General features: G+C 39.3%; 1 pseudogene; it reads left to right on the forward strand.

The window, feature by feature from the left end:
* Window positions 1–24,815: 24,815 nt before the first annotated feature.
* On the forward strand, window positions 24,816–38,116 carry LOC118548270 (protein S100-A6 pseudogene; annotated as a pseudogene).
* Window positions 38,117–62,094: the final 23,978 nt, after the last annotated feature.

Consider the following 62,094-nt stretch of genomic DNA (forward strand, 5'->3'; position numbering starts at 1 on the left):
AGCACAGAGTAGTTTACTTGAGATTCCTCCCCTGACTCATGCTCTCTATTTCCCTCTCTCTCAAATAAATAAATACATAAAATCTTTAAAATAAATAAATAAAATAAAATAAAAGTGGTTTTGGCAGTGTTTACTGTTGGACCATTTTAAGGAACATTCCTTTTTTTTCCAGCTATAAATCCAATTATAGAAATAAAATTTGGGCATTGAGAAATACAGTTAACTTTAAGTGTATTTTCTAAAGAAAATGTGTGTCTTCTTTGCATATAAAAAAGTCTGACTTTAAAACATTTCGTATATACTGTATTTTTTTCACACGTTCTGATATGGTGTTGTGATTTTAGTGTCTTTGTGTATTTCCTGATAAAATTTCAGCTTGTGAAAACATTACCTACCTCTCACTCCTCATCCATATTTAAAAACCATTCAGTGAGCAAAAGGAAGTGGATTTATCTTAAGCACAATTTTACCAACTATCTGTTTAATCTAAGAACATATTTAATCCAAGAAATTTCTTTTGCGAAGTGGTAGAATGTCAAGATACTCACTGACATTTCTAGATGGATGTCTGCTTCCTGAACACTGAGATTATCCTGAGCAGTGGCTATAAAGTATAAGTCCCCACTTCTGTGTTATGACCTAGGCAGCACTTACATGCCCTTTCTATTCGCCCCAGATTGTAGTAATGTGAACGTCTGAAATTTTGCCACCAGAAAATGGCATAACATTTTGTCCCTTATTGAAATTAAACTATTTCTAAAAGGAGAATGTGTAAAATTTCATCTTAATTTGTAACTTGATATGAGTTAAATCTTTGCTTGAGAACATGGTGGGAGGAGGAAGAAAAAAACAAAGGTACCTCTCTTCTACAGCACAGACTCCTGTATTTAAAAGCCTATTGAGGGGGCATCTGGGTGGCTCAGTCGGTTAAGCATCTGCCTTTGGCTCAGGTCATGGTCCCAGGGTCCTGGGATCGAGTCCCACGTCGGGCTCCCTGCTCAGCGGGGAGCCTGCTTCTCCCTCTCCCACACCCCCTGCTTGTGTTCCTGCTCTTGCTATCTCTCTGTCAAATAAATAAATGAAATCTTAAAAAAAAAATAAATAAAAGCCTATTAAATGTCTAAAGGGTATCTCATACTTAAAATATCCAAAAAGAGAATTCTTAATTTTCTACCCTTCTCCATGGATTGCTCCATATTATTGACTAGAAAGACTCCTTTCAGTCCGTTTTTAAGGCCAATAAACTTGGAGATAGCCCACGATTAAGCCATAAGCAAATCCTACTGGCTTTACGTTTAAAATATATTTAAAAATCTATTTCCCATTACCTCCTCTACCCCTTTCTAATCTAGACCATAATTACTTCTCACCTGGACTATTTCAATGGGTTTCTAATTAGTTTCTCTGTTTCAATCTTTGTCCTCATCCCAGGCTATTTTCTACACATCCAGCCAGAGTGATCTGTGAAAAACAAAAATAAAATCATGACACTCCTCTGCTCAGAATGCTCAAATGTCTTGCCATCTCACTCTGAATAAAGTCAGAAGTCCTTATCATGGCTTTTTGGTAACAAGAGCAAAGCATCTAAGTTCACTTCAGTCTGGGAGGTTCTAGATCTATACCCCCAGATTTCATGCAGACTCATGACAATCCTAGGGGATTTGGGCAAGGCATTCAAGGTCACATGCCTTGGAATTGACATAATGAGACAACACCCAGAACCTCCTAATTTTAACATTGGAAGGAGAGTTTCTAGGGAGAGGGGAGAACTAACCAAACCCACTTGCCTTCTTTGATTTTTATTTTATTTTTTTAAAGATTTTATTTATTTATTTGAGAGAGAATGAGAGAGAGAGCACATGAGAGGGGGGAGGGTCAGAGGGAGAAGCAGACTCCCTGCCGAGCAGGGAGCCCGATGCGGGACTTGATCCTGGGACTCCAGGATCATGACCTGAGTCGAAGGCAGTCGCTTAACCAACTGAGCCACCCAGGCGCCCTGATTTTTATTTTAAATTTGGGATCTCCCTGTAATTTATTTTACTCCTGTCACCACTAGGCTGGTACCTTTGTTCCCATTTTTTAAAAAATGTATTTTAATTCCAGTATAGTTAACATACAGCGTTATATTAGCTTCAGGGGTACAATATAGTGATTTGACACTTCCATGCAACACCCAGTGCTCATCACAGCAACTGCCCTCCTTCATCCCCATCACCTATTTCCCCCATCGCCCCACCCACCTCCCCTCTGGTGACTATGTTTGTTCTCTATAGTTGAGAGTCTGTTTCTTGGATTGCCTCTCTCTCTCTCCCTTTTCCCCCCCTTTGCTTGTTTGTTTTGTTTCTTAAATTCCACATATGAGTGAAATCATATCAATGTCTTTCTCTGACTTATTTTGCTTAGCATTGTACTCTCTAGCTCCATCCATGTCATTGCAAATGGCAAGAGTTAATTCTTTTTTTCTTTTTTCTTTTTTTTTATTCATACAGTGTTATGTTAGAGTCAAGTGTACAGGGGCGCCTGGATGGCTCAGTCAGTTAAGCGTTTGCCTTTGGCTCAGGTTGTGATTCCAGGGTCCTGGGATCGAGTCCCTCATTGGGCTCCCTGCTCAGCGGGGAGCCTGCTTCTCCCTCTGCCTCTCCCCACTGTTAGTGCTCGCTTGCTCTCTGACAAATAAATAAATAAAATCTAAGAAATAAAAAAAAGAATTAAAAATTCAAGCCTACAATGTAATTCAACAATTCTATACATTAGTCAGTGCTCATTATGATAAATTTACTCCTAATCCTCTTCACTTATTTCACCCAGCTCTACACCTACCTCCCCTCTGACAATGACCAGTTTGTTTTCTATATTTAAGAGTGTTTCTTGATTTGTCCCTTTCGTTGTTTCTTAAATTCCATATATTAATGAAATCATTTGGTATTTGTTTTTCTCTTACCCACTTATTTCACTTAGCATTATATTCTCCAGATCCATCCATGTTGCAAAAATTTCACTCTTTTTTATGGCTGAATAACATTCCGTTATATATCACCTTTTTTTTTTTTTTTTTTAAAGATTTTATTTGACAGAGAGACAGCAAGAGAGGGAACACAAGCACGAGGAGTGGGAGAGGGAGAAGCAGGCTTCCCGCAGAGCGGAGAGCCCGATGCGGGGCTCGATCCCAGGACGCTGGGATCATGACCTGAGCCGAAGGCAGACGCTTAACGACTGAGCCACCCAGGCGCCCCATATATATCACCTTTTTAAAATCCATTTATCTATCAATGGACACTTGGACTGCTTCCATTGTTTGGCTATAGTAAATAATGCTGCAATAAACATAGGGGTGCGTATATCCCTTCCAATTGGTGTTTTTGTATTCTCTGAATAAATACCCAGTGGTGTGATTGCTGGATTGTAGGGTAGTTCTATTTTTAACTTTTTGAGGAATCTCCATACTGTGTTCCAGAGTGGCTGCACCAGTTTGCACTCCCACCAACAGTGTGAGAGGGTTCCTTTTTCTCCACATCCTCGCCAACACCTATTGTTTCTTTTGTTGTTGATCAGAGACAGATGTGAGGTGATATCTCATTGTAGTTTTGATTTGCATGTCCCTGTTGATCAGTGATGATGAACATCTTTTTGTGTGTCTGTTGGCCATCTGTATGTCTTCTTTGGAGAAATGTCTGTTCATGTCTTCTGCCCATTTTTAAATTGGATTGTTTGCTTTATTTTGGTGTTGAGTTTTATAAATTCTTTATCTATTTTGGATACTAGCTCTTTATTGGATATGTCATTTGCAAATATTTTCTCCCATTTTGTAGGTTGCCTTTTAGTTTTGTTGATTGTTTCCTTTACTGTGCTGACACTTTTTATTTTGATGTAGTCCTAATAGTTTATTTTTGCTTTTGTTTTCCTTGCCTCAGGAGATCAATCTAGAAAAAAGTTGCTATGGCCAATGTCAGAGACATTACTGCCTGTGTTCTCCTCTAGGATTTTTATGGTTTCAGGTCTCACATTTAGGTCTCTAATCCAATTTGAGTTTATTTTTGTGTGTGGTTTAAGAAAGAGGTCCAGTTTCATTCTTTTGCATGTAGCTGTCCAGTTTCCCCAGCACTGTTTTTGAAGAGACTGTCTTTTTCCCATTGGATATTCTTTCCTGCTTTGTTGAAGATTAATTGGCCATATAATTGTGGGTTTATTTCTGGGTTCTCTATTCCATTCCATTAACCTATGTGTCTATTTTTGTGCCAGTACCATACTCTTTTGATTACTACTGCTTTGTAATGTAACTTGAAGTCTGGAATTGTGATACCTCCAACTTTGCTTTTCTTCTTAAAAAGTTGCTTTGGCTATCCCGGGGTCTTTGGGGTTCCATATAAATTGTAGGATAATTTGTTCTAGCTCTGTGAAAAATGTTGTTGGTATTTTGGTAGGGATTGTATTAAATCTATAGATTGCTTTGCATAGTATAGACATTTTACAATATTTGTTCTTCTGATCCATGAGCATGGAATGTCTTTCAATTTCATTCATCAATGTTTTATAGTTTTCAGAGTAGGTCTTTGACCTCTTTGATTAAATTTATTCCTAGGTATATTATTATTTGGGGTACAATTGATTATAAATGGGATTGTTTTCTTAATTTCTCTATTTGCTGCTTCATTATTAGTGTACAGAAATGCAACAGAGTTATGCACATTAGTTTTGCATCCTGTGACTTTACTAAATTCATTTATCAGTTCCAGTAGTCTTTTGGTGGAGTCTTTGGGATTTTCTCTATAGAGTATCATGTCATCTGCAAATAGTGGAAGTTTTACCTCTTCCTTAACAATCTGGATAATTTTGTTGTTGTTTTTGTCTAATTGCTGTGGCTAGGACTTTCAGTCCTATGTTGAATAAAAGTGGTGAGAGTGGACATCCTTGCCGTGTTTCTAACTTTAGGGAGAAAGCTCTCAGTTTTTCCTCATTTCTTCGTTTTGTAAATGGAGATGCTAACACTACCTACGTCATAGGGTTGTGGCAGACTTTAAATGAGTTAGTATGTGTAAAATGCTTAGAGGAAATCCTGGTGCATAGTCAGTACTCAGTAAAGTTTGGCTGTTTAGAACAATTCTTAGTACCTAACCGTAACCACTGCATTCGATGGTATTCTCTCAAGCAATTGCTAATTCCATTTACTTATCCATGGCTTATAGGCATTTATTTACATGGGCAAAGATAAAGGCTAGGTCAGGGGCGCCTGGGTGGCTCAGTCAGTTAGGTACCTGCCTTTGGCTCACTTAGGTCATGATCTCAGGGTCCTGGTATCAAGCCCTGCCTCGGGCTCCCTGCTCAGCGGGGAGTCTGCTTCTCCCTCTCCCTCTGCAGCTCCCCCTGCTTGGGATCTCTCTCTCTGTCACATTCTCTCTCTCAGATAAGTAAATAAAATCTTTTTTTCTTTTTTTTTAAGATTTTATTTATTTGACAGAGAGAGACATAGCGAGAGAGGGAACACAAGCAGGGGGAGTGGGAGAAGGAGAAGCAGGCCTCCCGTGGAGCAGGGAGCCCAATGCGGGGCTCAATCCCAGGACCCTGGGATCATGACCTGAGCCGAAGGCAGATGCTTAACAACTGAGCCACCCAGGCGCCCCAATAAATAAAATCTTAAAAAAAAAAAAAAAGATAAAGGCAAGGTCAAATTTATCCCAAAATATTTTTTATTGTTATGTTAATCCCCATATATTACATCATTAGTTTTAGATATAGTGTTCCATGATTCATTGTTTGTGCATAATATCCCAAAATATTTTGATGAGAAAGTAACATTACATAAACTCTCCATGTACTTACTGGGTTATAAAGTCATTACTTACTCCTCTACCTGTAAGTTCACTTTAATTTTGGATGGGAACATTGATACAACTTTAATTATTATTCTTTTAAGATTAGTAAATACTATTTCTAAAGAATTTATTTTCATTGTGTTTTCCTAAGAGTCTTTGTTTGGAATAGGGACAGACTTAGTGAAAACCTAGGACTTGGCTGCCTGTGTAACTTGGATTTACCCATCACACCTCATTGAGGAAAGCCCATCCTGTCATTCTGTAATATGGCAAGAATTCAGGAAGTTCATGTACCACTTGGAGAACAAAGAGAAATGTAAGCTGTGTGATCAGCAGTTAGCAAGCGAAGGAGAACAAGTGTGTTGTCAGATAAAAAGGCCATTTTGTTTTAAGGACCATTAATAATTTAGTTTTCGTCTAAGATTTGTCTTTGCAATTTCCATGGAGAGCTCAGGATTCTACTAGGAGGATAATAGACTCGATCCACTCTGGGGCAATTGTAAAGGAGATCAAGTGTGGCTTAAGTACTTTCTTACCCCCGTGGGGACTTCTGTTCTTTTTGACACTCCTCTTTCCTCTTCTTGCTCCCTTCTCCACAATCTGACTCCCTACTACTCTATATAGACCCGAAACTCTAATGCTATCTTCTGGTTGTCCAGGACCTAGCATGATACATAGTCCATTCTTTGACCACTGCCCACTTTCTCACCACGATGCCTTCCCCTATTAACTGTCCACACTGAAAGGAACCTATACTTTTCCATCATATTTTCTTTCATCACATCCTGATAAGTGATTGTGGCTCACCAGATAAGTTAATCAAAAGAGAGGAGTGAACGGCCAATAGTGGTTTTTAAAATAACCTTGAAAATCTTTGCTTATTAATGGGAGTTTCCAGGAGTGGCAATGCTTTAATTAAAGGATCAATTTCTCCAGTAATAGAGATATTTTGGCATGGCAGTTGGTGACAGATTTCTTTTTTCTGTATTATATCATCAATAAATTTAATTTTATTTCATCATGTTCTAATTTAAATATGTATTACTCACTATGGCCACGTTTTTGTTGGTGTTGTTTGGTTTTGGTTTTATTAATTTTCATTTGATTTAATTTACATGCCATAAAATTCACCATTTAAAGTATACAATTCTGTGGTTTTTAAAAATATATTTACCAAGGTTTTCAACATCACCACTATCTAATTCCAAAATGTTTTCATCATCCCAAGTGGGAAATATTTTTGAATAGGAAAATCTTTCAATAGTATGTCTCAAAACATGCCTATGCTTACTTTACTGTATAAGACTGTGCTTAGAAAAATAAGTAATTGGAATGCCCTTTAGAAGATTTAGAATTCTTTTGAATAAGAGGAATATCCGAGGCAATCACACAATGTCTTCCTATGATTGGATTGATTACATTTACTAATTGAATTGATCACATTTACAATGAAGTTGATTACGTTTACAAGAACATGATAATGAATGGTTTGCAAGTATTTTGCTCTGTTAGAGAAAAGAAAGCAAATGGGATAAAAGCAGTAGGGAAGAAGGTATATCCTTTCCTCATCAGTTTAAAATAATCAACATGTTCTTTACCTACAGGTAAGGTCGTAGGTAAAGGGATTTGGGTGGTTGTATCATTTAGAATTCTTTTGTCTGCAAGCAGTAGAAACCAACCCTAGCCAGCACTAAGAAGATAGACTTAGAATGGATTTGAGAAAATTTATTATAAAGATATAAGCAGGGACACATGCCCGTGGACTGAAACTAGAGCCTGCAGTATCATAATGAACCAAGGAAATATTTTGTACTATTTCTCATCTACTACTTTCTTTCTACTTGCTGACCAACTTTTTCTGTTTCCCAAGCCACATGGCAGAAAACCTACCTGCCAAAAGGTACCAGATTTTTATTAGCCTATAGGTCCAACCACCTGGTGAGAAAATTTTCCAGTTCCCAAGGGTTGAGACTGGCCTAGTTTCTGACAGTTGTCCACAGCAGAATCAACCTGTTGGTGATCACTTAAACATCAGAGGTGAGAAGAGGAGGAACGAGTTCCCAGAATCAGAGAAATCTGGGCAATCAGATTTCACTGTAGCAATCTTTGTGGTCTCATCCATCAGATGAAGTAAGATTGTTTCAGTTTAAAATTCCTACAGTTGCCTACCCTTACCATCACTAGCCACTAGAAAAGAAATATACCCACTGCCTTGTTTGACAATAATTCCAGTCAACACTTTTCATTGCCAATGTCTTATGTCCAACCTGAAGAGAATGGTGGAGCTTAATTATACATGGCAGAAAAGTATACAACATAGACTCTATCCAACCTCACCTTTAATGCACCGCAACGAAGTCGGATGAGGAAATAGCACTCAAGAGAAGATAACAAAGGCTCTGTTACTGACATAGTCTCAGATACCCTCTAGAGTTTTCCATCCCATCCTTTAAATAATGAAGAGCTACTGGGAGTTGAAGCCAAATGCTTCTGCTTCCAGCTGTAAGGTTGAAGGAAACAGAACAAAGCCCTTTGTAAACTGCACAAAAAAACATTATTTCTGAGGTTCTAGTAATGGTACTTAAAAATAGGCTCCTGCGATTGTCATATTTTGCCTTAAAATGGGTTTTAAGAAGTATTCCATGAAAAGCAAATGGCCAATAAAAATTTATGTGTGCAACCTCTTGTTAATAAAACAATAAAGAAAAAAAAGCAAAAACCATTGGTTTAACCAGCAAGTTGGCAATAAATTTATTAAAACATTGTTCATTATTGATGAGCATGGGTTGAAATGGGCACCATCCGTTTCTGCTGATGGGTGAAAATGGACACAAACTTCTAGAGGTAAACTTGACCGTATCAAGTGTTTGGGTTTATTTTAAAGTTTTTTAAAAAAGGAATTTATCTCAAAACACACAAATATGTACAAGCATGTTCATTATGATATTGTTTCAATAACAAAGATCAAAAAGAAAGAAAAAAATTAAAATGTCAAATAGGAGAGGATTCAATGGTAAGTAAATTAAAGCTTAGTAAGGCAACAGAGTACCAGGCAACTGTTTTAAATGATGCAAAGATATTAATATCGTTCCAGTACTTATATTAGAGAGAATTGAAAACACTCAAATATTTAATAGTAAGCTATTTGATAAATGCAGTATGGTATGCCCATAAGATGAAGTATGGAGAAAAGCTATGATATAATGTAAAGTGAAAAAAGTAGGATTCAGTTTGTTATCCCCATATGCACATGTATATAGAAGACAAAACTAAGGAATTGCCCTACCATTTTAATAGTGGTCATCTCCCACATATCGAATTATGTAACTTTTTAAACTCACTTTTAATATTTTCTGGATTTTCTATATAGATTTTTTGCATATAGATCATATGTGTTGGCTTCATAATGAATATGTTAAAATTGAAATGCTATTCTATGGCTCTAAGAGTAGGGGGTCCTCTTTGATAGCACCGCAGATGGTATCTTTTTTTTTTTTTTTTAAATATTTTATTTATTTATTTGAGAGAGAGAGACTGAGAGAGAGAGCACATGAGAGGGGGGAGGGTCAGAGGGAGAAGCAGACTCCCTGCCGAGCAGGGAGCCCGATGCGGGACTCGATCCAGGGACTCCAGGATCATGACCTGAGCCGAAGGCAGTCGCTTAACCAACTGAGCCACCCAGGTGCCCGGTATCTTTTTTTTTAAGAATTTATTTACTTATTTGAGAGAGAGAGAGAGAGAGAGAGCATGAGCGGGGAGGGGCAGAGGGAAAGGGAGAAGCAGACTCCCCACTGAGCAAGGAGACCAACACGGGACCCGACCCCAGGGCCCCGGGATCATGACCTGAGCCGAAGGCAGATGCTTAACTGACTGAGCCACCCAGGCGTCCCATTACTGATAATATCTTTTAGAAAGTATCAAAGACTATCTCCCAGCCCTCTCTGAGTCTGACTGAAAGTTGAGCTCTGAGGTTTCTTCATTCCTGTTTTCCTTACTCCTTTCTCTCAGAACCACAGTGACTTGGTGTCCAGATGTAATCCAGTTTTGTACCCCCACACCCATTACGTACTTACGTACTTCATGTTTATAATATTGGCGATTTATTAAGTACTTATAGAATGCCAGGCACTTGCTTTTACAGGCATTATCTCATATACTTTTTTAAAAAAAGATTTATTTATTTATTTGAGAGCAGAGAGTGTGCGCACTCGGGGCGTGCAAGCAATGGGAGGGGCACAGGGAGAGGGAATCTCAAGCAGACTCCCAGCTGAGCATGGAGCCCAGTGCCAGGCTTTATCTCATGATACTGAGATCATGACCTGAGCTGAAATCACAAATTGGATGCCTAACTAACGGAGCCATCCAGATGCCCCTATCTCATATACTTTTTACAATAATACTATGAGATAGCTATTTCTAAAGGGGAAAACTAGTGCTCCAAAGAGTTAAGTGATTTCCCTAAGGTCATATAACTAGAGGGTGACAGGAGCAGATTTCAAATCCAGCTCTGTTTTGACTTCAGAAACAATGTGCCACTATCAACAACCTGGTCTGTCCCTACCATTTGACTTCAGCTTGTGCTTCTTCCAGACCCTTCACCCTGCCCCCCACTTCAGCCTTTCATTTACCCACAATTTGCCTGGACTTGCCAATCTTGTACTTGATTAGTAGTTACCAATTCCCTTTTGAGGCCAAACTTCGACCCCGAGTTTTTCTCTGCTCCTGCTTTTCATTTACCCCAACCAGTCCTCCACGTCACCTCCACCATAACTGGGCTGCCAGCTGATGGATTATTACTCCTTCTGGGTTCTCTATTAGCCTTTTGGGGACCCCCATGCTCATCTATCTTCCCTACCCTTTACTTTCTTTTGATTGTTTCTTCTTAAAACATTTTTTTTTTTTTTTGGCACCTAACATGACACTATGCATATAATACATGTTCTTTAAATGCTTCTTTGATTGGGGTGCCTGGGTGGCTAAGTTGGTTAAGCCTTGGACTCTTGGTTTCGGCTCAGGTTCTGATCTCAGGGTTGTGAGTTCAAGCCCCACGTCAGACTCTGTGTGCAGCACAGAGTCTACTTAAGACACTCCCTCTCAGGACGCCTGGGTGGCTCAGTTGGTTAAGCGTCTGCCTTCGGCGCAGGCCATGATCCCAGGGTCCTGGGGTCGGGTCCTGCGTCGGGCTCCTTGCTCAGCGGGGAGTTTGCTTCTCCCTCTGCCTGCCACTCTCCCTGCTTGTGTGCTCTCTCCCTGTCTCAAATAAATAAATAAAATTTAAAAAAAAAGACTGTTTCTCTCCCTCCATCCCTCCCCTCAGTACTCTCTTTCTCTAAAATAAATAAATAAAATTAAAAAAACTGTTTCTTCAGTTAAATTCAATCTTGTTTCCCTAACAATTGTCATTCTGTTATTTTACTGTCTTTCAGAGTTGCTCCTTCCCTATGGCCTTACTAACCACCATTCCCTTCCAGCAATTTGCTATCCATCTTCCGATCTTCACTAAAATTATCCTTTCTCACCACTCCTGGGTGGCTCAGTTGGTTAAGCGTCTGACTCTTGATTTCCAGCTCAGGTCATGATCCCAGGGTTGTGGGATCGAGCCCCTCATTAGGCTCTGAGTTCAGCAGGGAGTCTGTTTGAGATTCTCTTTCTCCCCCTCTCCCTCTACCCCTCACCCCACCCTCTGTCTCTAAAATAAATAAATAAAATCTTAAAAAAAAATTACCCTTTCTCATCACCAATGGTTTCCTGATTATCAAATAATTGAAACTTCTTTTTTTTTTTTTGGTGTGCCCTCATCCTTTTTGATCTTTTTGTTACATCTAACAGCATTTCAATCTTTCTGCTCTGTCTTAGCCTAAGATCTGAGATACTATTATTTTCACCTTTCCTTCCACAGTTCTCTTCCTCTTTCTCCTTTAGGAACATTTCGCCTGTTCTTTAGTTGTGGGCTATCTCTTAAACTTGGGCTTTGGTTTTGCTCCGTTTATAATCACATTTAGAATAAAGTAATTCCAACACCCTGCCTTTCTCCAATAATCTCTTCATAGCCCTAATGAGTGCTTTTTTTTTCTTTCTTTCTTTTTTTTTTTTAAAGATTTTATTTATTTGAGAGAGAGAGCACATGAGAGGGGGGAGGGTCAGAGGGAGAAGCAGACTCCCTGCTGAGCAAGGAGCCTGATGTGGGACTCAATCCAGGGACTCCAGGATCATGACCTGAGCCAAAGGCAGTCACTTAACCAACTGAGCCACCCAGGCGCCCGAGTGCTTTTTTTTTTTAAAGGTTTTATTTTTTTGTCAGAGAGAGAGAGAGTGCACACAAGCCAGGGGAGCAGCAGGACAGAGGGAGAAGCAGGATCCCCGCTGAGCAGGGACACTGATGCGGGACTCGATCCCAGGACCCTGGGATCATGACCTGAGCCGAAGGCAGACTCTTAACTGACTGCCATTTAGGCATCCCTTTTTTTTTTTTTTAAGATTTTATTTACTAATGAGTGCTTTTAAGCCTAGAATTGCCTCGATTCAGTAAGAAGTTAGCGAAAGCAAAGAGGATGTCTGCTTGAAAACCAGAGCTTACCAGGCATATTCCACCAGAGCTTACCAGGCATATTCCAGCAGGCTCTATTTGCTGACTTGCAGATCTTGTTGTGTAGATTAGTGATTCCTACTTTGGCTGATGCTCTGCTTGCTGAAACCTTCGCTATCTCCTTGATCTATCCTGCCTGCCTGGAACTCGCCTTCTGGCAGCTACTGGGTAGACCTCTCCAGTGTTTCTTACTTGTTTCTCAATTCTCCTGATTGTCATGATCACCTAATGAAAGAAATGGCTTTCAGATCTAAAGGTCTAGCAGACGTTTCTTACTTTTCTCCGGATTTATACCACCAGCTCCTTATAAGAAGTTTCACTTGATTATTGACACATGAAGATTTTTTTTTTTTAAAGATTTTATTTATTTATTTGACAGAGAGAGACACAGCGAGAGAGGGAACACAAGCAGGGGGAGTGGGAGAGGGAGAAGCAGGCTTCCCGCTGAGCAGGGAGCCCGATGTGGGACTCGATCCCAGGACCCTGGGATCATGACCTGAGCCGAAGGCAGACGCTTAACGACTGAGCCACCCAGGCGCCCCCCGAAGATGTTTTTTTTTTTAAAAAGATTTTATTCATTTATTTGTCAGAGAGAGAGAGAGCACAAGCAGGGGGAGAAGCAGGTTCCCCACTGAGCAGGGAGCCCGATGCTGGGCTCCATCCCGGGACTCCGGGATCATGACCTGAGCCGAAGGCAGACACTTAACCAACTGAGCCACCCAGGCATCCCTATTGACACCTGAAGCTTTATGTATCGGTAACTGGCTGGGTGATCTTTAGCCACCCTCTCAACATTTCCACCAGTTACTCGAATTACTATCAGTCTGGCATACTTGATATAAAATGTTGGCATATATCTTTTGATTCATTCTTCATTCATGGTCCGACTGGTTCTTTTTTCCAGGGTCTTGAAAATCTTCTAGTGCTTAATATTTCTGATTTTCCTCATTTTTTCTGTCCAGCCCCACTCCATTTGTTTCCATATCCTATTATGCCATTTCCACTGATGCTGAAGTCTTCAAATAATTTCCCTTAAGCACAGTTTTTATTTTTTTTATTTTTTTATTTTTTTTAAGATTTTTTATTTATTTATTTGAGAGAGAGAGAATGAGAGAGAGCAAGCACATGAGAGGGGGGAGGGTCAGAGGACGAAGCAGACTCCCTGCCAAGCAGTGAGCCCGATGCGGGACTCGATCCAGGGACTCCAGGATCATGACCTGAGCCGAAGGCAGTCGCTTAACCAACTGAGCCACCCAGGCGCCCCAGCACAGTTTTTATCATGGTTCTCCAGTGGCATTTGGTAGGCCTGATCATAATAGATAAAAACCCTCCAGCCAAATCAAGACTGCTCATTCACTTCCTCTTTTCCATGCTTCCCCAAGCTTATTTTCTATTATTTCCTATTCCTGTTCTGCTCCATCCCAAACTATCTACTTTCCTTCTCTTGTATGACTACACAAATATTGTTTAAGAAAAGGTCAAACACATTAATTATCTCTGCCTGAGCAATCATTGTGGGAACACCGGAGTCAGCAGTCAGAGATTCGCATCCCGGCTGTGCCATTCACTAATGTGATCTTGGTGGAAGCTACCCCTTTAAGCTGTTTCCCCCGCTCATAAAATAAGATCAATGGAACCAGTCTTAGATTTGTTGTGAGAACCCCCTGAGGTAATGCAGGAGAAAGTGTTCTTTAAACTTCCAGGCAGTGTGTAAGAATAAGGAGAGCTCGGTGACATGGACAGTTCAATGTCCAGAAAGCTACTGCGGGCTCCCCTTTGATGTGATCTGATTTTGACGGGAGAAGCAGATATCAAACAATTTTCTAATCTAAAAATTAAAAACCAAACTCTTGAATAAAAACAGCTGACTTACAGATGTCACTCTGCTTGGTCCCTGCCTTTTACTTGAGAATCTGTTCTTTGCTCAGCATCTTGGTTCATCATGACAAGTAAACCTTAGCTTCTTAAGAGTTGGCAAGCAACACACTTGTCTCTGAGGATATTTAAATCTTTTTTGGCTCATGATCATTTCCTCTTGGGTGTTGAAATGAAATGATGCCTTCCAGCCTTTCTGAAATAGAGCTGTAAAAGAGACTCGTGATGTTCTCATTTTGACAAAATGGTCTTCATAAATCACAGATGTAACTGTCTGTGGTCATACTTAAGAGCTCCTCAAGATCTCTCAAATCTCCTGCTTTAGGTTTAGATTCCAACTATTTAGGTTCTTTTTCCACCTCTCTCTTTCTTTTCTTTCTTAGTGTTAATTAACTGAGGATACTTCCCTGATTTTTTTTCCTCTGTTATTTTCCTAGTGCTTGCATTTTTTCCTGGTAGTTTTGACAGACCATCTGTCAAAATTTTGCTGGTTTCACGGCAGTTTCATGCTGTTTGCTCTCTCTCTCTCTCTTTTTAAAACTGCACAAATAATACACAAATAAATTCTCATTGCAAATGGTACAAACAATACATAAGTTTATAGAGAAACATATTGGGGTTCCTACTCACCCCGATCCCATTCCTCATTCCGTCCCTAGAGGTAACCATTAACTGTTACAATTTGATGGATATCTGTATTAGTCATGGTTCTCCAGAGAAACAGAACTTATAGGATAGATGTAGATATAGATATAGAGATAAGAGATTTATTATAGGATTTGGTTCACATGGTTATGGAGGCCAAGATGTCCCACACTCTGCCATCTGCAAGCTGGAGAACAAAAAAGCTGATGATATAATTCAGTCCAAGTCTAAAGACCTGAGAAGGGAGTGAGGAGCAATGGCATAATTCCCGGAGTGAGTCCAAAAGCCCAAGAACCAGGACCACCCATGTCTGAGGGACAGGAGAAGATGGATGTCTCAGCCCAAGCAGAGAGGCCGAATTTACCCTTCCTCTAACCTTTGTGCTTTATTCACATCCTCACTGAGTTGGATGATGCCCACCTGCCCTGGTGTGGGTGACCTGCTTTACTCAGTCTACTGATTCAAATGCTCATCTCTTCCAGAGACGCCCTCAGAGACACACCCAGAAATAATGTTTTGTCAGCTATCTGGGCATGCCTTAGCCGCATCCAGTTGACACATAAAATTAACCATGACAGTATCCTTCACTTGTCTTTCTATACATGTAGATCATGGACATCCATATCTTTTACATAATGGGTCTATGATGCAGTTGTATTATTTTTTTATTTTTTATTTTTTAAAGATTTTATTTATTTATTTGATAGAAAGAGAGACAGTGAGAGAGGCAACACAAGCAGGGAGAGTGGGAGAGGGAGAAGCAGACTCCCTGCTGAGTGGGGAGCCCGATGTGGGGCTCGATCCCAGGGCCCTGGCAGACGCTTAACAACTGAGCTACCCAGGTGCTCTATGATGCACTTTTGAAAGATTTAATAATCTTAAAGAAATTTTCATGTCACGACACATGTATCTACCTCATTCTTTTAATGGTTGTACAGTGCTCTATATGTGACTAGGTCATTATGCCTTTGTCACTCATCTATTATTGAATATTGTACAACATAGAAAACTGTCCCAATAAATACCCATGAACCTACATACATTTAAGCACATATATCTGTGAATAAATTCCTAGAAACAGGAGTGGAAGATTGATCCATTAGGATGTAAACTTGATCCTCATCAGGGATTTTTTTTCTGAACACTGAAAGTCTAAATTATAGTGTAGCATATAGTAAGCACTCAAAAATATTTGTTGAATTGAATTGAAATAGAATCTGCATTTTTAATATAATGAGAGCCATTGTATTAAGAGATTAGGGACTCAGGTCATGGTCCCAGGGTCCTGGGATCAAGCCCCACATCGGGCTCCTTGCTTAGTGGGGAGCCTGCTTCTCCCTCTCCCTCTGCCTGCTTCTCCCCCTGCTTGTGTGCACACTCTCTCTCTATCTCTCTGTCAAATAAATAAATAAAATTAAAAAAAAGAGAGAGATTAGGGAGAAAATCATGTTTACCTTCATAAATGATGAAAAAGCATTCAATAAAATGTAACTCACATTTCTGATTTCAAGGCAAAAAGTAAAACAAAACCTTAATAAAATGTAAAACAAAACTGGGAATAAGAGAAAACTTCTTAGTTTGATAAAAAGACTATATCAGAAAGCCATAACCAACACCGTATTTCATGATGAAATAGTAGAAGTATTCTTGTTAAGGTCAGGAAACCAAAGTGGACCCTGGTAATCCCTTGCACTATTCAACATTTTAGTAGATATTCTAGACAATTCAATAAGGCAAGAAGAATAAGTTACATAGGATTATTAGAAAGGAAGAGACAAACCTGTTGTTATTTGCCAGGAAAATGATTATCTCCCTAGACAATTCAAGAGAAATCAACTTTAAAATAATTAGAGCCAATCAGATTGTTTAGTAAGGTAATCAAAGACAAGATACAAATACAAAAATTAACATTGTTCTTATACACCATTAATAGTGAATTGAAAAGGATCTAAGCTGTCTCTAATGACTTTTTCCTCACTTGATTGCTGGCAGCCACTTTCCCATGGTCACAACCAAGATACCAATCTCAAAAAATATGTCCACTTCTGAAACTTTGCTTTCAAACGCTCCTTCTTCCTATTCTTTCAGCTCAGTTGCTCAAGTAACCACCACTTTTCAGCCTTTTATAGGCATCCAGTCCCTTGACCATAACACAGCCTCAGGTCTCTCTCATCCTACCTCTCTCCTTGCTGGTTTAGATTCCATGGTCTTGTTTTAAAAAAAAAAAAAAAAGTATTTATTTATTTGTCAGAGAAAGAAAAAAAGAGAGAGAGCACGAGCAGGGGGAGCTGCAGGCAGAGGGAGAGGGAAAGGCAGCCTCTCTGCTGAGCAAGGAGCCCGACATGGGCCTTGATCTCAGGACGCTGAGATCACGATCTGAACCGAAGGCAGACGCTTAACTGACTGAGCTACCCAGGGGTCCCGATCGTCTTCCATTTTAATAGCTCACTTGTAGATAATCTAATCTCACTTTCCCCTCTCCCCACCCTCGGTATTCATCTGGGGTGGGGAGGCGGAGTGTCAGAATAATTCTGATTGGAAGTTTTCTTTTGCCACCTTGGACATTTTTGGACATTTTGGACCACACAATCCAGGTAAACGCTTTTACTTTAAATTCATGATCACAGACCTCATAGACATTTGGTTTTGCCTATCGATCCCTCTGTGTTCCCTATTGGCCATTTTCCCACTCCTTGAGATGATTATGTTATGTCTCCTACTCTATGTTCAAACTTTCTGCACTCATTCTTTTCCTGCGTACTCATTCTTGAGATGATGCTCTCCCTTGACACTTCATTGTGAAAATAAATTCATTGAGAAAACAGAAACCATCAGTTTTCAAGCTCTTCATCTTCGTGACACCAAGACTACAAGCCTGCCTATTTGGACTCACATTTTTTTTCTTCCATCTGGTTCCAATGGAGTAAAACTCTTTCTTTCTATCATTAAAAAAATGATTGACATGTGCGGTACAATAAAACTGAAGAAGTTAATATTTCTTAGTTGTGAGATTTCTCTACTATGCTTCTCATTGAAATGGAAACCATCTTTTTCTTTCTTCTTTTCTTTCTTTTTCTTTTAAACAAATGTTTAATGTAATTGGATTATTTGAATTATTTATTTTTATGGTGATTAGATGCTTGTCATAGACTGCAGTGTTGGGGTATAGGCATGGAATGTTTTTTTTTTTTAAAGATTATTTATTTGACACAGAGAGTGACAGCTAGAGAGGGAACACAAGCAGGGGGAGCGGGAGAGGGAGAAGCAGGCTCCTGGCCGAGCAGGGGGCCCGATGCGGGGCTTGATCCCAGGACCCTGGGATCATGACCTGAGCCAAAGGCAGATGCTTAACGACTGAGCCACCCAGGCGCCCCTAGGCTTGGAATGTTTTAAGCCATTGAGAACCTGGATATGTTGCACTAAAAAAATTTTTTTAAAGATATATTTATTTATCTTTATAAGAGAGAGAGAGACAAAGAGCAAGAGAAGGGTCAGAGGGAGAGAAACTGAAGCAGACTCCCCACTGAGTGCAGAGCCTACTCGAGGCTGAATCCCACAACCCTGAGATCATGACCTGAGCCAAAATCAAGAGTTGGACACTCAACTGACTGAGGCACCCAGGCGTCCCAGAGTAAAACTTTTTTTAGTAATAATTTAATGGGTTAAAAAATTCTTATACTACAAATCTCTGTAGATGGGCCAAGTGTCTGGAAATTGCATGTAATGTTATTAGGGGAATATAAAAGTTATTTGACTATGGAAACATGATATAATTCAATTGGGCTTTTGTCCTTTATGAAATGGTTTTTATGGAATATAACGGAATCAACCAGAAATAAAGCAGAAGTTGTTCAAAATAAACTTTCTATGAAGAGAATTCTCTATTCCTTTAACATAATTTTCTAATGATTCTAGCTATAATCTAGTTTTGTTTTCAGATTATCTTTTGCCTGGTTTGGATCACTGTGGTTGAACAACACTGAGATAATAGTTACAAATCCAAGAACTTCTGAAATTGGAATTCAGCTCTAAGATAGCTTTAAAATAAAGGAATATGTAAACAAACAATGGCACAAAAATAAAAAAAAACCTAATAGAAAATCAGTTCAAAAGGAGAAGGCTAGAAAAGCATTGTTAAAGAACAAGCTTGGAGAACTAAGAATTTTCCCATTGGATATTATTATCTTCAATTAAGTGTCCACTGATTCAGCTTATTAGGTTGGGTTGGGCTTTGGTTGTGTTCCTGAGGGAGGATGGGGTCTCTTTATGTTTTAAAGATAGTTGGGGTTTCTGGTGATACTGGGAAGGGGGCAGAGAGAGCTCTCTAGACTTGCATATGTTGGAGGCAATTCCAGATACCTGGGTTGAGAATCCAAAAAAGAAATGAGAAGAATTCTAAGAATTTGACATTTTATGGGAAACACAATAATTAAGACACATAGTTCAGTGTGACAAGCTACACTATGGCATGTTGAAGTTAATGTAAAATAGAAAAACTCCATTAACTGAAGTGGAAAAATAAGCTCTCCTTTTCTTTCTTTTTTTTTTTTAAGATTTTTAAAATTTATTTGTCAGAGAGAGAGAGCACGCAAGCACAAGCAAGGAGAGTGGCAGGCAGAGGGAAAAGCAGGCTCCCTGCTGAGCAGGGAGCCCAAAATGCAGGACTGATCCCAGGATCCTGGGATCATGACCTGAGCTGAAGGCAGACGCTTAATCAACGGAGCCACCCAGGCGTCCCTTAAGCTCCCGTAACAGGACAATACAGAAGGGACTGAATTTAACTAGAGATCAACTGAAAACATCAACATGAATTCATTGTTCTTTTTAAGGGATTATTGCTATTGCAGTATTTTAGGGAGTGTCTTCTCTGATGTCATCCCACCTCCTTCCAACAGTCATGTAAAACAATCTAATATACATTTTAGTGCCCAATTTTGTCTCTTTTATCCTCTAATATTGTTTTCAGTTAAAAAGAACCAGGGCTTTTCAAAATATCTGATCCAGTGTCTTGGGGCAGAAAAAAATCAAGGCGAGCCTAGAACTTTTTTTTCCCAGAAAGCAGATAGTTTCAGAGACATCTGTGTGTTAAATAGGTAAAGAGGCCAGCCTGAAGAGAGGACTATTAGTGACAACCTGAGGAGCAAGGAGGGAAGTAACAACTGCCATCAGTTGGCATGGGTCTCAATGACCATAGTGTTCCCTAAGATTTTGAATTCTTACATTTATTTTATTTTATTTTTTGATCTTCAGCCCAGGCATTCTGGAATTGCCTCCAAGATATGCAGGTCCAGAAAAGCCTTCTTCAGGAAAAAACCCCACAAATCCAACTGCCAATATGATGAGTAGAATCAATAGACAATTAAAGATAATAATATGAGATAAGCAAATTATTGTTCCCAGGGTTTTCATTTTATTTTATTTTATTTTATTTTATTTTTAAAGATTTTATTTATTTATTTGACAGAGAGAGACACAGCGAGAGAGGGAACACAAGCAGGGGGAGTGGGAGAGGGAGAAGCAGGCCTCCCGCTGAGCAGGGAGCCCGATGCGGGGCTCGATCCCAGGACCCTGGGATCATGACCTAAGCCGAAGGCAGACCCTTAGGGACTGAGCCACCCAGGCGCCCTGAGGGTTGGTGCTGTGAACCCTTCTGTTGTTCAAGAGTCAACGGTACTGCCTTGTCCCTACTATAGAACAGTCACGTGAAAATAGTGTCCTGCTGCCCAAATACCATTACGATGCTTCTCCAAATATTAAGACTCAGTTCAACTTGATTCAGTCTTTTCCATGTAGTTCTATCTACATTTTTCATTTTTGTAACTAATATTACACACATATTATTACATGAATATTAAATACCTAAGAGAAGTGCTGAGCAATTATTTATAAGCAATTGGTGAATAAAATGTATTCTTAAAACCGGTGGAAATTCACAACCATATTGGATTTTAGAAAATATATTTTTTCCTCCACATTATTTTGGGGGCTTTGGTTTACCTGAATGATGTCCCAAGCCCTACGTTCTGCCTGCGTACAGGATCTGAGGCAGATTATTGAAAGTGCAGGTAGGGGCGCCTGGGTGGCTCAGTTGGTTGAGCGACTGCCTTCGGCTCAGGTCATGATCCTGGAGTCCCTGGATCGAGTCCCGCATCGGGCTCACTGCTTGGCAGGGAGTCTGCTTCGTCCTCTGACCCTATCCCCTCTCATGTGTTCTCTCTCTCTCTCATTCTCTCTCTCAAATAAATAAATAAAATCTTTAAAAAAAAAAAAAAGTGCAGGTAAAGGGTGAATTTCACTGCAATTAGTAGTCTCTCTTCTCCAAAGGAATGCAAGCCAAACATAATTGCTCCAATTCACTGGTCTCTGGCTAGATGTCTTGCACAAAAAATAATAACAGAAGGCAATTAAACACATGAACAGACTGAGTAAAATTGTGGTGTGTTAACCCTGAAAGAGAACACACCTAAATGCCATTCTCGTGATTGTACTGTTCCATAACATGTCGGCTCTCAAAAGATGCTGCAGATGTGTGTCTTGCAGAAAAACTGCTTTAATTTCATAAACCTACATAAATCATCTATGTATATATAAATTCCAACAACACATTCATGAAATCAAAGCACGTTTTCATTCTTTTCCTTCTCCTGATTACGATATTTTTCCTTTTGTATTATTCTTGGTTGTTGTTCCAGTAAACTCAACAGAGATTTTGCTGTTTTTAATTATTACATAAGCAATTCACCTGGTTTTATTTTTTTATTTGTTTAAAGATTTTATTTATTTATTAGAGAGAGAGAGTGTGCGTGCCGGAGGGAGGGGGCGGAGGGAGAGGGAGAGTCTCAAGCGGACTTCGCTCTGAGAGAGAGCACAGCAGGAGGCTTGATCTCATGAACCTGAGGTCAAGACCTGAGATCATGACCTGAGCAGAAACCAAGTCACCAACTTTGCCTCCCAGGCGCCCCCACCTGGTTTAATTTGAATTAATTAATTTATTAATTAATTATTTTAAAAAAAGATTTTATTTATTTATTTTTGCGAGAGAGAGAGAGAGAGCAAGCACGAGTGGGGAGGAGAGACAGAGGGAGAAGCAGGCTCCCCACTGAGCAGGCAGCCCAATATGCGACTTCATCCCAGGACCCTTGGATCATGACCTGAGCCAAAGGCAGATGCTTAACCAACTGAGCCACCCAGGTCCCACCCCACCTGGTTTAAAAGCCAGGCAAATAAGAATTGTAGACCAGAGTCTCATGTTCATGTATATTTTAACAACAAAGTACCTGAATTCTAGCTTGTTGTGTGCAAGTTAAGAGGCTCAGGATGTTGAAGAGTCAGAGGGACACAGACCAGGTCCAAGTATAGCTGGAAAACTGGGCAGAAACCAGACAGAACTACGCGTTCCAATGTATCCACAAACTCTAACTCTGTGTACGCCGGCCTAGTTAGCTCCGTGCATATTCATTTCTAGACCCATCTAGACTCTCTTAAAACCTGTTTCTCTTAAAATGTAAGCATGGTGACTAAATTTCTTACTTTTCCAGTACATCTGTAAAATGGGACTAAAGGCAAATAAAATGAAAGGAACATATTTCCAATCTTTCGACTCTTACGGGGAAAACTGGCACATAATTATGTGATACATACTTCAGGTTTTCTTTTTCTTTTTCTTTTTTTTTAAAGGTTTTGTTTATTTGACAGAGAGAGACACAGCGAGAGAGGGAACACAAGCAGGGCGAGAGGGAGAGGGAGAAGCAGGCTTCCCGCAGACTGGGGAGCCTGATGTGGGGCTCGATCCCAGGACCCCGGGAAGGCAGAAAAGAGGACTGAAGGCAGACGCTTAACATCTGAGCCACCCAGGTGCCCCCATACTTCAGGTTTTAAATGCTGTAAACGGCAAGTCTATCATTTTTTTTTATATACAAAACTAAAATACACTTACATTTGCCCACCACTGGTCTACTTCATATGGGTTTCCTTTTATAAAACTGCTTTATTGAACTGGTATGTATCGTCAACCCACCAATCAAGATCCTAAAACATGTTTTACATGGATCGTTTATAGAGTAACCATGTGCTTCAATGTGACTATCAAGATTGAAGTAAACCTAGTCTCAAAAAAAATAGAGGATTCTCTGTATGTTTATGACATTTCTCTTCTCAGACAACATATAGAGAAATTAAGAGCTAAGAATAGTAAGGGGGTGATGAGGTGCTCTACATTTGGAAATACAATTTTTTTTTCCTTTCAAAATAGGGTTTTGAGAGAGTGTATTGTTTCAGAAAGGAACAAAGATCACCTGGAATTTGAAGAGCTGCTATGAATAGATTACCTAGAGCTGCTTCATTTGCCACATCGATGTGATTTCTCTCATTCTCCTGGGCTAGTTTCATCCTAATTCTTTACTTTTTATTTTTGATAAAAGTAGATTTTCTTCTTGGGTCACTAAAATACTCAGTCGTTGTTTTGAACTATCAGAGACTTCCTTTATAGGGATAATAATTCAAAAATTTTTATTAAAAATTTTTTGGTGGGCCATGTTGCCCAAATACATGATTAAAACCAAGTATTTTCAATGGGTAAATCATATTTTTTTATGATGTAAGCACTTGACATTTCTACTCCCTGGATTCAGAGCAAGTAAAAGCATATTGGGAATGCCTAAACTTAAGCATGTGTAGGTTATTAATCATTAGCATATTTATGGTCATCATCACTCCATTTACAGAGATCTAGGTTTTACCAACGATTTGTATCACAATGCAAACATCAGCTCTAGCCAGCCTGTCTAAGGCAGACCCAGAACAATTGGAAATTGAATTTGGCCATCCTAACAGGCTTAAAAAGTACTGGTTTTCTAAAAAAAATCTAGGCTACAAAATGGTTTTCTTAATGACCCTATAATCACTAAACCCACATCTTTTTACTGCAACTCATTTAAAGCTGTTTGTTAGAGGTGCTTATGGTTTCTCTGAGGATTTAAAATGAGATTAAACACCTCTGACTCCTTTTAACACCCCTGCATCCTCCTTTTTCTCCCCAAGCTCATCACCACACTCCACTTCATATTTGCTTAACATTTATGATATGCCAAGAACTATGAAAAAGACAAAATTTCTTCCCTTGAGATAGCAACTTGAAGTATCACCTTACTTTTATTGTGAGTGTTTGGGGAGCATTTTTCCCATCACTTGTGTATGTATTAGCAGGAAATATGGGCGTTGGTACCCTTTCAAGCGTGGGAAATTTTATGCAAATGTTAGATAGGCTGATTGCTGAACTTGAATCTGGTAAGACATTGGCAAAATGGGACAAAAGAGAGTGACAGGACCAGGGAGAAGGGGGAAGCAGGACAAACAACTGATGTCCAAGGAGACCAAAAAGAAAAAAAGCAACCCTTAAGAGCTGGGAGCTGGCCTGGTACTGCCAACTGGACCTTAGAGTTGATGGCACCCACAGCCAGGCCAAGATGTTTTCCTGTTGAATATAAACAATGTCTTAGAGCACCAAGGTTGGATGAGGTCACTCTGTCTTGGTAATGAAGTGAAACAAAAAACAAGACCACTGTGTAGTTGGGTCTGAGCTTAACAAAAACAAGGTCACTGTGAAATCATAAAAATGATCAAATGTCCTCTTTCCCAGCAGAGTAACTCCTGGTTCTTTACCAATTACTTTAGCCTCTCTTCATTTCTCCTGCCTTCTAGATAAAAATGATTGGGAAACCCAATTGTGGAATTGCTCTTACTTTCCAACAGCACCCAATCCATGACAAATGCTTGCTTTTTTTGAACTCTCCCCCAAAATGTCTAACACAAGCCAAATTCCCATAGCAAGTTCCTTCTGACTCTTTCTTAATGAGATGCCCCGCATTGTTCTTCCATGGTGTGTGGTCTCCCTGGTTGCAATGAGCCCAGCCAATAAACCAAATTTGTTTGACTTACTGATGTGTTACTTGTGGTTTTTGGCTGCAGTGCATGAACAAGAGGTAGGCCCAGATTTAGAACTGCTATATATTTTATCTTATTTTATTTTATTTTTTTAAAGATTTTATTTATTTATTTGAGAGAGAGAGCACATGAAGGGGGGAGGGTCAGAGGAAGAAGCAGACTCCCCGCCGAGCAGGGAGCCTGATGCCGGACTCGATTCAGGGACTCCAGGATCATGACCTGAGCCGAAGGCAGTTGCTTAACCAACTGAGCCACCCAGGTGCCCTGCTATATATTTTATTTTATTTTCAGCTGTCAGAATCATCTGAGCCTGCTTTTTAAAAATGCAGATGACGGGGCTCAATCCTAGCTCACCTGAACCTCTTCAGAGGCCCAGGATCTGCATTTTAATAAGCTTCCCAGGTGAATCTCACATGCATGTAAGAGTGCAAACAACTGCTTGATTTGTTTTCCACTGAAGAAGATGTTTCTCCAAGTAAAGCCAGAGAGAGGGACATTTTGCACCTTATATAAATCTGTACCCATTTTGTTGGGAGATTACTTCCAAAACTTGGCTAAGCTTAAAAATACATTTTAGGGGATGCCTAGGTGGCTCAGTCTGTTGAGTGTCTGCTTTCGGCTCAGGTCATGGTCCGAAAGTCCTGGGATTGAGCCCTGCATTGGGCTCCTTGCTCAGCGGGGAGCTTGCTTCTCCCTCTGCCTGCCGCTCCCCCTGCTTGTGCTCTCTCTCTCTCTGACAAATAAATAAATAAAATCTTTAAAAAAAATACATTTTAGGGCGACTGGGTGGCTCAGTTGGTTAAGCGACTGCCTTCGGCTCAGGTCATGATCCTGGAGTCCCGGGATCGAGTCCCACATCGGGCTCCCTGTTCAGCAGGGAGTCTGCTTCTCCCTCTGACCCTCCTCTCTCTCATGCTCTCTGTCTCTCATTCTCTCTCTCTCAAATAAATAAAATCTTAAAAAAAAAATTAAAAAATACATTTTAGTAAACATAGTCGATCCTCATTTTTCACAGATTCTGTATCTGTGAATTCACCTACTTGCTAAAATTTGTTTGTAATCCCAAATCAATACTCTCGGTACGTTCATGGTCATGTGCGGACATGTGCAGAGCCTGGAAAAAAATGTGAGTAGCCTGATGCGCACGTTCCCAGCTGAGGTCAGAGAAAGCACCTCTGTCTTGTTTCGGCTCACATATTGAGAAGACAGGAGGATGGAGAAGGCAGGGGACAGTGCAGGGCAAGAAGCTCCTGTTCTGGGGCCAGTTGGCGGGGGCGGGGGGTGGGGTTGATCACAATTCTGGCATCTGTTAGGGAGGTAGCCTCAGGCAAGTCACTTAACCCTGTGAACCTTCTGTTCATGCACGCTCTTTCTCTTTATTATGGAAAAATAGACACAACATAAAATTCACCATTTCAACTATTCCATGGTATTAAGTGCATTCACAGTGTTCTGCAACCATGACCATTATCCATTTCCAGAACTTTTTCATCATCCCAAACAGAAGCTCTATGTCCATTAAGCAATAACACCCCATCCCCTTCTGGTCCCAGCCCCTGGCAACCTCTATTCTACTCTCTGTTTCTAGGAACTTGCCTATTCTAAGCACCTTACATAAGTGGAATTATAAGATATGTCCTTTTGGACAAGTCATGTCTGGTTTATTTCACTTAGCATAATATTTTCAAGTTTTAACCATTTTGTAGCATGTATCAGAATTTCATGCCTTGTTACAGATGAATAATATTCCATTGTATGTATATGCCACGTTTCGTTCATCCATTCACATGGACATTTGTGTTATTTCCATTTTTTGCTTAATGTAACACTACTATGAACATTTGTATACAAGTATGTGTTTGAGTCCCTGTTTTCAGTTCTTTGGGGTATATATCTAGGAGTGGAACTGTTGAGTCATATGGTACTTCTGATGAGGGATGGAAGCAGAAAAATGTTCACTTTTAGCCCAGAAGACTGATCTATAGCCTGCATAGTTCTGATAAGGATCAAATATGTGCTGGTTGCCATATCTTTTTTTTTTTTAAGATTTTATTTTAAGTAATCTCTACACCCAATGCAGGCTCAAACTCACAACCCCAAGATCAAGAGTTGCATGCTCTACCAACTGAGCCAGCCAGGCACCCTTGGTTGCCACATTCTTAGAGGGTCTCATGACTGCCTGCAAACCTCACCAATACTTAATATCCAACTGAATGATAAGCACCAGAGAAATCTTGGGAAAGTAGTTTTACAAGTAGAAATTCAAAGAAGACATTTATAATCTAATGCTCCCTGAATGTCCCCTCCCCCTTGAGCACTAAGCATGTAACCACCCGCTTCATATAGCAAAAGTACAGGTCATTCTACCTCGTCCCTGTGCTACTTAAATAAACTGACTAAGTTGCACCATACAATGTCTCAAGAATTCTTTCTTTTTTTTGCTTTGTTTTTGTTTTTGTTTAAAGATTTTATTTATTTGATAGAGAGAGACACAGCGAGAGAGGGAACACAAGCAGGGGGAGTGGGAGAGGGAGAAGCAGGCTTCCCGCCGAGCAGGGAGCCCGATGCGGGGCTCGATCCCAGGACCCTGGGATCATGACCTGAGCCGAAGGGCAGACGCTTAACGACTGAGCCACCCAGGTGCCCCAAGATTGTTGCTCTCCCTGACCCGGTAACACTTCTATGTTTAACTTTCTGAGGAACTGCCAAACTGTTTTCCATAGCAGCTGCAACATTTTACATTCCCACCAGCAATGCACAAGGGTTCCAATTTCTCTCTATATTTTCATCGATACTTGTTATTTTCCCTTTTTTTAAAATAGCCATCCTAATGGGTGCATAGTGGTCATTTTCCTTTTTATAAAATAAAAAAAGTAGAATCTACCAGGATGAATTGCTTTCCGATTTAAAGATTACAGTTGATGTGATGTACAGGCGTCCCCGCCCCCCCCCCCCCCCCCCCCCCCCGCTGACCCTGCTTCTCGAAAGTTCACTTTCATGAAAGACCTACATTAGTACCTGTTTTAGTTACCTGAAAGAAATCCAAACAGGATTTTTGCTTTTATGAAAGAGGTGAAGAGTGAAAATAGTGGTCAGGGTTTGTTTTGTGGATCATGTCCCTCATGTCTGCCCTCAGCGGTGACAGTGGCCCTGCCAGGCTTCTTCCTTGGGAACTACCCTCAGCATCTCGGCATCAAGCTGCCATAGCTTAGAATTGTTCATGTACATCTGTGCTTTATCTGGATTTATTTTGTGCATCTGGTAGCAAGATGTGTCCTAAAATATCACAGAAGCTTAAAAGAGGTTATTTTGGGGGTCTGGGAATGCTAAAAATTTTCTAAATAAATTAATAGTAATTGCTTCTCCGCTTTATACCATTTTGGCTTCTACCACAATTAGTACTGCAGTGAAAGTAGTTACACATGCCCCTTCCTGGGCTTGTGTGGGGATGTCTTTGGGGTACAGACGCAGCAGGGAGACTGCTGAGCCACAGATTATACGTGTACTTAATCTGATTAAGTACCGCCAGAGTGCTCTTCAGATTGTGCATGAGTCTATCTCCATCCATCAGTGCATGAGTACTTCCTTAGTCCTATAGCCTCTTCAGATCACTAGCAAGAAAGGAAGCTCAGAATTTCTGTGTCTTGCTTTATTTTCATAACTGTGTCTTTTATTTTATTTTATTTTTTTTAAAGATTTTATTTATTTATTTGACAGAGACAGACACAGCGAGAGAGGGAACACAAGCAGTGGGAGTGAGAGAGGGAGAAGCAGGCTTCCTGCAGAGCATGGAGCCCGATGTGGGGCTCGATCCCAGGACCCTGGGATCATGACCTGAGCTGAAGGCAGACGCTTAACGACTGAGCCACCCAGGCGCCCCAATTTTCATAACTGTGTCTTTTAAAGATCAAAAGTTTTTAATATGATGAGGTTCAATTTATCATTTTTTTTTCTTTCATGGTTTGTGCTTTGACTTCGCCTAACCCAAGATCACAAAGATTTTCTCCTATGTTTTCTTCCAGAAATGTGGGTTTTTATATTAATTCAAGTTAATATTTGTTTATAGTGTTTATGGTTCATTTTTTTCCCCATATGAAAGCCCAATTCCAATGTTTGTTGAAAAGATTACTCTTTCTCAATTCATTGGCCTTGACATCTTTTGATAATCACTTGACCATATACGTGTGGATCTATTTCTAGACTTTCTATTCTGTTCCATTAATCTGTATCTATATGTCTCTCCTTATTTTAATACCACATTCTCTTGATTACTGATCCGTAAGTGAAACTGGTAATTAGGTAATTTGTGAAATAGGCAGTCTTTTATTTTATTTTAAAGATTTTATTTATTTATTTGAGATAGAGAGAGCACAGAGGGAGAGGGAGAAGCAGACTCCCCCACTGAGCAGAAAGCCCGATGTGGGACTCGATCCCAGGACCCTGAGATCGTGACCTGAGCCAAAGGCAGACACTTAACTACTGAGCCACACAGGTGCCCCGGCAGTCTTCTTTTTCACATGTGCCTGTGCTTGTCCCTATGCCTGGGCTTCACAGAGTTCAGTGAGGTCAGGAGTGTGTGAGGGAAGGGATGGTGGGACTGACATTGTTAGTTGGCTGACCCAACCTGAACCATAGTCCTGATCTCCCCAGCCAGTGTCCTCCATGTATGGGTGTCCATGTGACCCACTTCTGGCTAGTGAGATCGATTTCAGCTGTCATATCTGTCACACAGATATTTATCTTATGAGAAAATCTTTTTTTTAAAGATTTTATTTATTTATTTATTTATTTGAGAGAGCGAGAATGAGAGAGAGAGAGAATGAGAGAGAGAGCACATGAGAGGGGGAAGGGTCAGAGGGAGAAGCAGACTCCCTGCTGAGCAGGGAGCCCGATGTGGGACTCGATCCCGGGACTCCAGGATCATGACCTGAGCTGAAGGCAGTCGCTTAACTGACTGAGCCACCCAGGCTATCTTATGAGAAAATCTTGGCAAGAAAGTGATAATAGGTCAGTACAAATTCATCAGCACTATAGAAAAAGTTGAAAATTTTTGCTCACTAATAGTGGATAAGTAGTGACATCTTCATCCTTGAAGATGTATTTTGTAACATTTTCCTCCTCTGGGATATTTGTTATCATAATAAATGCTCCAGCTACCCTTTATTAGTTTGATTACTAGAAACCCTCTCCCTCTTTTTTGTTTAATTAATAGATTCCAAGTATACTGGATAAGGACCCTCCATAATAATAATTCTTCTTCTACTACTACTACTGCTAGTGGAAAGGTTAGCAGTATGTGCTGTACTGTTTATAAAAAACAGAACTTTTCCATGGTTATTGTTTCTTGAAGCATATCTGTAACACAGATACCCAGTTCTAACAACTATTAGATAATAAGACGCTTTAAAAAGGCTTTTCAAAAATTAAGTCTAAGTTGTTCAAAGATATATGGCTGCACCACGGTGATTGCAGGTGAGGGCAAACACAGAGGTAGAATTTTTCCTGTGCGAGAATTGAAATCAGTACTACTGCACCCTACAGTACTATAATTTCCACATTAGTCAGTGTTCATTAACATACTGTACTGAATTGGGAATTAAGTATTAAACACAGACTTGATTACATTTTCCTAAAAGATCCCTAGACCAGACTCTGACTGATTTCATGAAGCAACACGACCCTTTAGACCACAGCAGCAACAAAAGGATAACTTGGGTCTTGTGTGATGACTCGCATGAGTTGATGTGGTTGGTCTTTCAGGGTTTACAATTAGGACCAGTTGCCTCACGATGGTTCTGAGGTGTGATACTGGGAACTGTAGCCTTCCCAAGAAGGGTATAAAGCCTGGAGAACATGTTGATGGATGAGAGTGCCCTTCTCTGACAAACACATCACGGATCTCCTATACTCCTCCCTCCTTTTACCCTTTGTAGGTCATTCCTATATGCTCGTCTACCTGCCAGCTTATTCCCAGCAGATTCATCATTACCTTTGTGGTAAGAGCAGAAGACATGGAAAGTCAGATGAATTTGTGCAAATGTATTTTACATTTATATCTTTTAAATGTAAAGCCTTTTGTCAGCAAAATTTTATAGACCAGGGAAATTACACTATTGTTCACTAGTACAGGTCTATTATTGGTTGTTGGGAACCTTATACATTTCTCAGTCTGTGATAGTCAAGAGATTTAGGGTGTTCTTTGTTCCTCTGCAGCAGAGCTTCAGTTTTTAACAGAGGTTTTTAATTCCTAAGCTAGCCTTTGGAAAGAGAAAAAAATTAAAAAGTAAATAATTGCTTCCCACGTGTGGCTTCAATATTTTTTCCTCATAAAATTAAAAAATTTTTTTACTTATTTTTATTTTTTAGACGGAGAGAGAGGGAGCATGTGCAAGTGGGGGGAGGGGCAGAGGGAGAGGAAGAGAGAGAATCTTAAGCATGGTCTACGCCTAGCGTGGAGCCCGACGTGGGGCTCAATCTCACAACCCTGAGATTATGACCTGAGCCAAAATCAAGAGTTGGACACTTAACCGACTGAGCCACCCAGGCATCCCTCATATGATTTTTTTTTAAAATAACAGCTTTATTGAGATAAAATTCACATATAATGAAATTCAGCCTTTCAAAGTATATAATTGAGTGATATATAGTATATTCACAGAATTGTTTAACTATCTCCACCACCTAATTTTAGAACATTTTCATCACCCTAAAAAGAAACCTTGTACACATTAGTAGTCACTCCACATTTCCCACCACTCCCAGCCCCTGGTGACAACTAACCCACTTTCTGTACCTTTGGATTTGCCTATTATGGACATTTCCTATAAATGAAAATATACATTATGTGGCCTTTTGTGACTGGCTTATTTCATTTAGCAAAATGTTTTTAAGACTTTCATCTATGTTGTAGCATGTATCAATACTTCATTCCTTTTCATTGCTGAATAATATTCCACTGTATGGCTATACAACATTTTGTTTATCCAGTTGTCAATTGGCGGACATTTGGGTTGTTTCCAGTTTTTGGCTATTATGAATAATGTTATGGACATTTGTGTACACATATTTGTGGGCCATATGTTCTCTACATTTAAGAGTTTGTTTTTTTGTCTCTTTTTTCTTTGTTCATTTGTTCATTTGTTTTGTTTCTTAAATTTCTCATAGGAATAAAATCATATGGTATTTGTCTTTCTCTGACTGACTTATTTCACTTAGGATTATACTCTTTAGATCCATCTATGTTGTTGCAAATGGCAAGATTTCATTTTTTTAAAAGATTTTATTTATTGGGCGCCTGGGTGGCTCAGTTGGTTAAGCGACTGCCTTCGGCTCAGGTCATGATCCTGGAGTCCCAGGATCAAGTCCCGCATCGGGCTCCCTGCTCAGCGGGGAGTCTGCTTCTCCCTCTGGCCCTCCCCCTCTCATGTGCTCTCTCTCTCTCTCAAATAAATAAATAAAATCTTTAAAAAAAAAAAGATTTTATTTATTTATTTTGACAGAGAGAGACACAGTGAGAGAGGGAACACAAGCTGGGGAGTGGGAGAGGGAGAAGCAGGCTTCCCGCTGAGCAGAGGGCCCAACGTGGGGCTCGATCCCAGGACCCTGGGACCATGACCTGAGCTGAAGGCAGACGCTTAATGACTGAGCCACCCAGGTGCCCTTCATTCTTTTTTTTATGGCTGAGTACTTTCATTCTTTCAAAAGAATGAAATCTTGCCATCCTGCAACAACATGGGTGGATCTAGAGGGTATAATATATATATATCATCTCTTCCCTATCCATTCATCTATCAATGGACATTTGGGCTGCTTCCATATCTTGGCTATTGTAAATAATGCTGCCATAAACATAGGGGCGCATATATCTTTTCAAATGACTGTTTTCCTATTCTTTGAGTAAATACTCAGTAGCAGAATTACTGCATCATATGGTAATTCTATTTTTAATTTGTTAAGGAAACTCCATACTGTTTTTTTTTTTTTTAAAGATTTTATTTATTTGACAGAGAGAGCACAAGCAGAGGGAGAGAGAGAGAGAAGCAGGCTCCCCGCTGAGCAAGGAGCCCGATGCAGGACTCGATCCCAGGACCCTGGGATCACGACCCAGGCCGAAGGCAGCCGGTTAACCGACTGAGCCACCCAGGCGTCCCAACTCCATACTGTTTTCACAGTAGCTGTACCAGTTTGCATTCCCACCAACAATGCAAGAGGGTTCCTTTTTTCCCACATCCTCACCAATACCTGTTGTTGCTTGTGTTGTTGATTTTAGCCACTCTGACAGGTGTGAGGTGATACCTCAATGTGATTTTGATTTGCATTTCCCTGATAATGAGTGATGTGTAACATCTTTTCATGTGTCTGTGGGCAGCTGAATGTCTTCTTTGGAGAAATGTCTGTTCATTGGATTTTTTGGGGTGTTTTGGTGTCAAGTTGTGTAAGTCCTTTATATATTTTGGATACTAACCCCTTATCGAATATATCACTTGCAAATATCTTCTCCCATTCAGTAGGTTGTCTTTTGTTTTGTTGATTATTTCCTTTGCTGTGGAGAAACTTTTTATTTTGATGTAGTCCCAATAATTTATTTTTGCTTTTGTTTCCCTTGCCTTAGAGACGTATCTAGAAAAATGTTGCTATTGCCAATGTCAAAGAAATCAGTGCTTGTGCTCTTTTCTAGGATTTTTATGGTTTCAGGTCTCACATTTAGATCTTTTTTCCATTTTGAGTTTATTTTTGTCTATGGTGTAAAGAAGTGGTCCAGGTTCATTCTTTTATATGTTGCTATACAGTTTTCTCAACACTGTTTATTGAAGAGACTGTCTTTTTCCCAGTGCGTATTCTTGCTTCCTTTGTCAAAGATTAATTGACCATACAATCATGGGTTTATTTCTCTCTATCTGTTCTATTGATCTATGTGTCTTTTTATGTGCCAGTACCATACTATTTTGATTACCACAGGTTTGTGGTGTATCTTGAAATCTGGAATTATGACATCTCTAGTCTTGTTCTTCTTTTTCAAGATTGCTTTGGCTATTCTGGGTCTTTTGTGGTTCCATATCAATTTTAGGATTATATGTTCTAGTTCTGTGAAAAATGCTGTTGGTATTCTGACAGGGATTGTATTAAATCTGTAGGTTGCTTTGGGTAGTAGGGACATTTTAACAATATTTGTTCTCCTAATCCATGAACATAGAATATCTTTCCATTTGTTTGTTTCATCTTCATCTTCTTTCATCAGTGTTTTAGTTTTCAGAGTATAGATCTTTCATCTTCTTGGTTAAATTTGTTCCGAGGTATTTTATTCTTTTTTTAAAAATATTTTTGAAATTTTTTTTCAAGATTTTATTTATTTATTTGAAAGGAGAGAGAGAGAGAAGGAGAGGGAGGGAGGGAGAGAGAACAAGTAGAGGGAAAGGCAGAGGGAGAGGGAGAAGCAGGCTCCCCACTGAGCAGGGAACTGGACACGGGGTTTGATCCCAGGAACCCATGATCATGACCTGAGCTGAAGGCAGACGTTTAACCAACTGAGCCACCCAGGCACCCCTGGAGGTATTTTATTGTTTTTTAGTGCAATTGTAAATGGGATATTTTTCTCAGTTTTGCGTTCTGCTACCTCATTAATTGTATATAGAAATGCTGTGGGTTTCTGTATATTGATTTTGTATCCTGTATCCTTACTGAATTCATTTATTAGTTCTATTAGGTTTTTTTTTTTTGGTGAGTCTTTAAGGTTTTCTATATATAGTATAATGTTATCTGCAAATAGTGAAAGTTTTACTTCTTCTTTACCAATTTGGATGCCTTTTATTTCTTTTTCTTATTTGGTTGCTGTGGCTAGGACTTCCAGTACTATGTTGAATAAAAGTGGTGAGAGTGGACACCCTTGTCTTGTTCCTGACCATAGGGGAAAAGCTCTCAGTGTTTCAACACAGAGTGTGATGTTAGCTGTGGGTTTTTCAAATATGGTCTTTGTTATGCTGAGGTATATTCCCTCTAAACCTACTTTGTTCAGGATTTTTATCATGAATGGATGTCATACTTTGTCAAATGCTTTTTCTGCATCTATTGAAATGACTATACGGTTTTTATCCTTTCTCTTGTTAATGTGATATATCAGATTGATTGATCTACATATATTGAACTACTCTTGCATCTCAGGAATAAATCCCACTTGATTGTGGTGAATGATTTTTTTGAATGTATTGTTGGTTTCTGTTTGCTAATATTTTTTGAGGATTTTTGCATCACATACATCAGAGATATTGGCCTGTAGTTCTATTTTTGTGGTGTCTTCATCTGGTTTTGGTATCGGGGTAATGCTGGCCCCATAGAATGAATTTGGAAGCTTTCCTTTCTCTTCTTTGTTTTTGGAATAGTTTGAGTAGGTATTAACTCTTCTTTAAATGTTTGGTAGAATTCGCTTGTGGAGCCATCCAGTCCTGGGCTTTGGTTCACTGGGAGTTTTTTGATTACTGATTCAATTTTATTGCTGATAATCAGTCTGTCCAAATTTTCTATTTCTTCCTGATTCTGCTTTGGGAGGATATATGTTTCTAGGAACTTATCCGTTTCTTCTATATAATTTTTCAGAATATTCTCTTATAATCCTTTGTATTTCTGTGGTGTCGGTTCTTTCTCCTCTTTCATTTCTGACTTTGTTTAGTAGTTCCATTTTATAAAGCATAGTATTTTATTTTATTTTAAGTTTATTTATTTTATCTCTTAATCCTACACCCAATGTGGGGCTCAAACTCATGACCCAGAAATCAAGAGTTGGTGCTCTTCCAACTGAGCTAGCCAGGCGCCCGAAGCAATGTATTTTACATTAATTGACTTTGAAGTTAGTACCTGAAGTAGAACAAAAAAAATGGTGGGACTGTTAGGATACACTATTGACAGTCAAATTATAAATGCGAAAATAATCTTGCATATCTTGAACAGAATGAAGAAGTATATTAAAAGACTGATACTCTATGACCAAATGGGATTTATTCCAAAAAAGCAAATGAGGTTTATAGTTTTAAAAAACTATTAATATAATCACAATATTAATAAATCAAAGAGGAGAAACTGTATGATCATCTTGACTGAGGCCAAAAATGCATTTAACAAAATTTAATATCCATTTCCAATGAAATCACTCAATAAAGTAGAATTAGATGATTTTTTCCTTAACTCATTAATGTCTGGAGTAAAATAGAGGTGCCACTAGTATATTAAAACAAGGAACCCAATAAGAACTGGAAAGGAAGCAGCAAAATTGTCACTTTTGGAGGTTATTTTAAACTATATGTACAAAATTAATGGTTGGCTTATATACAAAAAATCCCTAGTCATAAAATAGAGTGGCACACAACACATCAATTTCAATAGCAACAAAAATTTAAATTAAATAAGAAAACCTTAACAAGAAGTGCTATATGAAGAAAATGATCAAACTTTATTGAGATCTGTTTGACTCCAAATACAACGTTGATCACTATGCCAGATGAAAATATATTAATTTATAGATAAAGGTAGCATTTCAAATAAGTGGTAAAGAAAAGTCATTCGGTAAGGTTTGGGACAATAGATTAGTCATCCATCCAGGAAAAAAAAAAGAAAAAACCAAACAGATCAAAATTTTAACTCCTTACATGGTAAATACCTTCTAGATGGATCACATATGTAAGTGTGATAGATGACTCAGAAGTACTAGAGGGAAAAAAATGGATAAATATATTTCCCTTTGAGATACAGCAGACTTTTTAAAACTATGTCACAAAAATTCAGAAGCCAAAAAGGATAAGATTGATAACTTTGACTTTTTAAACTTTTGTGTTGCAGACAACCAAACAAAAAATGAACTTAACAATTCACACTGTAAGGAAGGGAGAGAGAGAGAAGACAAATTAGGAAAATGTTTCATAACACGACGCATAACAAAGTGCTAAAAATAAAAAAAAAATGTGTACATATATGGGGGAAACAAAAAGAAAGATGACAAAAGAATACGAGCAAGAAATTTATAAAAAGAAGGAATTAAAAAAAAAAAGGAATCCAAATAACCAATAAGCATAGGAGATGTTTAATCTTTTTTTAAATTTCTTTTTCTTTCTTTTTTTTTAAGATTTTTTAAAATTATTATTTATTCATTTGAGACAGAGAGATACAGAGAGAGAGCATGAGCAGGAAGAGAGGCAGAGGGAGAGGGAGAAGCAGGCTCCCCGCGGAGCCAGGAGCCAGACATGGGGCTCGATCCCAGGACCATGGGATCATGACCTGAGCGGAAGGCAGACGCTTAACTATCTGAGCTACCCAGGTGCCCCAGGAGATGTTTAATCTTATTAGGAATCAAATACTAGCTAAGTAAAATATCAATTAAATACCATTTTTTGGATCTCAACAAATTTTTTTTTTTTTAAAGATTTTATTTATTTATTTGACAGAGAGAGACACAGCAAGAGAGGGAACACAAGCAGTGGGAATGGGAGAGGGAGAAGCAGGCTTCCTGCAGAGAAGGGAGCCCGATGCGGGGCTCGATCCCAGGACGCTGGGATCATGATCTGAGCCAAAGGCAGACGCTTAACAACTGAGCCACCCAGGTGCCCCGAATCTCAACAAATATTGAAAAAGTTAACATTCAGAATTGGATATGGTTTCAGGAAATGCATACTTTCATGTCCTATTGGTGGGAATATAAATTGGTACAATATTTCTAGAGGATAGTTTGGCAATATGCATAAAAATGACCTAAAACCCTACATATAGTAATTTATCCAAAAGAAATAAATGAGTAAGTGAGAATAGATGTAACCATGGGATACCTCATGTGGCTCTTTTTATAATGGTAGAAATTCAGAACCAGCCTAGATAAGTTGTGTCAAGGTAACACATGGATTCAGTAGAATACACTGCAGCCTGTAGGCTAAAAGGTACGCTGGCCACCACCCCAGTTGTTCCTCCACACTCCCCCTGCCATGTGCTCTGAGCCTAGTGCCCAACTAAGGAGCGCCCCCTGGATCAGGCCGTTGGCCTCCTTGTGGTCATCTTCTGCAAGTACTTGGGCAGGGATGGTGACGAGAACACCCTGGGCAAGAAGGACCTGACGGAGCTGATCCAGAAAGAGCTCACCATTGGCCTGAAGCTGCAGGATGCTGAGATTGCAAAGCTCATGGACGACTTGGACTGGAACAAGGGCAAAGTGGTGAGCTTCCAGGAATATGTCACCTTCCTGGGGGCCTTGACTTTGATCTACGATGATGATCTCAAGGGCTGAAAATAAATCAGGAAGGTGGAAACTCTCTATAAGGCCTGTCTAAGTCTAATCCAGTGGTGGTTAACTGTTCAATAAGTATCCTTTTTTGGTTAAAAAAAAAAAGGATACACTTCAGCCTGTAAAACAAGAAAGTAGTTCTTTATTGATGGATATGGAAAGATCTCAGGGACAAATGATTGAAAAGAAGCATGTTTCAGAAGAGTGCATATAGTGTGTGATTTCATTTATGTGAAATTGCATTAATCTACAAATGCATAGAAATGCATAGAGAAATGTCTGGAGGATGTTCACCATACTGTCAGATGTTTTCTCTGGTGATACAATTTTAGGTATATTTTTACTTTCTTCTTTGTATTTTTCTGTCATGTCAGAATTTTGTTCATAGTGAGAATATATCATATTCTAAAAACAGCAAGCTAGTTTTAAAAATTGACCCTATTCCCCTGGGTGGCTCAGTCACTTGAACATCTAACTCTTGGCTTCAGCTCAGGTCATGATCTCATGCGATGTGAGATCGAGCCCCGGCAGTAGGCTCCATGCTCAACACGGAGTCTATTTAAGATTCCCTCTTTCCCTCTCCCTCTGCCCTCCTGCTTGTGCTCGGTCTCTCTCTCTAAAAGAATAAATAAAATCTTTAAAAGTAAATAAATAAAATAAAAATTGACTCTATCAAAAAATTTTTTTAAAAATTGACCCTAAATGTAGCTCCTTTCAACACGGAAATGCATGTGTTAGCAGACTGCAACAGATACAGGAGAAATGATCATGTCAAGGATATTTCTCCCCTGAAACACCCTCAGTCCTAAAGAAAAATGCAAGAAAAGCTCAGTGACCAGAGGAGATATCGAGAGATATTTAGTACACTAGAAACAAGGTGGTTCCTACAGAGAGGGATAACTCCATACTCAATAATGTGGCTTCAGAGTTCACGTTATATCCATGTATCCTTTTAAAACATTCTACCACCAAAATATTACACTTATACTCAAAAGTGGCCTTCATTATTCAGAAACTTAAATCTCTTGAATTTGCACATATTCCTGTGGTGAAATATGTAAAAATGATGTATCACAAGGTTATGAAAAGCATCACCGTAAAGCACTATTGACTCCCATGAAGGAAACATTTGCAGTCAGAGGCCAAAAAATAGTATCAGGGCAAGGCCAGGTCTATTGCACAGCATTACCAGAAACCTACTTCTGGCAAAGAAACAGGATTGGTAATTGAACTATCAAATATATTCAAGAGGGTATTATGTTTCAGGAGAATGGAATGGATTTAGGAATAGATTTAGTCTTCCCTTCCCTGACCTGAAGCATTTCTGAACACCAGCAACTAGTAGGCAAGATCTCCATAATATTGAAAGCAACAGGGCTTTATATTTCTACTTTTTAAGTTTTTATTTTAATTCCAGTGTAGTTAACACAAGTGTAATATTAGTTTTAGGTGTACAATATAGTGATTCATCAATTCCATACGACACCTGGTGCTCATCACAGCAAGTGCCCTCCTTCACCCCCATCCCCATTTAACCCATCCTCCCACCCACCTCCCCTCTGGTAACCACCAGTTCGTTCTCTATAGTCAAGAGTCTGTTTCTTGGTTTGCCTCTTTCTCTCTCTTTTCTCCCCTTTCGCTCATTTGCTTTGTTTCTTAAGTTCCACATATGAGTGAAATCACATGGTCATTGTCTTTCTCTGATTGACTTATTTTGCTTAGCGTAATACTCTCTAGTTCCATCCATGTCGCTGCAAATGGCAAGATTTCAATTTTTTTATGGCTACTTCATTGTATATATGCCACATCTTCTTTATCCATTCATCAATTGATGGACACTTGGGCTGCTTCCATAAGGCTACTGTAGACAATGCTGCTATAAACATAGGGGTGCGCATATCCCTTTGATTTCGTGTTTTTGTATTCTTTGGGTAAATACCTAGCAGTGCAGTTGCTAGGTCATAGGATAGTTCTACTTTTTCTTTTTTTTAAGATTTTATTTATTTATTTAACAGAGAGAGAGAGAGAGCACAAGCAGGCGGAGCAACAGAGGGAGAGGGAGAAGCAGGCTCACCAAGCAGGGAGCCCGATACGGGTCTTGATCCCAGGATCCTGGGATCATGACCTGAGCCAACTGAGCCACCCAGGCACCCCGGATAGTTCTACTTTTAGCTTTTAACCTCCATACTGTTTTCTAGAGTGGCTGCATCAGTTTACGTTCCCACCAACAGTACAAGAGGGCTCCCCTTTCTCCGCATCCTCAACAACACCTGTTGTTTCTTGTGTTGTTGATTTTAGCTATTCTGATAGGTGTGAGGTGATATCTCACTGTAGTTTTGATTTGCATTTCCCTGATGATCAGTGAATTTGAGCATCTTTTCATGTGTCTGTTGGCCATCTGGATGTCTTCTTTGGAGAAATGTCTGTTCATGTCTTCTGCCCACTTTTTAATTGAATTATTTGTTTTTTGGGTGTTGACTTTTATAAGTTCTTCATGTATTTTGGATACTAACCCTTTTTTGGATACATCATTTACAAATATCTTCTCCCATTCCATGGGTTGCCTTTTAGTTTTGTTGATTGTTTCCTTCACTGTGCAGAAGCTTTTTATTTTGATGAAATCCCAATAGTTTATTTTTGCTTTTGTTTTCCTTGCCTCAGGAGATCAATCTAGAAAAAAGTTGCTATGGCCAATGTCAGAGACATTACTGCCTGTGTTCTCTTCTAGGATTTTTATGGTTGCAGGTCTCACATTTAGGTCTCTAATCCAATTTGAGTTTATTTTTGTGTATGGTTTAAGAAAGTGGTCCAGTTTCATTCTTTTGCATGCAGCTGTCCAGTTTCCCCAGCACTGTTTTTGAAGAGACTGTCTTTTTCCCATTGGATATTCTTTCCTGCTCTGTTGAAGATTTTTTTTTAAAGATTTTATTTATTTATTTGAGAGAGAGAGAATGAGGGAGAGAGAGAGTATGAGGGGGGGAGGATCAGAGGGAGAAGCAGACTCCCTGCTGAGTGGGGAGCCCAATGCGGGACTCGATCCCAGGACTCCAGGATCATGACCTGAGCCGAAGGCAGTAGCTTAACCAACTGAGCCACCCAGTCGCCCTCTTTCCTGCTCTGTTGAAGATTAATTGACCATATAGTTGTGTGCTTATTTCTGGGTTTTCTATTCTGTTCTACTTATTGATCTATGTATTTATTTCTGTGCCCTATCAAAATACCAACAGCATTTTTTTTACCAGAACTAGAACAAACAATCCTAAAAATTTGTATGGGACCACAAAAGACCCTAAAGAGCCAAAGCAACCCTGAAAAGGAAAAGCAAAGCTGAAGGCATCACAATTCTGGACTGCAAGTTATATTACAAAGCTGTAGTGATCAAAACAGTATGGTACTGGTACAAAATAGACACAGAGACCAATAGAACAGAATAGGCTTTATATTTGTTATAAATTTTCACATATACTTATCTATAGTTTTTTTTTTCATGTAATGATGCCAGTAGGCACCCCCTAAATAAGTTTATTGTCTTGAATAAGCTTCCTTGACACTGTATATATTGAGTCAAATTTTATATTCTACTGCAACTTGATTGAGAAATTTTAGACCCTGCTGCCTTGAATTCTATTTCCAGTTCTAGCAGTGTTACACTGTTTAGTTTGGACAAACGTCTTTATTTCTAAAAGATTTGGTCAGCCCAATTTAAAGAGACAGAGAAAGAGAACATTCCCTTATGCCACAGGGGGGCAGTAAGGGTTAATGAGATAATATTGATAAACCATTTTTAGGAAAAGGGGAAAAAAATGCTATTGATGTGCTTATTGCATGTTGATAACTAAAAGGAATAAATGAAAGCATATGCAAATTTTAATATTTTCAGCGTTTCACATTCATAGACAAATTCTACCTTAGTGCCTTGCTAATAAGGAAAGTAAACAAACAAAATCCCAAAAACCTTCAGCTTTAGAAACCAAAGTTCCCAAGGTCAAAGAAATGCTAACAGAAGACAAGCTTACCACATTGTTCCAATGTTGTTCAGCCTTATCTATTCATTAATCACTAACTTCTGGATCTCATTTTTTTTTTTAGGAATGTGCATAAGCCAATTCAGTATAAAAACTGAAATGCAGAACCACGTATTTTGGAAAAAAGATTGAAAATAGAAAACTCATTTAGATTAATCAAACAGCTCTCTAAATTCTATTTAGCAAAACAAAGATTATCATGGGCTGCTAGTCTTTATTAGTTGCAAAATCTCTAAAGTCAGTGCAAGGTTCTAGTACCAACAGTAGCATCTCATAGAAACTTGAATATTTCCTCCAAGGACCAATTCATTCATTGTTTATAGTTCTAACTCTTAATTTAATGCAATTTGGAATATCTACAACAATAATGACTTACTCTTTAGAATTTCTTTTTCAGCTTTGGCAGACTCACTAACCAAGCTCCTAGGAGCAGTCCAGTTGTAGTGATTCTTAAAGAAGGAGAGTACAGAGTCAACCCCAGCCCCTCCACTCCTCACTCAGGAATGCATGAGAATCTCCAGTGTATGTGAGTGGAAAAGAATTCAATATTATAATTTTGGCAGAAACACTGATTTTGTAATAAAACTACAGCAGGTAAAACTCTAGAAAAAATAAGGTGTGTAGGTCAAAAAAGCTTGAGAAGCACTGATAAATACTGAAAACTCTTGTGAAGGAAAGAGGGTTAAAAAGAGCTGGTCATTTAGCTTGGAGCTTAAGAAAATTTTCTTGGCAAAAGAGGTGACAGAGGGATGGGGAGGATCATGCAGTACCGAACGTTCCAGTTTCCTCCCCCATCCCATGCTTGTCTAGTTCATGAGCAAGCTGTGAATTTGGAAGGTTTAATCTGTGGCTTGATTACTTTGAAAAAAGGCTGAGTTCGGTCAAAATCTTTTGGTACTGCATTTCTGAAATGAAACAGACAAAATTAACCCTTGCCAAATGTCAATTCCAGAAGGTTAAAGTATTTGATTTGGTCCAAAGATGATTGAGAAAGTAAACAGGGGAAGATTTGGTAGTAAGAAAGGAGGAGAGAGAGAGAGAACAAGAGCGAGCATGCATGAGCACATTTGGGAAGAAAGGCAGAGAGAGAAAATTAAGATAAATTTATTTGACTTTTAAGTTTATAAAGAAGCACAGGATCACTAACAATAAATCATCATAAAATTGAATGTATGGTATTTAAAAATGCTGTTTACTACAATGCACAGGGATTAAGCATTTTAAGGTAACAAGTCTATTACTGCTAGAAACAGGAATTACAAATAATAATCAAAAGCATATGCCATTTGGAGGCAAATAGCACAGCAGACACTCACATTTTCATAATTTTACCATTTGCTGCACAATAATTACACTGAACTGTTAGAGAACTGCATTCCCTGGAGAACAAACAGGGACATTCCACCTGTATTGCATGGAAGAAGACTTATTTTAAGATATAAGCAGAGTCAATTCTGGAGAGTAATACTCATATTTTTTGTGTTTCCCATGACCTTTCTCTTCAGGTTGTTGTGGTACAGTTGGGTCCCCGGGTGGTGCAGGTGGGTCATGATGCAATGAGGTTTGTCTGGGCTGACCGATTTGGCTTAAAATACCCAAAGTAATTCTCCACTTGCTATCCTTCCTAAAATGCTTTGTTAAGAGTCATCAGTAGGTGGGTAAAACTGCTTAACAAGGGAAAAATTCTAATTCAGAAAAATTATCTGAAAGACTCAAGTGAATTAAAGTCTGATTGTATAAAGTTCTTTTTGAGATCTACAAGTTTGTATTTTAAAGCTCTCCTGGAATGTGGGCTAATTCCCACAAAACTTCCAAGGAGAGCTTCTTTTGAACCTATTTTAACAAACAAATAAAAATCATTTTTAATTTGTTTATCATTCATATGCAAATATACGCCGCCACGGAATTTCAAGAATGCTTGAGAGGACTTTCTGAGGACTGCTAATGGTTCCCTCTGGATTGCTTTTCATTACTAATTTACTTAGCAACCACTTTCTTCAGAAAAAATACAAAAGTTGTGACCTTGCCTCACTAGAACTATCTCATCTTTTTTTTTTCTTTTTTTTAAGATTTTCTTTTTTCATTTGAGAGAGAGTGGGAGAGAGAATCTGAAGCAGATTCCATGCTGAGTACAGAGCCTGATATGGGGCTCGATCCCACGACCGTGAGATCATGACCCAAGCCGAAACCAAGAGTCAGACCCAAACCAACTGAGCCTTCTAGGTGCCCTGAACTATCTCATCCTCTTAAGTACTAGGTTTACTGAGTGAGATATTACTAGAATCCTCATCATTACTTTTAACACACAAGAATGGTAATTGTGTCATAATGTATAAAGCTTGTGGAAAACACTCCAGACGGCAGTTCCTTCTGGTTTGATCTTAGCTACTTCCAGGACATTCATTTCAACATTAAACACAATTCTGGAAAATTTTGTGGATTTTTTTGTTGACTTTGCTAATGAATACTTACATGCATCTTTTCCCACATAAGCAATGTGTTGGGAGATGGTGTAGACAAAGGTAAGAATACAAAACATTATTTGGAAGTGATAATGAGAATAAACTGGAGCCTACTAAGGTTGGGAGGTGAAGCAGAACTGTCCAGAAAAATCCAGGCCAGAGCAGCTACTCCAGAGACCTGATGAGTGTGCAAATTAATGTCATAGGCCACTAAATTGTGGGGTAGTTTATACGCAGTGTAATCCTGACAATGGCTAACAAATACACTCATTGATATTATTATTTCATTATTAACTTAAAGAGGATAAATGGGAGGAAATGGAGAAAGACAAAAGTTAGCATAAAAGAGAAGGTGAGTGGGAAAGATCTCCCATCAAGATGCAAGCAATATTATTATTATAAATCACATGCTAGAACAAGAGATGAATTGGGAGGAAACTTTCCAGGTCCCCAAATCCACATTCTAGAGAGGAAGCTATGGGATCTCAGGGGTGGGGTTAACAGGTTCACACTATGGCGGAAGCAGGTAGTTGTCTTTCCCCATCCGTCATCTCTGCCATGGAAGTCCTACTCATCTGTCAGGCCACCCCCTCTGTTATCCCTTCCTTGTTTCCATTGACTAAAAATGGGCTCTTTCCGGGCGCCTGAGTGGCTCAGTCGATTAAGCGCCCGACTCTTGATTTTGGCTCAGGTCATAATCTCAGGGTCCTGAGATCAAGCCCTGTGTGGGGCTCTGCGCTGGATGTGGAGCCAGCTTAAGAATCTCTCTTTCCAACAAGTATCATATGATCTCACTGATATGAGGAATCTGAGAAACAAGACAGAGGATCATAGGGGAAGGGAGGGAAAAATGACACAAGATGAAACCAGAGAGGGAGACAAACCGTAAGAGACTCTTAATCTCAGGAAACAAACTGAGGGTTGCTGGAGTGGTGGGGGGTGGGAGGGATGGGGTGGCTGGGTGATAGACATTGGGGATGGTATGTGCTATGGTGAGCGCTGTGAATTGTGTAAGACTGACGAATCACAGACGTGTACCCTGGAAACAAATAATACATTACATGTTAAAAAAAAAAAAAAAGGATCTCTCTTTCCCTCTCCCTCTGTGTCTTCCCCCCGCCCCCATGCTCTCTTTCTCCCACTAGAAAAATAAATAAAAATAAAAATGGGCTCTTTCACTTCTGAATTTCTACAGATTCCTGAGCTCTAGTTGAATTTTAAAGAACAACAGTTTTGCTTGGTTTTCTTTTGTTTGTCCTGGCTCACCATCCTTTCCTGTCCTGGGCTACTTCTCAGCAAAGGCCTGCTTGAGCCTGAGGAGAGAGAGGTTTACCCAGAAGGACACCACCGATATACATGCAGGTTGGGAAGGATGTTCTCTATAGAGTGTTCTCTCACTGAAGGGAAAGGAACAGGGGGGAAAAAAAAAGAATGAAATGTGCCCTGGCCTCATCCCTTTTTCCTTCTTTTTAATAAAGGACCTTCATAAATTCTACTTGTTTTATTTCTCCCTGTTCCTATAAATCTAGGTGCTACATTATTTAAGGTTTCTCCTCAGAGCATTCTATGAGCTCCATGCTATGATTCAAAAAGAGAAGAAAGCAAGCAAGCACGTAAGCAAGCAAGATTAGTTCTAGGGACCTGTGGTAGCCAGAAGCCAGATGGTTTCAGCTTTCCTTGGCTTTCTCCTCAGGACAGTTAGTCAGGTAATAACAGGTACAACTGAAACCAGGGAGTGTGATGTTGCTGGGTGTCACAGAGCCAGATGGAGAAGTCAGAGGTATGGTGACTCACAGATAATATAAAAGTCAGAGAGAGTGGATTTATAACTTTTGCTATTATTACTATGCCAAGAGAGAACTCATTATGAAATTCTGTTAAAAGAGAAGATGGCTTATACCTAAAGCAGGAATTAACAACTTGGAGAAAGAGATATTTTCTCCTGTCACTGAGCTCTTGTGAGTTAGGAACCTCAAGGAGTGAGTCACTTGAAAACATCCCAACAGATAACATATTGTTAATCCGTCTTTTCTTCTCCCAGGAAATCAGATGTGAGAGACTCAAATTAAAAAATAAAGTCCTGGGCGCCTGGGTGGCTCAGTTCGTTGAGCGACTGCCTTCGGCTCAGGTCATGATCCTGGAGTCCCTGGATCGAGTCCCACATCGGGCTCCCTGCTCGGCGGGGAGTCTGCTTCTCCCTCTGACCCTCCCCCCTCTCATGTGCTCGCTCTCTCTCATTCTCTTTCTCTCTCAAATAAATAAATAAAATCTTTAAAAAATAAAAAATAAATAAAAAATAAAGTCCACCAGCCATCAAATATCTGGAGAAACTAGTGGTAGGAAACAGTAAGAGACCAAAATGAAATAAAGCAAAGAAGCAGATCCAATTCCAAGAAATAGAGAGAGTGTGTTGTAGTTGCTATAAAGTTCTTGAGAGCAACTTGGATGGTTAAATTATCACCTCCTTGAGGGCAGAAGCTGTGTTTGATCCAGTGGTGAACCCCCTGTAGCACTCGGCCGCAGAGAGTAGGTGCTCAATTAATGTTTGTTTCATTAAAAATGTTGAGGTGTACTTGGTATGGAACAAGCAAGCATGTGTCTGTGTTCTCTCTCGTATTAAGTACTTCTGAGTCTCTGCCAATCTTTTCTGTTCTTTGCACCTCACTAAACTGGTGACAAGAGAGCAGATGCCCTCAATCTTTTGTACTGTCTGTTCTAAGCCTGGGTCTCACAGTAATTTCTTTCTTTCTATCTTTCTTTCTTTTACTTTTTTCTGGTGAGTGCAAAAGTGATGTCTTCTCTGATAAACAATGTGTCTCCATGGCGTCTGAAGATAACAAATCAAAAGGTCCCTATTTTTCATGCCAAGAGACTATTACTGGTTGGAATTTGGTCCTAGAGTTTAATGATTTCATTCCCAGATCTTTGGGGCATGGAGGATTGGCAGAGTACCCCTCTGACTGAAGCACCTGTACCTCCTCTGCCCCGGTAGTTCTCTCTGTGTTTCACACTAGAGAGAGCCAGACAGCTCTGTCTAGAGATCCTATTCGTTTTTTTAAATAAGGTTTTCTTGACCATAAAAGCAATATATTTTTTGTTAAAAGTGATGGTAGAGAACTGAATGGAGTAAAAAGGAAGAGTTCCAACCGTTTGCCATCTTATCATTACTCCATTCACCTGAGGTCATAACCAATATGTCTTGACCTTAAGAGATTCAGACAGATTATGTTGGTGCCCGTGTTGGAAAAAAGAAAAATTGTGCTTTCGAAATGATTCTGTCTACAAGCTTTCCAATCATTCATTTTAGAGTTTTGATAAAACACTGGTCAGGTATGATAAAGGATTTTTAAAATTATGACGCCCAGCACACCCTTGTGTGGTACAGACTGCCAAATGTACACCTTGTATTATTCTTCATACATCCTGGATTCCTGGGGAGAGGGTGTATGATGTGGGCGTGTTTCGTGTGCTTGATATCTATAAATACACTCAGAGGCTGCTCAAAGCTGCTCACTGTAATTTCAGCACATCCACTATTCCCGGTTTTTACATACACCCGCACCCTCAGGAAAAAGGAGTAAAACTGAATTTATTTCTGCTATGGTGAGCATGACTCCAGACAAATGGTTACAAAAGTAGATCTCATTTTTTAGGGGTACCAGACCCTAGAGATGCAAAATTAACTTCTGGTTTGTCTGTGGCAATGTGTGGAACACTCTGTTTTCACTCCATTCTCTTGACCTTCTTCGGTGTTGACTTCTAGATGTGACATCTATTTATGTCGCCACCAGCCTTCTGTGGTTTGGTCCAGGGTTCATTTTCTCCCAGCTTGTGACTCTGACGCCGTTTCTTGGTAAAGCTTTTCTCTCTTCTTTTTTTCAGGACTCTCAACCCACAAGTTCTTTACCTGTTGCTGCCCATACCTGCCGTTGCAGTCTGCACGGACCTAGAGGATGGGACCTTGACAGTGTTCAAGACCCATCACATCTGCACCATTTCACCCCTCTGGTCTCTCTCCCACAGCTTTTCCTCATGTAGAGCTTAGTGGTTAAGGGCACAGTCCCTGAAGTCAGACTTGGCTCAAATCTTAGCCTTGCCTGATACTAGGTATGGGTTACTTAATACATTTAAAAAAAAATATTTTTTTATTTATTTTGAGAGAGAGAGAGAGCATGCCAGTGGGGGGAAGGGCAGAAGTAGAGAATCTCAAGCAGACTCTCTGCTGAGCATGGAACCCAATGCAGGGCTGGATCCCATGACCCTGAGATCATGACCTGAGCCAAAACCAAGAGTCGGACATTCAACCCACTGAGCCACCCGGATGCCCCTCGGTTACTTAACACCTTGTTGGGCTTCAGTTTCCTCATCTAAAAAATGGCGACATTAACAGTACCTACCTCACAGGCTTTTTATAAAGACTGTGGTGGATTGTTGAAGTAATGGCAAACCCTATATGTCATGGATCTCTAAACCCAGGCTCTTGTGCTCTTGTGAAGTCTCCTCTCACATTGATGTTGGGCTTGGTCACATGGCCTGCTTTGGCCAATGGCAGAAGCAGAGGCTTGATGAGTGACTGCACATTGAGTTTTTGTACTGTCTCACTTGCTGCTTTTTTGAACCCAGCCATCACCTGAAGAAGCTTGAGCTAGTTTGCTGGTGGTGAGAGAGGTATCCCAGCAGCCCCACCCCCTCAGTCAACTGTTAGACCTGTGAAAGAAGCCATTTGGCACTAGCTAGCCTGGCTGACTTGCCAAATGATTGCAAACACATGAGTGATTCCAGCTGACATGGCATGGAGCAGAGATGAACTCCCCCAGCTAAATCCAAATTGCTAATGCCCAGAATCTTGGGCAAATGGTGATAGGATCATTAAATCTGGCGGTGGTTTGTTCTGTAGCAATAGTCTGATACTAAGACAAATGATTTCTTATGTGGTATAAGGAACTGGCTTATGCAACTGTGGGGGCTAGCTGGGCAAGTCCCAAATCCACAGGGCAGGCTGTCAGGAAGGGCAGGCTAGAACTTGCCAACATGAGTTAAAGTTGCAGTCCATGGGCAGAATTTCTCAAAACCTCAGTTTTATCCTTAAGGTCATTCAACTGATCGAATCAGGCCTATCCAGATGATCCAAGATAACCTTCACAGCAACACCTAGATCAGTGTTTGATTGAACAACTAAGGGCTATAGACTAACCAAATGGCACATAAAATTGACCATCATACCACCTAACATACTATATAATTTTCTAATTTATTATGTCCATTGTCTGCCTCCTCCCAGCAAAATATAAGTTCTACGAGGGCTAGAGGTCTCTGTTTTGCTTATTGATATATTCCATAGTAAATATTCAATACCTATTTGTTGAATTAAATCACTTGTTGAATTAAATAGCAACACATCCTCAGGAAGTCTTCTCTGACTACCACTATCCCCACAACAGACACCAACATCCCCTAAGTCAGGTGCTGCTCTTCTTCTCACCTACCTCTTTAGTGAGCTAAATCCACCCACTTCAATCAGATCAACCTGATCTCCTTACAGGAGATTCGACAAAGCCCCAGAAATAACCAAACATCTTATGATTTATTTACTTAACTCTTTGCTCACATTCATCTTTTATTTTGCCTCTATTTCTTTAGCTTTCTTTCCCCTACTCTATTTTGACTGGTTGGGAAAAATAAAAGGAAGGACTGTTACAGTTAAGTTTACATATATAAAAAAAGTTTATGCAGAGGCAGTCTTGAGTTGTTTGAGTGGTCTTCATGTGTAGAAACAGTCTTTCAATTTAGCAGGGAGCATCTATCATTTTACCAGCATGTTTTCAGCACCAAATATGTCAGACATTGTGTCAAATATTGAGACCACAGAGATAAAAGTCAAGGTCTCTGCCTTCAAGTTGTTTATAGTCTAGTGCAGGATTATGAAATGATGTCCTGGGGCCTGAATCTAGCCTCATCATTAGTTCAGGTCACACATTGTTGGTCTATGTTGTGTTTGATATTTAAATCAGTTGTCAATATTGGAAAATTAGAAGATTTCACATAAAAATCAGGAATTCTGGCTTTCCTTGAAATATCAGAGGATCCGGTAACATGGCCTGTATTTCTCCACGGCACAAGTGGCTCAGATGTGAGGGGTAGCTGCTCCCTCTCACTGGGCGTGAGCTCTCCATTGCTTCCCCAATGTTAAGGTCAGATGCTCGTTCCTATTTATCACCTTACATTTTAAATGATGTAGTCATTTAGGTTACCTTCCTGGCCTCCTGTAGGCATTTGGTTTTTGGATCCCTAGTCTAGTGGGTTGTGTTTCATAAGACACTACCCAAACACTTTTCAACTCTGCAAAGTAATTCTGCTTCTGTGATATAATTTGATGTGCCTAATAAATCTAAGATGTAGGTAGGCCAAGTGTTATTAGTTCCATTTTTCACATGGAGGTAATGAAAAACTGGAGTGGTTAATTTACTAGTTTGAGATGTAGAGGTGGTTCTAGAATGCAAATTTCCTGATTGGCCATCCACAGTCTAAAGAGTATTGCTGAGGGATCTCATTCCCTCTCCAACTTTTCCCTCTGCAAGATTTCAGACTGAATTAGTCAGAGATTGGGGAGGGAAGAAAAGTTAGCACAGAGTGAGGTTTGGAATTTTGACAATTAAGACAGAGTTGTGGTTTTTTAAGACTATAACTGGCTGAAGAACTTTTTGTCATCTTAAAGTGATGGGCCCCTTTCACCCTTCACCTTAAGGCAGGAACACCAATGAACACATACTTAAAAGGACAATGGAAGATAAAAGTTGCATTTTCTACCCAATCAAAAGGTGTCCTGTTTGGGCGCCTGGGTGGCTCAGTTGGTTAAGCGACTGCCTTCGGCTCAGGTCATGATCCTGGAGTCCCGGGATCGAGTCCCGCATCGGGCTCCCTGCTCGGCAGGGAGTCTGCTTCTCCCTCTGACCCTCCCGACCCTCCCCCCTCTCATGTGCTCTCTCTCTCAGTCTCTCTCTCTCAAATAAATAAATAAATAAAATCTTTAAAAAAAAAAAAAAAAAAAAGGTGTCCTGTTTGCTCAACTTCCTAGTTACAAGCAGAGATGCTCTCTCACTCTCTCTCTGTCACACATGCACACCCTTTTTTTCCTTTTAGATACATAGGATCATACTATACACAGATTTTGTAACTTTCTTTTCCTGTCAAAGGTATGTCATCTTTTTATGACATTAAGTGGTCTTGTAATGTATCACTTTTAATGGTCCCATAACAGGCCACTACATGGTGGTATTATAATAATATTTGGCCACTCACCTATTGATCAATTTAAGTTTCTAATTTATTGTTATAGAAATAAACTGCATCAATTTAAGTTTCTAATTTATTGTTATAGAAATAAACTGCATTATAGAAATAAACTATTTTGTATGGAATTCAGTATAAGAAAAAAATCTTGCAATGGTAATTTAATCACCACAGTTACCAAAGTAGTTGGAGATGGCCAATGATAACCATATTCTGGTAGCTGGCCCATGTGCACATATGATTACTTCTTTAGGATAAATTCCTAGAAGTGAAAGTGTTGTGTCACAAGGACATAGGTATTTTTGAAACCTTTGGTGCAAGTGTAAGGCCTCCTTAACCAATGTCTTTCCTTCTAAAACTTCCCAAACCCCAACTTGGTCATTTCTACTTCAGCCAGATAAATCTCAACAAAGTAATGCTTGCATAGTTTACTCACTTGTTAAAAAGCCTCAGTCTTCTAGCTTATTAGACCAATTTATAAAGCACCGCACACCCAGGGCCTTCGGGGGTCCCCTGAGAAAGCACCTTGTCTTACCTGTCCAATCTCACCTACTCTTCAACTCCAGTCAGGGTAGACCTATATTTTTGCCAGGTCCAGCATTTGTTTTTTTTGTTTTGTTTTGTTTTTTCCTTTCCTATGTGAGGAAACTGTTCCCTTTTCTTCTCTATTGATGTAAATCTTACATGTCCCCAAATCAAATTATACCTTTCCAAAAAGTGTTTCTGGGATAATCCAACCCTTATTATCTTTATACTCATGAATCGGATTCCCCTATAATTTTAGATATGTATATCTCATTTCCTCAGGTACACAAGCTGTTCCCGGGCAGGTTATTTTTTGAATCTGTCTCCAAGGTAAACACAATGCTAGGTACTAAGTCTTGAAAAGGACTATAAAAGTGTAGAATGAGTTATTGGAGAAAGTTCTGAAATATGCCCTAAATGCCTATAAGAATTGGTTATGCGATGCCTGGGTGGCTCAGTCGGTTAAGCGTCTGCCTTCGGCTCAGGTCATGATCCCAGGGTCCTGAGATTGAGTCCCGCATCGGGCTCCTTGCTCAGCGGGGAGCCTGCTTCTCCCTCTGCCTGCTGCTTCCCTTGCTATGCTTTCTCTCTCTCTCTCTGACAAATAAATAAATTAAAAAAAAAAAGAATTGGTTATATTCCCATATAAAATGGGGTGAATGGACTGGATAAGTTATCAAAGTGGCTTCAGCCATACTTTTCTAGTACTATGATTATAATTCGTTACTGATAAAATATAAATAATTTTCAGCTAGTTTTTTGAAAGATACCTCCACTTGCAAGAATTATTTTGTATGGAATTCAGTATAAGAAAAAAATCTTGCAATGGTAATTTAATCACCACAATTACCAAAGTAGTTGGAGATGGCCAATGATATGCATTTTGAAAACAACATTAGTGAGATTTCATTGTATAAAGATATTTTTATTCAAGGCTTATAATATAAAATAGAACCAACGAATTTAAAAATTACCCTAGATACTGAACATTAAAAAAAAAACAACTTTAGTTCATTTAAAAATACATAAATTATTTTCATTCCACCCCCCCAAAGTATGGTACTTCACTTTCCAAAAATATTCCACATTCAAATAAACTGTAATTATGAACATATATAGAAAGCTTCCCACAGTTAGAACTTTAAAAATGGATTGTGCTAAATAAAATGCATGTTGCTGCAATATTTAAATATACTTTAAAGTAAATCATTATAAGTAGGCATGTAATTACTATGGTTTTAGGAAGATTTAACCAGGAACAAAAACACAAGAGAATGAAATTTGAAATTTCAGCAGCTTTTGACCAATATAAAATGAACAGATATCCACCATAACTCAGCTCTTCTAGATCTTCCTCATACCCCGAGTTTTAAAGAGAAAGTCTCCTTTTTAAAAATAGTAACTGAAATGAAAAATTACGGAGAGAAAAAGTGCAGGTTAGAACAAGAGATTTTATGAAAAAAACATCGAGAATCTAGAAAAACTAAGGATTTCTGGTAATGTAAATCTATTTAAAGATTTTTTTTTTTTTTTTTAACTGGAGAAGTAGTGACTTGAATCTTGTTCCTTAAGGATTAGAGTAAAAATAAGATTTCCAAACGAGTGTGTGCCTTTTGGTGAGAGGGGAGGGAAAAAGTTTCTGTGGTACTGAGACCCAATGGAGTTCTATCTGGCAAGGTACTATTTAATCTAATGCATTAGCCAAGCTTCCGATGTTCAGAATTTTCCCTGAAATTAGTATCAGTTAAAATCTTGGATGTATTGGCAACTGGCAGCCGAGCTTTCCCTGCCTCGGTTCCCCACAGCTACAGCAAATTGGCAGTAAGACTTCCTTAGCAGCTGCTATTGGGCTGATAGTACCATACAGCATGATTCCACTTATGTAAAACAAACAAATACAAACACATGTGTTTCTATATGTACCACATATGTATGTAACTGCCTAGAAAAATGTTTAAAAGGACATTCATAAAATGGTTAATGTGTGTTACCTCTGGGAAGGGGATTGGGGGAGAGGTCAGTGGGAAGTTTCACTTTATGGTCTGAATTTTTACTGTAAGAATATAATCATGTGTTATTTGCCTAAAAAATTAACAATTGAGAAGTTAACCAGTAACAACACAGGGATGTCAACCTATGCATAGAATAATGTGGAGAACATGGGGGAGAGTTTACATCTTGTAACAAAGTAGCTTGCCACAGAAAGTTGCATTACCTGTTTCTTCAGGGTACAATAACTCTCTGAGTGACTGAATCTTTGTACCCAGTGGCCTTGTCGGGCTTATCTACAACTTCCTGCTGGACATTTCGCTTGGCTATCTTGCTATTACTGCAAACTCTTAGTCCTAAAGCCATACCCATTATCATTTATCCCATGTGATTTTCTTCTTTTTTATCAATTCTATCACCATATGGGGCGCCTAGGTGGCTCAGTTGGTTAGGCATCTGCCTTCAGCTTGGGTCATGATCCCAGAGTCCTGGGATCGAGTCCCGCATTGGGCTCCTTGCTCTGTGGAGAGCCTGCTTCTCCCTCTCCCTCTGCCTGCTTCTCCCCCTGCTTGTGTGCTCGTTCTCTCTCTCTGTCAAATAAATAAATAAAATCTTAAAAAAATTATATCATCATATTCTTTTTTATCAATATCTGTCAAAGCACCAAGATATTTGACAACTTCATATTCCTTTGCCTTCATGTCAAATTAGTCAACAAGTCATGCTTATTCCATCTTTTCCATTTGGCCTTTCCTTTTCATTAATAGCACACTACTCTACTTCAAGTTTTATCATCTCACACATGAACTCTTATTTTTTTAAAAATATTTTATTTATTTATTTGTCCGAGAGAGAGAGAAAGAGAGAGAGAGCAGAGGCAGGGGGAGTGGTAAGCAGAGGGAGAGGAAGAAGCAGGATCCCCACAGAGCAGGGGGAGCCTGATGTGGGACTCGATCCCAGGACTGCCGGGATCATGACCTGAGCCGAAGGCAGACCCTTGACAACTGAGCCACCCAGGTGCCCCCACATGAACTCTTACAATTAGATAGTTTCCCAACTGATCTTCCTGCTTCTAGTCTCTTCCATCTGTTATTAATTTTGCACACCAATGCCAGATTAAAATTCTTACAGTAGAGTTTGTACTCTACTACCTGGCCAAACACACACACACACACACACACACACACACACACACACACACACAGCTGGACAGACATGCTCCTCTAACATTTATCTACTTATTTCATATAAAACCTAAAGTCTATTCAAGGATCTCTAGAATCTGACCTTCACATTAACATCTTGGCTTTATTTCTTATTACCCCAGTCTTCGAAATCATTTGTTGTCTAAAATCCCCCTTTTCTGTCCAGGAATATATTCTCTTTTCCTACTGTGTGCCTTTCTCTTTCTTAAGTGCGCAAGTCAGTACTCACCTTATTTGTGAAGACTTTGTTGTCTGGTACTTTTGTTCAATTAATTTGATTTAATATACTAGATTTATGTCTTGAAGTCTGAAGTTAATTACAAGTTTCTTAAAGGCAGAATTCTTGCCTTAAGCTTTTTTTTTTTAAAGATTTTATTTATTTATTTGACAGAGAGAGACACAGTGAGAGAGGGAACACAAGCAGGGGGAGTGGGAGAGGGAGAAGCAGGCTTCCCACTGAGCGGGGAGCCCGATGCGGGGCTCGATCCCAGGACCCTGGGATCATGACCTGAGCCGAAGGCAGACGCTTAATGACTGAGACACCCAGGCGCCCCAAGCTTTTTTTTTTTTTTAAAGATTTTATTTATTTGTCAGAGAAAGAGAGAGAGACAGCACAAGCAGGGGGAGCAGCAGAGGGAGAGGAAGAAGCGGACTCCCTGCTCAGCAGGGAGCCCAATGCGGGCTTTGATCCCAGGACCCTGAGATCATGACCTGAGCCAAAGGCAGATGCTTAACGACTGAGCCACCCAGGCATCCCACATTATGCTTTATATTATTTCTACCACTCCCCCCAACTCTCAACCCAGTATATTCATCAAATAAATCATTCAATAAATGTTAGCTGGTTGACTGACTGGAATCAAAGTAAGTTTCTCTGTGCCTTCCTTATTTCTGGGGAGCATCGATTTTATGCTTCCAAAAGTAAAAAAGAAGAAAAATTAATATATAATTATATATAATTGTTGTATATAAGTGTTAAAATGCACATTGCATGAATCTGAGTTAGAATATACATTCCTGGAGGTAAGTGTTTTGGTTGGTGAATATAGTAAATAGTGCCAATTTGTTCATTCAATAGTATGTGTGCATGCGTACTATGTGCCAGAACTTTTCTAAGCCTCATACTGCAGGGACCAAACAGACTAAAATCTATGCCTTCACAGAGCTTACATTCTAAGGGAGAAGACAGACAATAAATGAAATAAACATGTAAAACACCTACTTTGTTAAACTGTGATTTATAAATAAGTGCTTTGGGGAAAAATAAATCAGAAAAGGAGTCTAGAGAGTGTTGAGAGTACAACTGCAACTTAAAATAAGGTGGTCAGTGTTTTCCCTATCTGGCATTAAAAAATTGATATAATACCTAAGTATAATACAATTAACATTTGCTTGAATTAGTTTGCCTCAGAAAGTATGACTAGGAATATTTTTCTTATGATTTAATTATAGTTGGCTTTTAACAAAGACTTCAAAATGGCAGCTTAGGTTCATTTTTAGTTCAGTGAAGAATAGTTCTCATACATATGCAGCCTGGATTCAATTCTATTTCTTGGGTTGGATTATTACCAAAATCTTAACAAGGAAAATGAAGAAATATGGATGCCTCAGGAATTGACTAACCACTTATATCGTGCATTAAACATGCTTCTCTGCATCCAGAAGCTGACTAGAACCAGATTAAGAACTAGAAAGGATTTCTTGGCAAAGGATCCTTACTTGCAAAAATAATTCCGAGACTTGGGCTGAGCTCAAATTTTAGGATTTATGTGGAAATTCAAGACTTATCTTTCATATTGCCATGTGAACAATTTGAACAAATAATACAAACTCCCAGAGGTTTTGGTTTCAAAAAAGTCTAGAGTTCAAGAATATTTTTCATCTCTTCTATCAGCATTGTCTTTTATTTAAGTAAAACATTCCTTTCACAGTTCATTGAATGAAGTCCAAGTCCATTAATGAAAAAGACACATTTCAACATCACACTTTGTTATCAAAAATATTGTGATTAAAATAATATAGAGGGCATTGAAATGCATTCTAGGGGAAAGACTAGGGTATAAAATATTATTTGGCTAAAATAATACCAATAAGACGTTACCCCATTATATTAAAGCTATTATATTAAAGCATAATCCACTAATCAATCATTCTGTTAACTCATATTAGATAATTTCTAGGTTTTATTAGGGATGAAGAAAGGACTTTGGAGATGAGTGGATGGGGAGGGTCAGAGGTGATAGATGTATTGATGTCAAAAGGGAAAAAAAGGAACAGAATGGGGAAAATGAGAATGCCAACAACAAACGTATTTCACAGTTTGGTTTAAGGTCCATGCTACTAACAGTCAGCTGTGATGGACAAACAGAAGTTGTGGGTAGAAGTTTGTGTGTGCGCGCGCGCACACACGCATAACTTGAGAAGAATGACAACATGCTAATAATGCTTCCTGTAGTTCCTGTAGTTTGTCAAGAATTTTTACTTGCTCTTTCCTCCCCCCAGCATTGCTGACTGTGTAGAAATATGTTTAGTCTTACAAACTGAGGGTTGCTCTAGTGGTGGGAGTGGGAGGGACGGGGTGGCTGGGTGATGGACACTGGGGACGGTATGTGCTATGGTGAGCGCCGTGAATTGTGCAATTGTGAATTGTTGAATCACAGACCTGTACCTCTGAAACAAAGAATGCAATATATGTTAAGAAAAAAAAAAAAGAAGAAGATAGCAGGAGGGGAAGAATGAAGGGGGGGAATTGGAGGGGGAGATGAACCATGAGAGACTATGGACTCTGAAAAACAAACTGAGGGTTCTAGAGGGGAGGGGGGTGGGGGATGGGTTAGCCTGGTGATGGGTATTAAAGAGGGCACGTACTGCATGGAGCACTGGGTGTTATACGCAAACAATGAATCATGGAACACTACATCAAAAACTAATGATGTATGGTGATTAACATAACAATAAAATTTTTTTTAAAAAAAGGGGCACCTGGGTGGCTCAGTCATTAAGCGTCTGCCTTCGGCTCAGGTCAAGATCCCAGGGTCCTGGGATCGAGCCCCGCATCCGGCTCCCCCTTGGCGGGAAGCCTGCTTCTCCCTCTCCCACTCCCCCTGCTTGTGTTCCCTGTCTCGCTGTGTCTCTCTCTGTCAAATAAATAAATAAAATCTTTTAGAAGAAAAAAAATTTTTTTAAAAAAGAAAGATGTTTAGTCTTAGATAATTCTCTAATGAGGTATTATATCACTAGACTACATAAATAGATACCATATAACTCTATACAAGTAAAAATAGATTAAGTAGATTTTCTTTTCTTAAAAAAAGCACAGAGAAACTGCTTACCTGATATACATTAGTGTGAACTCTACTTTTGGATACTTCCTGTACCAATTCCAACAGATTTCCAATTAAACTTGGCAGCAAACAATTTGCTTTCATTTCTCCAGGAGCCTCCCATTCAGGATAATGGGCAGGTGTGCTGCGCTGGAAGTAGGGTTGGTATCTTAAAGACTATGAAAACAAGGAAGCATTTGCAGAGTAAACTGGAGTCATAAAAATGAAGGATTTCTTCAATTAAGGATTTTTTATTGGTCTGGAGCAGAAGACTCACATCACCCCATTTAACACCACAAAGCACGTAATAAATACCTTTAATGTATCAACAAATCCATTTGCTAAATAGCAAAATCTTGCAAAGATATTTTGAAATGCTTCATATTATGTACACTAAGCTGCTTCCAAGTCAGAAGAATAAAAACAAAAACCCTAATTTAAAAATAGAAAAACAACTCAAGTAATGCATTTTAAAGATTTTTATTTATTTATTTATTTATTTATTTATTTATTTATTTGAGTGAGAGAGAGAGAGTGAGAAACAGCATGAGAGGGGAGAGGGTCAGAGGGAGAAGCAGGCTCCCCGCTGAGCAGGGAGCCCAATGTGGGTCTCTATCCCAGGACTCCGGGCTCATGACCTGAGCCGAAGCAATCGCTCAACCAACTGAGCCACCCAGGCACCCAAGTAATGCATTTTAAACCACCTCTTTAGGATAGAAAATAAGACTTTATAGAAGGTCTTCATCTTTCTTTAAAGGTGTATTTTTGAATAAGTGATGCTTTTCATACTTGCTATATTTACACTGAAAAGAATTACAAAAACGGGATCTTACAGCTTTATATTCTCTGGTGAAATTAAATCTTTTCTTTACATGAACAATCCCCAGTTCCCAGATACTTGCCATATGATGTATCTGTGCCTGCCATGTCATGTCATTAGTCTACTGCAACATCTGATTTCAACTCAATCTGAGTAACTTTTGTCACCAGCTACTGTCATTGATGTGTTCCTCTGTGTGGTTCCATCTTCTTTACAAGTGATATATTCTGGTTACTCACATTAGCTTTAGGTTGTGGTTACTAACATGGCTAAGGACTTGTTCTATTTCAACAGTATAACAAATGGACTTTTGTGTCATCCCTCTGTGGGGAGTAAAAACTCATCTAAAGAATAATTAGGAGATGAGTGGAGCTAATAACCCAAGGAGGGAGATCTCAAACACCTTTGCATGTCCAGTCAGCTCCATACCAAGGGAAATGGAAATGAGAAGTCCTTGGTGGCCTTGGGCAACTACTCTTAATCCTTTGTGCCCTTTACTTGAGAAAATGGTGAAGCTGACATACAAAGAAAGATGTATTAAAAGTTTTTTTCCCCCACAAATGGACTTGTCTTCATCCTGTCAAGCATTTTTGTTTACTTTTCTCGTGAATGTAAGGCAGGGTTAGGTCTTGAGGTTGCATCTGGCCAAGGGCCAGCTTTGTGAAGTTATTTGGCCCATGCAAAGATGAAAATGGAAACTGGCCTCATAAATTGCTACTGATCTTGGGCAGGTCTACTTACATCTGAAAGCCAAAGTTTCCATCACTGTCTTTTCAGAAAACAACAAAAACTCAGTGGAGATTAATTAACATTTTCAAATTGCTTCAAAACTCTTAGATGAGATGTTGAGTTGTGGGTTTAGTTCTTCCCCTTCTTTGCAAGGAATGGGCTCCAGGGCAGAGACTTGGATTAGAAACATGGACTGCCTTCAAATCTACCTGACATTTGACTCTCAGTGAGGTTGAGCTGTACGAGGGTAAAAAGGTACTCTTTCCCAGACCATTTGTAAAGTCTACAAATTTAGAAATAGATATGAAAAAGAAAAGGTTTGGATAGATACTTAGCATTCTAGATGATCTGGATCCCTTAAGGAGCAGAGAATTATAACAGAAAAAATTAATCTAGGGGAGCTATGGTTTGGAGTTGTGTACTTAATTGTCAGACTGACACATCTTCATTTGGGTGGGAATATACACAAGCAATAGAAGACTTTTTTTGTTTTTTCTTGAAAGAGTTCCTGAAATGGGTGATCAAACAGCTCTGCTCACTCACCTTGCATGCAGAAGAAAGAAGTCAGATCAAAGTTTTGATCAAACCTAAGTTAGTGTGTATCTCTTGGGTCCAGCACTTAATCTCAATTCCTAGCTCAGTCAGGTATGACTGATATCATGGAAATATGTAGAAATAATAATAGCCATGACCATTTATTAAGTGCTTCCATTATACACTTAGTGTTATACACTTTACATAGATTATTTCATTCAATTCTTACAATGACCTGATAAAGTAGGAAGTTTTCTTTGGAATCTGAAAAAAAAAAACAAAAAACAAAACAACCACCAGTAACTCATGGTGTATGTCCTATTCATGGTGGATCAAGGTTAGCCCATGCTAAGGCATATTAAAATATTGCCTTTTTCTGGAACACTTCAGTAGGCCACCAAGACATTTCTGGTCCTCCTCCTACCCTGCCCACTGCTCCTTCTCTGTCTCCTTTCCTGAATTCTCTTCACCTTAATATCTTAATGTTGGAGTGCCCCAGGGCTCATTTCTTGGTCCTCTTCCATAGCTACATTATGTAGTTGATCGCAGCTAGTTCCATGACTTTATTTTTTTAAATTTATTTATTTTTATTAACATATAATATATTATTTGTTTCAGGGGTACAGGTCTGTGATTCATCAGTCTTACACAATTCACAGCACTCACCATAGCACATACCCTCCCCAATGTCCATCACCCAGCCACCCCATCCCTCCCACCCACCTCCACTCCAGCAACCCTCAGTTTGTTTCCTGAGATTAAGAGTCTCTTATGGTTTGTCTACCTCTCTGGTTTCCAGTTCCGTGACTTTAAATAACATCTGTATGCTGACAAACTCCACAGTTATGTCCACTTCAGATATATTTATCTAGTTGTTTACACCTATCTTCACATGGATGTTTAATAGACACCTCAAACTTAACCATGTCCAGATCAGAGTTTACAAATATTTCCTTCCCCTGACCAAATCTGTTTCTTTCTATCTCCCCAATCTCAGTAAATGTCAAGTCCATTCTCCCAAGAGCCCAGATCAAAACCCTGGGGATTATCTTTGACTCTATCTTTTTCTTATACTCATA

The sequence above is a fragment of the Halichoerus grypus genome, chromosome 3, assembly GCF_964656455.1.
Source record: "Halichoerus grypus chromosome 3, mHalGry1.hap1.1, whole genome shotgun sequence".
In the NCBI taxonomy this organism is placed as follows: domain Eukaryota; kingdom Metazoa; phylum Chordata; class Mammalia; order Carnivora; family Phocidae; genus Halichoerus; species Halichoerus grypus.